Source organism: Salvelinus namaycush, chromosome 27 (genome assembly GCF_016432855.1).
Source record: "Salvelinus namaycush isolate Seneca chromosome 27, SaNama_1.0, whole genome shotgun sequence".
In the NCBI taxonomy this organism is placed as follows: domain Eukaryota; kingdom Metazoa; phylum Chordata; class Actinopteri; order Salmoniformes; family Salmonidae; genus Salvelinus; species Salvelinus namaycush.
The window spans coordinates 5,092,254-5,144,472 of NC_052333.1; the positions used below are offsets into that span (position 1 = coordinate 5,092,254).

General features: G+C 44.2%; 1 protein-coding gene across 2 annotated transcripts; it reads right to left on the minus strand.

Annotated features, from left to right (window-relative positions):
• Window positions 1-4,110: 4,110 nt before the first annotated feature.
• On the minus strand, window positions 4,111-38,539 carry LOC120022803 (four and a half LIM domains protein 3-like). 2 transcript variants are annotated; one of them, XM_038966800.1, is made up of 6 exons: window positions 38,334-38,539; window positions 13,252-13,431; window positions 10,991-11,165; window positions 5,312-5,481; window positions 4,973-5,159; window positions 4,111-4,486 (listed from the first exon to the last, which is right to left on the minus strand). In XM_038966800.1, exons 2-6 carry the CDS (start codon window positions 13,405-13,407, stop codon window positions 4,326-4,328), a joined length of 849 nt encoding a protein of 282 aa, XP_038822728.1. In that variant the 5' UTR covers window positions 13,408-13,431; window positions 38,334-38,539; the 3' UTR covers window positions 4,111-4,325. The 2 variants fall into 2 exon arrangements, with proteins under 2 accessions (XP_038822728.1, XP_038822729.1); XM_038966801.1 differs by lacking the exon at window positions 4,973-5,159.
• Between the last annotated feature and the right edge of the window lie 13,680 nt (window positions 38,540-52,219).

Genomic DNA, 52,219 nt, shown 5'->3' on the forward strand with positions numbered 1-52,219 from the left:
GGTGGTGATTTGTTTTGCAGCTGCCACCAGCAAAACTCTGTTGACTAGATATGCGTCCCAAATGGCACCCTATATCCTATACATTCCCTATAAAGTAGTGCAGTATATAGGGAATAGGGAGTCATTTGGGATGCATGGTAGTTTTCAATGTGGCCTGTTCACTGCATTAGTCCCCAGTCCCAGATCTGATGCACAGATCTGTGGGTAGTGTGGCCTGGCTGATAGTCCTCGTGGGACCAAACAGGGTCAGCCGTATTCCAGGATAAGTCATGGGAAAAGCTACATATAAAAACAAGTGCCCTTGATTTAATAGATTGTTGATCTAATCAAATAGGCTTTTGTTGAGGCTTTTGTGTCGCAGTTGGTGTTTCTAAAATGGGTCCAAATAGATTATGGGAACAAAACAAATGTGTTTTGAATGAGAGTTGCATGATCTATTACACTGTTATGATCCACTGCTAAGACACCTGCGAATGATGCCATGTGTACGTATGGCTGGGACGATACAACGCGCCTCAGATTGAATCCCCACCTAAATCCTGATTATCAGTCCCCCCCCCCCCCAATTCTTGACCGATGCGTACACACTGCATTGATCTGGGTGCTGATACTGGTCTGCTGGTCAAGCACATGCCCTTGTGACTTCATAGGTTATAGCCCCTCACAGTGAACCATAGTTTAATTTACTACAGACACACAGCTGTCAATCCTGTTATTAATGTGTGAACAGTGTTGTGTTTTACTATTGACCCCAGTGACCAACAGATCTCTTTTTAAAGAGATTATCCGGTACCTTTGTACTGTGCATTCGGAAAGTATTCAGACCCCTTGACTTTAATTTTTTTACTCAAATATCACATTTACATAAGTATTCAGACTCTTTACTCAGTACTTTGTTGACGCACTTTTGGCAGCGATTACAGCCTTGAGTCGTCTTCTTGGGTATGACACTACAAGCTTGGCACACCTGTATTTGGGGAGTTTCTCCCATTCTTCTCTGCAGATCCTCTCAAGCTCTGTCAGGTTGGATGGTGAGCGTCGCTGGACAGCTATTTTCAGGTCTCTCCAGAGATGTTCGATCGGGTTCAAGTCCGGGCTCTGGTTGGGCCACTCAAGGACATTCAGAGATGTCCCGAAGCCACTTCTGCGTTGTCTTAGCTGTGTGCTTAGGATCCTGTTGGAAGGTGAACCTTCGCCCCCAGTCTGAGGTCCTGAGCGCTCTGGAGAATGTTTTAATCAGGGATCTCTCTGTACTTTGCGCCGTTCATCTTTCCCTCAATCCTGGCTAGTCTCCTAGTCCTTGCCACTGAAAAACATCCCCACAGCATGATGCTGCCACCACCATGCTTCACCGTAGGGATGGTGCCAGGTTTCCTCCAGACGTGATGCTTGGCATTCAGGCAAAATAGTTCAATCTTGGTTTCATCAGACCAGAGAGTCCTTTAGGTGCCTTTTGGCAAACTCCAAGCGAGATGTCATGTGCCTTTTACTGAGGAGTGGCATCCGTCTGGCCACTCTACCATAAAGGCCTGATTGGTGGAGTGCTGCAGAGATGGTTGTCCTTCTGGAAGGACACCTCCCTGACCAAGACCCTTCTCCCCCAATTGCCCAGTTTGGCTGGGCAGCTAGCTGTAGGAAGTCTTGGTTGTTCCAAACTTCTTCCATTTAAGAATGATGGAGGCCACTGTGTTCTTGGGGACCGTTAATGCTGCAGACATTTTTTATACCCTTCCCCAGAGCTGTGCCTCGACACAATCCTGTCTCGGAGCTCTACAGACAATTCCTTCGACCTCATGGCTTGGTTTTTGCTCTGACACGCACTGTCATCTGTGGGACCTTATACAGACAGGTGTGTGCCTTTCCAAATCATGTCCAATAAATTAAATTTACCACAGGTGGATTCCAATCAACTTATAGAAACATCTCAAGGATGAGCAATGGAAACAGAATGCACCTGAGCTCAATTTCGAGTCTCATAGCAAAGTGTCTGAATACTTTTGTAAATAAGGTATTTCTGTTTTATATTTTTAATACATTTTCCCTACTGTTCTCTGTGTAGTCTTCTATGGTGCAAATGGAGAGTATGGGCTTTTCCATAGTGCCTTACAGTTTCCATAATGCCAAGGCTTTAGCAAGTAACTTATTTTGTGATAGAAATCCAAAAACAATGGGCGCAAATATAGAGCCTGTTACGGAGTTTGAGGAAAATTACATTCCAGACTAAATAAAGATTCAGTCAGCCTTCTGGGACAGTTTGCCTTTGTCCTCTGCTACAACGCTTTTATGTTGGTCTGCCTGAACCTTCACTGGATGCCAGGGAGTGGGCACTGGACACCACCCTGGCCTGGCATCACACTGGCACCGCCACCCTGGCATGACCATTGTAAAAATGATCAAATCTGTTCACACCAGGGGTTAAGTAAGGAAAGTATTAATGGGTTATGTACGCAGTAGTCCAAAGGCTGTTCTCATTGGAAGACAACACACCTCAAAGAAGCCTTTTAAAGTGTTTATTTTGGCCCAACTTTACAAACACGGTATTCTGACCCAATGGTGTTATTATTACAGTACAAACTGGATTGGTTTAGAGTTGTAATATTACTGGTTACAGCAAACAGAGGAAAGAAAGTTATAAAAGAATACAAACAAATATAATTGACAAGCTGAGCCCTTATTACATTTGAATACTGTTTGATACTTTTTGATATAGCTGCAATAAAATACAGCTGTTAAGACACTATTTAGTTCAGACTGTGTGTGAGTCATTAATGCCATATTTCAGCAGAGCTCAGGTCAGCTGCATTAATATGTAAGCTCCTTTGGGATACGAATAGTTCAGGTATTCTTAGAAGTGCTCTAGCGCCTCCTGTGGCGGGTCGGGCGCATTGCACGCTGACACAGTCCCCAGGTGTACAGTGTTTCCTCCGACACGTTGGTGCGGCTGGCTTCTGGGTTGTGGGCATTGTGTCAAGAAGCAGTGCGGCTTGGTTAGGTCGTGTTTCGGAGGACGCACGGCTCTCGACCTTCGTCTCTCTCAAGTCCGTACGGGAGTTGCAGCGTTGAGACAAGACTGTAACTACCACTTGGATACCACGAAATTGGGAAGAAAAAGGTGTAAAAAATAATTGGGGTAAAAAATAAGTGTTTACATTATAAATATATTTCAATGTGCTTTTTATGTTTGAAAATCAGTTTAACAACATAGGTCGTGTTTCGGAGGACGCACGGCTCTCGACCTTCGTCTCTCTCAAGTCCGTACGGGAGTTGCAGCGTTGAGACAAGACTGTAACTACCACTTGGATACCACGAAATTGGGAAGAAAAGGGGGTAAAAAATAATTGGGGTAAAAAATAAGTGTTTACATTATAAATATATTTCAATGTGCTTTTTATGTTTGAAAATCAGTTTAACAACATAGACATACATGCAACACTGAAAAAAATGTGTATTATATATTTTAAGATATATACAGTACCAGTCAAAAGTTTGGACACACCTACTCATTCAAGGGTTTTTCTTTATTTTTATTATTTTCTACTTTGTAGAATAATAGTGAAGACATCAAAACTATGAAATAACACATGGAATCATGTAGTAAACAAAAAAGTGTTAAACAAATCTAAATATATTTTATATTTGAGATTCTTCAAAGTAGCCACACTTTGCCTTGATGACAGCTTTGCACACTCCTGGCATTCTCTCAACCAGCTTCAATAGGTAGTCATCTGGAATGCATATCAATTAACAGGTGTGCCTTGTTAAAGTTACTTTGTGGAACACAAATATGTGTTCCACAAAGTTCATTTGTGGAACACAAAACACCTTGTCACAACACAACTGATTGGCTCAAATGCATTAAGGAAAGAAGTTCCACAAATGAACTTTAACAAGGCACACCTGTTAATTGATATGCATTCCAGGTGACTACCTCTTGAAGCTGGTTGAGAGAATGCCAAGAGTGTACAATGCTGTCATCAAGGTAAAGGGTGGCTACTTTGAAGAATCTCAAATATGAAATATTTTGATTTGTTAATTCCATATGTGTTATTTCATAGTTTTGATGTCTTCACTATTATTCTACAATGTATAAAATAGTAAAAATAAAGGAAAAACCCTTGAATGAGTAGGTGTGTCCAAACGTTTGACTGGTACTGTATGTATTTAGGGTGATGTAGTATTAAATATAGGTTGAGGTTTAGAGGCTCTCTTAACTGTACGATAGGTGGTCATGGTGGTCATGTCACCGCTGTGTGTTACAAACAGGATAGCTATAACTGTACATTTGTGATTGGTCAGGCACAGTTGAAGGAGAGAGACAGTGATTCTCATTGGTCTTCTTGGTCGTTGTTGCAGTCTCCGCAAAGGATCTGGTCCCGGTCAGGGAAGAAGCCGGACCCAACCAGAGAGACAGAGCAGTGGGAGCACTTGAAGCAGGGCTGGTGCCACTGCCGATCCTGGAAAGAAACGTACTTCCCCTCGCCAAACCCTGGAGGGAAAAAAACACTTAGCATGTATAGTAGCATACGAGTATGTCCCAAATGGCACCCTATTTCCAATAGAGTGCACTACTTTTGACCAGCGTCCTATGGGCCCTGGTCAAAAGTAGTGCACTAAAAAGGGAATAGGATGCCATGTGGGACGTAGCCTATGTCTACACAGAGAACTTTGACTCTCACCTGGATTGACAGGTGTGCAGTAAGAAATGACATTCTGAACATTAAGTCATGTGGGTAATTCTATGGTTGGCTGCAATACCAGTCCTGAACATCTGTGTTCAATTGAAACACTGGCATTCTAAACAGCCACAGGCTCTACCTGTATATTTCCAGTATGTCTGTGCTCTGGCATGCAGGACGTCTTTGCCTGGGCTGGTACTTAGTGCCACGGTGTAAGTGCAGTATTTAGGGAATAGGGTGCCATTTGAGTGTTTCAAATCAACCCATATTATCTAGTGAAATGGAGAAGACATGACCTGTGATGGGCGAGTTACAGGAGGCACACTTCTGTGCGTAGAGGCTGCTGAAGCACTTGACGCAGTAGGGCGTGTCTCCCTGGGAGGTGAAGGGCTGGCCCGCCAGTGGGCTCTTACAGCCCGTGCACACCAAACACTCCTTGTGCCACGTCTCATCTTTGTAGCTGACGCCCCCTGTCGCCAGTGCCTACGCAGGATACATACGCAGGATACATACCCATCAACCTTACCGACTTGATCTGACAAAGTGGTTTCACAAGAAACCGATCTACTACCGTGAGAACGTCAATAACAGTGACAGGGAGAGGATAATGTTGATTCGAGGAGACCCTGGTTCACCTTTTTGCAGCGGCTGCATCGCGGGGTAAACCTGCCCTCGTAGCAGGGTACACAGTAGTAGTCGTCTTTGTCGGGGATGAAGGACTGGCCACCGATGGGCTTCTCACAGCCATGGCACACAAAGCAGTCCTCGTGCCACGCAGAACCCCCATACTCCAACTTCTTTGAGCCTGCCAGAGGGAGAAGGAGAGAGAGAGGGGGAGAGAGAGAGAGAGATGGAAAGATAGAGAGACAGAGACAGACAGACAGAGATTGAGATTGAGACAGAGACAGAGACAGAGACAGAGACAGAGACTGAGACTGAGACTGAGACAGACATAGAGACAAACATAGATTGAGACACAGACAGGTTTGGTATAATTCACTCTGTCTGCAAGAGTCATCACCTGTGTAGTCATCACAACTACAGGTTTGTGTGCCATGTCAGCCACTTGAGTTCTGGGTTACAATGTCAAACCTCAGTATGCGTAATCTCCTAGTTCTGACACCTACTGCTATAGCTGGTTCTGACCTTACTACTGATAAATGTATTTGTTTTTTATGTCCGCGGTTTTCTTTCTGCTTGTATTTCGGATTTATATTATGACGTGTATTTTTTGGTATTTTTTTGTAATTCAGGGCTCATATACTATGTTCTCAGTATGACTATCTGACAAAATCAAGGTTAAATAAAGGTAATCTTTTTTTTTTACCAAACCAGATAATTCAGTGAAACGTGAACCTGTTTGTACACAGACACAATATACCTCCCAGGTCATCTCTGATAACATGAAGCCATTTAGTCCTGACTTGCTGTAACACCATCCATCCCTGACTTGCTGTAACACCATCCATCCCTGACTTGCTGTAACACCATCCATCCAGTCCTGACTTGCTGTAACACCATTCAGTCTGACTTGCTGTAACACCATCCATCCCTGACTTGCTGTAACACCATCCATCCCTGACTTGCTGTAACACCATCCATCCCTGACTTGCTGTAACACCATCCAGTCCTGACTTGCTGTAACACCATCCAGTCTGACTTGCTGTAACACCATCCATCCCTGACTTGCTGTAACACCATCCATCCCTGACTTGCTGTAACACCATCCATCCAGTCCTGACTTGCTGTAACACCATTCAGTCTGACTTGCTGTAACACCATCCATCCCTGACTTGCTGTAACACCATCCAGTCCTGACTTGCTGTAACACCATCCATCCCTGACTTGCTGTAACACCATCCATCCCTGACTTGCTGTAACACCATCCAGTCCTGACTTGCTGTAACACCATCCATCCCTGACTTGCTGTAACACCATCCATCCCTGACTTGCTGTAACACCATCCAGTCCTGACTTGCTGTAACACCATCCAGTCTGACTTGCTGTAACACCATCCAGTCTGACTTGCTGTAACACCATCCAGTCTGACTTGCTGTAACACCATCCAGTCTGACTTGCTGTAACACCATCCAGTCTGACTTGCTGTAACACCATCCATCCCTGACTTGCTGTAACACCATCCAGTCCTGACTTGATGTAACACCATCCATCCCTGACTTGCTGTAACACCATCCATCCCTGACTTGCTGTAACACCATCCAGTCCTGACTTGCTGTAACACCATCCAGTCTGACTTGCTGTAACACCATCCAGTCTGACTTGCTGTAACACCATCCAGTCTGACTTGCTGTAACACCATCCAGTCTGACTTGCTGTAACACCATCCAGTCTGACTTGCTGTAACACCATCCAGTCTGACTTGCTGTAACACCATCCAGTCTGACTTGCTGTAACACCATCCAGTCTGACTTGCTGTAACACCATCCAGTCTGACTTGCTGTAACACCATCCAGTCTGACTTGCTGTAACACCATCCATCCCTGACTTGCTGTAACACCATCCATCCCTGACTTGCTGTAACACCATCCATCCCTGACTTGCTGTAACACCATCCAGTCCTGACTTGCTGTAACACCATCCAGTCTGACTTGCTGTAACACCATCCATCCCTGACTTGCTGTAACACCATCCATCCCTGACTTGCTGTAACACCATCCATCCAGTCCTGACTTGCTGTAACACCATTCAGTCTGACTTGCTGTAACACCATCCATCCCTGACTTGCTGTAACACCATCCAGTCCTGACTTGCTGTAACACCATCCATCCCTGACTTGCTGTAACACCATCCATCCCTGACTTGCTGTAACACCATCCAGTCCTGACTTGCTGTAACACCATCCATCCCTGACTTGCTGTAACACCATCCATCCCTGACTTGCTGTAACACCATCCAGTCCTGACTTGCTGTAACACCATCCAGTCTGACTTGCTGTAACACCATCCAGTCTGACTTGCTGTAACACCATCCAGTCTGACTTGCTGTAACACCATCCAGTCTGACTTGCTGTAACACCATCCAGTCTGACTTGCTGTAACACCATCCATCCCTGACTTGCTGTAACACCATCCAGTCCTGACTTGATGTAACACCATCCATCCCTGACTTGCTGTAACACCATCCATCCCTGACTTGCTGTAACACCATCCAGTCCTGACTTGCTGTAACACCATCCAGTCTGACTTGCTGTAACACCATCCAGTCTGACTTGCTGTAACACCATCCAGTCTGACTTGCTGTAACACCATCCAGTCTGACTTGCTGTAACACCATCCAGTCTGACTTGCTGTAACACCATCCAGTCTGACTTGCTGTAACACCATCCAGTCTGATTTGCTGTAACACCCTCCAGTCTGACTTGCTGTAACACCATCCAGTCCTGACCTGCTGTAACACCATCCAGTCCTGACTTGCTGTAACACCATCCAGTCTGACTTGCTGTAACACCATCCAGTCTGACTTGCTGTAACACCATCCAGTCCTGACTTGCTGTAACACCATCCAGTCTGACTTGCTGTAACACCATCCAGTCTGACCTGCTGTAACACCATCCAGTCTGACTTGCTGTAACACCATCCAGTCTGACTTGCTGTAACACCATCCAGTCCTGACTTGCTGTAACACCATCCAGTCTGACTTGCTGTAGCACCATCCAGTCTGACCTGCTGTAACACCATCCAGTCTGACTTGCTGTAACACCATCCCGTCTGACTTGCTGTAACACCATCCAGTCTGATTTGCTGTAACACCATCCATCCCTGACTTGCTGTAACACCATCCAGTCTGACTTGCTGTAACACCATCCAGTCCTGACTTGCTGTAACACCATCCAGTCTGACTTGCTGTAACACCATCCGGTCCTGACTTGCTGTAACACCATCCAGTCTGACTTGCTGTAACACCATCCAGTCTGACTTGCTGTAACACCATCCAGTCCTGACTTGCTGTAACACCATCCAGTCCTGACTTGCTGTAACACCATCCAGTCCTGACTTGCTGTAACACCATCCATCCCTGACTTGCTGTAACACCATCCAGTCTGACCAGCTGTAACACCATCCAGTCTGACTTGCTGTAACACCATCCAGTCTGACTTGCTATAACACCATCCAGTCTGACTTGCTGTAACACCATCCAGTCTGACTTGCTGTAACACCATTCAGTCTGACTTGCTGTAACACCATCCAGTCCTGACTTGCTGTAACACCATCCAGTCTGACTTGCTGTAACACCATCCAGTCTGACTTGCTGTAACACCATCCAGTCTGACTTGCTGTAACACCATCCAGTCTGACTTGCTGTAACACCATCCAGTCTGACTTGCTGTAACACCATCCAGTCTGACTTGCTGTAACACCATCCATCCCTGACTTGCTGTAACACCATCCATCCCTGACTTGCTATAACACCATCCCGCCTGACTTGCTGTAACACCATCCAGTCTGACCAGCTGTAACACCATCCAGTCCTGACTTGCTGTAACACCATCCAGTCTGACTTGCTGTAACACCATCCAGTCCTGACTTGCTGTAACACCATCCAGTCTGACTTGCTGTAACACCATCCATCCCTGACTTGCTGTAACACCATCCATCCCTGACTTGCTGTAACACCATCCAGTCTGACCAGCTGTAACACCATCCAGTCTGACTTGCTGTAACACCGTCCAGTCTGACTTGCTGTAACACCATCCAGTCTGACTTGCTGTAACACCGTCCAGTCTGACTTGCTATAACACCATCCAGTCTGACTTGCTGTAACACCATCCAGTCTGACTTGCTGTAACACCATCCAGTCCTGACCTGCTGTAACACCATCCAGTCCTGACTTGCTGTAACACCATCCAGTCTGACTTGCTGTAACACCATCCAGTCTGACTTGCTGTAACACCATCCAGTCTGACTTGCTGTAACACCATCCAGTCCTGACTTGCTGTAACACCATCCAGTCTGACCAGCTGTAACACCATCCAGTCTGACCTGCTGTAACACCATCCAGTCTGACTTGCTGTAACACCATCCAGTCTGATTTGCTGTAACACCATCCATCCCTGACTTGCTGTAACACCATCCAGTCTGACTTGCTGTAACACCATCCAGTCTGACTTGCTATAACACCATCCAGTCTGATTTGCTGTAACACCATCCAGTACTGACTTGCTGTAACACCATCCCGTCTGACTTGCTGTAACACCATCCAGTCTGACTTGCTGTAACACCATCCAGTCTGACTTGCTGTAACACCATCCAGTCTGACTTGCTGTAACACCATCCAGTCTGACTTGCTGTAACACCATCCAGTCCTGACTTGCTGTAACACCATCCAGTCTGACTTGCTGTAACACCATCCAGTCTGATTTGCTGTAACACCATCCAGTCTGACTTGCTGTAACACCATCCAAACATCCAGTAATATTATTCATACTATATTCAACCTTCTGACTTTAAGCGTCTCCCACAAATAAACACTTCCTCCAAGTAGGTAATAAAAGTAGCCAAAATAAATAGCGAGCCATGCCTATGAAAATGAACATCAGATCTCTTAATCATTGCCTTTGTTTTACAAGCTTTGGGAACTGAAATGCGCCCGTGGGGAGGTCGGCCAGTGCAATCGCAATTGGCTGCATTTTTAAGAGGGGCGAGGGGGCAGTGTAGTGTTTAACTGCGTTAGACCACAGAAACAAGCCAAAACGACTACTCAGTGCTCAGTTGCACAGAAACCGTGGAGAAATAAGCCCCAATCTGTAGTGTCCAGATTGAATCCTGTGTCATTTCCTGCTGGTGGTTTAACGCTGCCATGCCGTCACAAAGACCGTTGGGCCAGAAGTCAACTGAGAGGTACTTTCAGTCAAGTGAGCAGACAATCCCACTCACATCTAAGCTGTGTCACACCCAGCTCAACCACAACAATACATTAGACTGCGTCCCAAATGGCACCCTATTCCCTATGTAGGGCACCTTCTGACCAGGCCCATACGGCTATGCCTTCCGCGACTGCTTGTGAAAACTCCTATGTCTATACTTGCGTGACGTTGACTGAGACAGAGCTGCTTACTCAATAGTCATGACAGTGGTTAAACGCCTGTCAGTGATAGGTGTGAGAACAGCAGTTGAGTAACTGAGGCCAAAGCAGGCCATTATTTATGCCACGGCAACTATGATGGATAGGTAACCAGGGCAGCGCAGTACAGCTCAGCTCAGTAGGGCGAAAGGGTGTTGTCATGTATCCCCGCAAGTTTTTGGGGAGTTTCGATGTTTCTGCTACTCAAGGGAAGCAGTAGCAGGTGTGGGTACCTGGCATGACGGTCTTGTCGCAGGCCACACACTTGGACGAGAACTCATTGCGGTAGCAGTCGTTGCACAGCAGCGCCTCCTCCTGGCTGGTGAAGGGCTCGTCCGCCAGCGAGCGGTCACAGCGGAAACAACGGAAACAGTGTTCGTGGTAGTGCCTGTCCTCGTAGAACAGCTCCTGGAGAGGGAGAAAGGTAATTACTGGTAATTACTGATGGGAAACTCAGCAGTAACATTTTCGGCAGTTAAATGCAACAACAAAACACATTATTTATAAAAAAGCAAACATTCATTCGTTTTTTTTAACACTGTAAACAAATACTATAATTTGTTTACAAGCATGATAGCTGTACTTTTAGTTTATGGTTGATGCAGCTTGTTGGCCATTAGCCAATCAGCATTTCTCAATGAGTTCAAAGCATGTGAATGCATCCAACTGGTAATTAACACCTTCCTACTTGGTCATGAACACAGCATTATAATCCGTAAAATTGGGATTGAAAGACCATTCACATCAGTTGTGGCTGGTGGGCAGAGATATAGGAGGTCGGGCTCATTCTAATAGCTGGAATGGAATGAATTGAAAGGTATCAAACACATGGTAACCATTTTGATGTGGTCCATACCTTTCCATTCCTCCCATTCTATTAAAATGAGCCCGTCCTTCTATATCTCTGCACACCAGCCTCCTCTGATTCACATTCATAATTTATGTTAATCTGACAAGGAGCTAGATTAGATCAGTTAACAAGGAGCTAGATTAACAAGGAGCTAGATTAGATCTGTTAACAAGGAGCTAGATTAGATCTGTTAACAAGGAGCTAGATCAGATATGTTAACAAGGAGCTAGATTAGATCTGGTAACAAAGAGCTAGATCAGATCTGTTAACAAGAGCTAGATTAACAAGGAGCTAGATTAGATCTGTTAACAAGGAGCTAGATCAGATATGTTAACAAGGAGCTAGATCAGATCTGTTAACAAGGAGCTAGATCAGATCTGTTAACAAGGAGCTAGATCAGATCTGCTAACAAGGAGCTAGATCAGATCTGTTAACAAGGAGCTAGATTAACAAGGAGCTAGATTAGATCTGTTAACAAGGAGCTAGATTAGATCTGTTAACAAGGAGCTAGATCAGATCTGTTAACAAGGACCTAGATCAGATCTGTTAACAAGGAGCTAGATCAGATCTGTTAACAAGGAGCTAGATCAGATCTGTTAACAAGGAGCTAGATCAGATCTGTTAACAAGGAGCTAGATCAGATCTGTTAACAAGGAGCTAGATTAACAAGGAGCTAGATTAGATCTGTTAACAAGGAGCTAGATTAGATCCGTTAACAAGGAGCTAGATTAGATCTGTTAACAAGGAGCTAGATCAGATCTGTTAACAAGGAGCTAGATTAACAAGGAGCTAGATTAGATCTGTTAACAAGGAGCTAGATTAGATCCGTTAACAAGGAGCTAGATTAGATCTGTTAACAAGGAGCTAGATCAGATCTGTTAACAAGGAGGTTTTACGGCATAACTCTAACTTCAATATAAACCATTTGAGTAAATATTGAAACAGTGCCCATGACCACCACTTTAGTTCCAGGTCAACCGTAGTGCAAGCAAACACTGTTAACACACATTGCATGATTAATGTCTCACATTATGTTCTGGGTGAAAACTATATATAATAATCTATTAGATCTAACAGACACGTAGGTTTTTACAGAACCACTACAGGCAATGGGACAGAGAAGGATGAGTGCTGTGAGTTTTGTGTGGAGGAGGATGAGGGCCAAAGCTAACAGAACCTTGATTTACTGCGAGCCCCTCCAAAGGGAGTCTATAACTCAGGGGTCACCCGTGGCGCCTAAGGGTGTTCCCTCCAGCCCTGTGTTTTCATTTGACTCTAACTAAAAGGCCTTAATGTCTGGCTGGAGGAACTCAAAGGGGATTTGCAGACGTCTTGGTATTCGACAAGAGCAGGAAAGTTATGTTTTCCAAAAACTCCATCTGCTCTTTAGAATCCACTTTAGATAACCACAAGGACAAGGACAAACACACACACAAGTGAAAACCTCAGAAGAGACCGCACATAGACAGAAGTGTAGACAGAAAACAGAAAACACCCACTAGCCACAAGTAAACACACACACACACACACACACACACACACACACACACACACACACACACACACACACACACACACACACACACACACACACACACACACACACACACACACACACACACACAGGCCCTTGTATATGCTTACCCGTGCGTTGTGTGCGATGAGCTCCTTGCACTTCTGACATGTGTTGGCATACAGGCGGTCATAGCAGGGGATGCAGTGGGGAACGTCCTCCACCTGAATGTATTTGCGTCCGTACAGGGACTCCTTGCACTCGCCACAGTCAAAACGGTCACTCATGTTGTCTTATCCCTGATTCACCTCCTGAAGTCAAACATCACAACCACAGTGAAGGGGTGTTCAACATGTCAACATGTCACTCCCCCCTCCCTCCCCCTCTCTTTCCCCTCTGTCCCTCTCTCTCTCACTGTGAACATGTGAGGGCGGAGGGAGTAGAGAGTAAAGGAGAGGGGGGCGAGAGAGAGAGGGACAGAGGGGAAAGAGAGGGGGAGGGAGGGGGGAGTGACATGTTGATTTTGTCCCCCCACACCAGAAGCAATCAGAAGAACTAGGTTGAAATATCAAAACGAACTCTGAACCAATTATATTAATTTGAGGACAGGTCGATAAACAAACATTTATGGCAATTTAGCTAGCTAGCTTGCTGAAATGCACAATATCCTCTACTCTGACAATTAAGCCACAGATAAACGGGTAAACTGAGTTTTAGGAGATGGGAGTTAGAGAGAAAGAGGGAGAGAAAGAGGAAGAGAGAGAGAGAAAGAGGGAGAGAGAGAAAGAAAGAAAGAGGGAGAAAGAGAGAGAAAGAGAAAGAGGGAGAGAGAGAGAGAAAGAGGGAGAGAGAGGAAGACAGAGAGAGAGAGAAAGAGGGTGAAAGAGAGAGAGAGAAAGAGGGTGAAAGAGAGATAGAGAAAGAGGGTGAAAGAGAGAGAGAGAAAGAGGGTGAAAGAGAGAGAGAGAAAGAGGGTGAAAGAGAGAGAGAGAAAGAGGGCGAGAGAGAGAAAGAGGGCGAAAGAGAGAGAGAGACACAAACGCAGAACAATGCCAAATTCATGAGAAGTTGAATGGATTAGAAAAAGCTATAAGGGACAATCAAAATCCATTGGACTACCCAATTACTGACCAGGAGCTCTATAAGGAACTTCAGGCTCTCAAATTTAAAAAAGCATGCGGACCTGATGGCATCCTAAATGAGATGCTCAAACTCACTAGTGCAAAATTTCAATTGGCTATATTAAAACTGTTTAATTTGATCCTGAGTGTAGGTTATTTCCCTGACATCTGGAATCAAGGACTCATAACCCCAATCTTTAAGAACGGAGACAAATTTGACCCTAACAATTACAGAGGCATTTGTGTGAACAGTAACCTGGGGAAGGTTTTCTGTAGTATTATAAATGTAAGAGTTCTAAACTTCCTTAATAAGCACAATGTCTTGAGTAAAAGCCAAATTGGATTTATAACAAAACATCGCACAACTGATCATATTTACACCCTACACACCCTGATAGATAAACATGTCAACCAAAATAATACCAAAATATACGCTTGCTTTATCGACTTCCAAAAAGCATTTGATTCTATTTGGCATACAGGACTGTTCTACAAAGTTATGGAAAGTGGTGTAGGGGGTAAAACATATGACATAATTAAATCAATGTATACTGGCAATACGTGCAGCATTAAAATCGGCAAGAAAAGAACAGAATTCTTTAACCAGGGGCGGGGCCTTCGTCAGGGTTGTAATCTGAGCCCTGCACTCTTCAATATTTACATCAACGAATTGGCCACTATTCTAGAAAAATCCTCAGCCCCTGGTGTTAGTCTCCACAATTCAGAGGTTAAATGCCTACTCTTCGCAGATGACCTATGCCTGCTGTCACCCACAGCACATGGCCTACAGCAGAGCCTGGACCTGCTAGAGCAGTACTGCCAGACCTGGGCCCTGGCAGTAAACCCCAAAAATACTAAAATAATGATTTTCAAGAGAAGATCCAGATCTCAGGGAATTAGACCAAAGTTCTCAATTGGTACAAACTATATAGAGTACTGCACACACTACAATTACTTAGGTTTAAAAATAAGCTCAACTGGACACCTTAATGAGGCAGTGAATGAACTGAGAGAGAAAGCACGCAAGGCATTCTACGCCATTAAAAAGCTAATTCAAATTGAAATACCTATTAAAATTTTGCTAAAACTAATTGAATATGTCATTGAACCAATTGCACTTTATGGCAGCGAGTTGTGGGGTCCACTTGCAAAACAAGATTTCATCAAATGGGACAAACATCCCATTGAAACCCTGCATGCAGAGTTCTGTAAGATTCTCCTACATGTCCAGAGGAAAACTACAAACAATGCATGCAGGGCAGAATTAGGCTGTCACGTTCCTGACCGGTTTTCTGTTATTTTGTATGTGTTTGACGGTCAGGGCGTGAGTTTGGGTGGGTAGTCTATGTTATGTGTTTCTATGTTTGTTAAAGGGTGACCTGATATGGTTCTCAATTAGAGGCAGGTGGTTTTCATTTCCTCTGATTGAGAGCCATATTAAGGTAGGTGTTTTCACATTGTTTGTTGTGGGTGGTTGTTTCCTGTGTCAGTGTTTGTCGCGCCACACGGGACTGTCTCGGTTTGTTTGTACGTTCGTTCTTTTGTGTAGTCTGTTTTTCCTGTTCGTGCGTTCTTCGTTACATGTAAGTTCTTACGTTCAGGTCAGTCTACATTCGTTTTGTTATTTTGTTTAGTATCAAGTATAGTTCGTTTTTTGTCTTGTTTAAATAAATCATGTCAAGTTACAACGCTGCGTTTTGGTCGAATCCCTGCTCCTCCTCTTCGGTTGAAGAGGAGGAGGAATTCCGTTACATAGGCAAATATCCACTAATAATAAAAACTCAAAAAAGAGCAATTCAGTTTGGGAAATATCTAAAATACAGTGACCCCCTCTCATATCACTACCAAGCCCTGCAATGCCAAGAGCTGAGCAAAGAAAAGAGTCCCCTCATCCAGCTGGTCCTGGGGCTGAGTTCACAAACCTGTTATACTAACACACTGAAGCCTCAGGACCAGAACATCCAATCAATCAGAATAAACCAAATTACAACACAGTCAAAACAAAACTACATCGCTTATTGGGAAACACAAGCACAAACACAAAGCAAAATGCAGTGCTATCTGGCCCTAAATCGACAGTACACCGTGGCTAAATATTTGACCATGGTTACTGATCAAAACCTTAGAAAAACCTTGACAAAGTACAGGCTCAGTGAGCACAGCCTTGCCATTGAGAAGGGTAGACACAGGAAAACCTGGCTCCCTGTAGAGGAAAGGCTGTGCAACCACTGCACAACAGCAGAACCTGAGACGGAGCTGCATTTCCTGACAAAATGTCAAAAATATAAAACAATTAGAGAGTGTCATTTCCCCAAATTTGAAACCCTTATTCAAGGTTTCAATGACCTTTCTGATGAGAGTAGGCTACCAGTCCTGTTGGGGGAGGACGCAGAGAGCTGTGGGTTGGCAGCGCACTACATTGCTGCCTGCCATAAGTTGAGGGACAGTGTCTGACAGACCAATCAACCTGCATATGTACTCTACTGTATGCTTATTGTTATTGTTGAATCTATGGTTATTTTGACACTTGGTTATTGTTGTTACTGTTGTCCTGTTGACAATTTTGATTCTCATTTTTATATTGTAAATATCCAAAATAAGCTTTGGCAATATGTACATTGTTACGTCATGCCAATAAAGCAAATTGAATTGAATTGAGAGAGGGAAGGAGAGAGAAGGAAGGAGAGAGAGGGAAGGAGAGAGAGGGAAGGAGAGAGAGAAAGAGAAAGAGAGAGGGAAGGAGAGAGAAGGAAGGAGAGAGAGGGAAGGAGAGAGAAACAGAAACAGAAAGAGAGAGAAAGAGAATTAGAGTGTCATTTCCCCAAATTTGAAACCCTTATTCAAGGTTTCAAAGACCTCTCTGATGAGAGTAGGCTACCCGTCCTGTCGAGGGAGGACGCAGAGAGCTGTGGGTTGGCAGAGCACTACATTGCTGCCTGCCATAAGTTGAGGGACAGTGTCTGACAGACCAATCAACCTGCACATGTCCTCTATGCTTATTGTTATTGTTGAATCTATGGTTATTTTGACCCTTGGTTATTGTTGTTACTGTTGTCCCGTTGACAATTTTGATTCTCATTATTTTTCATATTGTAAATATCCAAAGTAAGCTTTGGCAAAATGTACATTGTTACGTCATGCCAATAAAGCAAATTGAATTGAATTGAAAATTGAGAGAGAGAGAGGGAAGGAGAGAGAAAGAGAGAGAGACAGCGAGAGAGAAAGAGAAAGAGAGCGAGGGAAGGAGAGAGAAGGAGAGCCAGCAGATACGGGGGAAATGAGTTAGAGAGGGGGGAGAGAGGGATGGAGAGAGAGAGCGAGAGCAAGAGAGGGAAGGAGAGAGAGAGAGAGAGAGAGAGAGAGAGAGAGAGAGAGAGAGGGGGGGGGGGGGAGAGCCAGCAGATACAGGGGAAATTAGTTAGAGGGGGGGGGGGGGAGAGAGAGAGAGAGAGAGAGAGAGAGAGAGAGAGGTAGAGAGAGGTAGAGAGAAATAGAGATAGACAGAGCAGATACAGGGGAAATGAAGAACTATTAACTTTTATTGCTCTCTGATTGGAGATGAAGATAGAGAATAGAGGTTTTAATGGGATTGAATTGTCACACAATCTAGTAATGTTTGTTTTGTTATCAAAAAGAAACCCATTTGGATCTGTGATTAACAGGAACCCTGAGAACATGAAAACAAATGATGCGAGAGAGAGAGAGAGAGAGAGAGAGAGAGAGAGAGAGAGAGAGAGAGAGAGAGAGAGAGAGAGAGAGAGAGAGAGAGAGAGAGAGGGATATGCGTCAACAGCAACCTTGGGAAAATCCTCTGCATTATCATTAACAGCAGATTCGTACATTTCCTCAGTGAAAACAATGTACTGAGCAAATGTCAAATTGGCTTTTTACCAAATTACCATACGACAGACCATGTATTCGCCCTGCCACTCTAATTGACAAACATACAAACCAACACAAAGGCAAATTGGCACGAGGGCCTGCTATACAAATTGACGGAAAGTGGTGTTGGGGGAAAAATATACCACATTATAAAATTCATGTACACAAACAACAAGTGTGCGGTTAAAATTGGCAAAAAACACACACATTTCTTTCCACAGGACCATGGGGTGAGACAGGGAAGCAGCTTAAGCCCCACCCTCTTCAACATATATATATAAACGAATTGGTGAGGGCACCAGAACAGTCTGCAGCACCCGGCCTCACCCTACTAGAATCTGAAGTCAAATGTCTACTGTTTGTTGATGATCTGGTGCTTCTGTCACCAACCAAGGAGGGCCTACAACAGCACCTAGATCTTCTGCACAGATTCTGTCAGACCTGGGCCCTGACAGTGAATCTCGGTAAGACAAAAAAAATGGGGTTCCAAAAAAGGTCCAGTTGCCAGGACCACAAATACAAATTCCATCTAGACACCGTTGCCCTAGAGCACACAAAAAAACTATACATACCTTGGCCTAAACATCAGCACCACAGGTAACTTCCACTAAGCTTTGAACGATCTGAGAGACAAGGCAAGAAGGGCCTTCTATGCCATCAAAAGGAACATAACATTTGACATACCAATGAGGATCTGGCTAAATGTAATTATTTCGCTTCTATGGCCTATTTATTGCCTACCTCCCTACTCTTCTACATTTCCACACACTGTACACAGATTTTATTATTGTGTTATTTGAATGTACGTTTGTTTATGTGTAACTCTGTGTTGTTGTTTTTGTCGCACTGCTTTGCTTTATCTTGGCCAGGTCGCAGTTGTAAATGAGAACATGTTCTCAACTGGCCTACCTGGTTAAATAAAAGTGAAATATATATATATATATATATTTTTTAAAATACTTGAATCAGTTATAGAACACATTGCCCTTTATAGTTGTGAGGTCTGTGGTCTGCTCACCATCCAAGGATTTACAAAATGGGACAAACACCAAATTAAGTCTCTGCATGCAGAGTTTTGCTAAAATATCCTCTGTGTACAACGTAAAACACCAAATAATGCATGCAGTGCATTATTAGGCCAATACTGATAATGATCAAAATCCAGAAAAGAGCCGTTAAATTCTATAACCACCTCAAAGAAAGCAAGTCCCATACCTTCCATAACAAAGCCATCACCTACAGAGAAAAAAACCTGGAGAAGAGCCCCGAAAGCAAGCAGGACAGCAACACAATTAGACCCAACCAAATCATGAGAAAACAAAAAGATAATTACTTGACACATTGGAAAAAATTAACAAAAAATAGAGCAAACTAGAATGCTATTTGGCCCTAAACAGAGAGTACACAGTGGCAGAATACCTGACCACTGTGACTGACCAAAACTTAAGGAAAGCTTTGACTTTGTACAGACTCAGTGAGCATAGCCTTGCTATTGAGAAAGGCCGCCGAAGGCAGACCTGGTTCTCAAGAGAATACAGGTTATGTGCACACTGCCCACAAAATGAGTTGGAAACTGAGCTGCACTTCCTAACCTCCTGCAAATGTATGACCATATTAGAGACACATATTTCCCTCAGATTACAGACCCACAAGGAATTTGAAAACAAATACAATTTTGATAAACTCCCATATCTATTTGATGAAATACCACAGTGTGCCATCACAGCAGCAAGATTTGTGACCTGTTGCCACAAGAAAAGGGCAACCAGTGAAGAACAAACACCATTGTAAATACAACCTATATTTAGTTAATTTATTTTCCCTTCTGTACTTGAACTATTTTCACATCATTACAACACTGTGTATATACATAATGACATTTGCAATATCTTTATTATTTTGTAACTTTTGAGTGTAATGTTTACTGTACAATTTTTATTGTCTATTTCACTTGCTTTGGCAATGTAAACATATGTTTCCCATGACAATAAAGCCCCTTGAATTTTGTGAGAGTCATTCCCATGGAAAAAGTAGAAACTAGAAATGTAGTTTCTAGAAGTGTTGAAAGAGATCTATGCTAAGGAACACACTTGTATCCACGGAGAATGAGAAGAGGCTGAGTATCATCTTTCATGGAAGAGTTATGACCAATACCAAAGTAAAACAGTAATGATATGGTTTCCTCTTTTATGTCGTAGCTCCTCTGGTGAAAATGGTCAACGTCCTTATTGTAAGAAAAGCCCCTATGGCAGTTTGGCATTGAGAAAGAGCCACTAAATAATATGAATGGTTCTGAGCTGCCGGATGGTGTTTCAAAGGGTTGCTGGAGAGGGCACTTGTCACGACTTCCGCCGAAGTCGGTCCCTCTCCTTGTTCGGGCGGCGTTCGGCGGTCGACGTCACCGGCTTTCTAGCCACCGCCGATCCACTTTTCATTTTCCATTTGTTCTGCCTTTGTCTTATCACACCTGGCTCCACTCAATCAATGACTTGTTTATTATTTAACCCTCTGTTCCCCATGTTGTATTTGTGAGTGATTGTTTGTTGTATTTTCGGTCCGTCGTGGTGGGCTCGTGATGTTGCTTTGTACTTTTGTCGTTTTGAGTAAAAGTACGTTGATTACTCATATTTGCTGTCCTGCTCCTGACTCTCTACACCAGCTACACACAGGACCCTTACAGTACTGTTGTACCTTAAAGTAACTAAGGCAAACACTTAACACTATGGATAGGATAGGATGAACTGTAATGTCCCTGAGTGGAAAGTTGTCTTAGACACACATTACTGCTGTATACAAAAATATACCGTGTACATTACACACTCAACATGATACATAGATGGCACGTTACCCACGTCTTACATATTGTTCATGTCTTGTAAAAACCAAATACATCATCCATATTGCACACTGAACTGACCCATTCTGTTGGTGGCGTACTTACACAGCTCAGCTTTACTGCTACGACCTCCAAGGCCCCTGAACTACCCTGGGAAACATTTCTGTTCTTCCGTGTTCTAATCAGGTGATTGACATCTCATATGGCGAATGGGAAGGATGGGGTGGAAAACACCTGACAGCTCTACAGTACTGAGACAATCACAACACCATCCTACAAGTCTGTAGGGAGCTGCTAGAATATGTGACCCCAGGTCAAAAACCAATATGCAGAAACAGTGTGGGATAAATTGAAAACTTAAACATAACATGTGCTATAGACACAAACATCTGCCACAATAATCATATTACTTGTATTTTTTTTTTTAGCAAGCTCCTTATAAACTGCACAAGCACCAAGAACACTGTTGTTTTGACAAGTAGCAATAAATCACTGATATTTATCAGGTATTTGACCAGGTCAAATACATGTACCCAATTAACAAAGGGACCGGGAACAGTCTGGGAAACGGAGAAGGGGTTGGATCTGTAGCTTTTCCTATGGAACAGGAAAGGCAGATAGGGTCCATTAGGATCCATATTGGCAACATTACAAATGGCACCATATTCCCTTTATAGTAGTTCAAAGTAGTTCACCGCAGGAATTACATGACTGCCAGAATGTATCAAGAGTTGAGGTATCACCGAAACAATGTCAGGAACATGGCATTGACAGAGACTAAAGGCAGACACAAATGTTTCTCTTGGAAGCCGTTTTGTTTATAATATTTTCCCTCTTTTCGGGGCAAAGAATACCCTTGAACTGCTTTCAGAATGTCAAAAAGTGTGGAGCGAGGAGGAGGCGGTGGAGGAGGAGGTGGAGGAGGAGGAGGTGGTGGAGGTGGAGGAGGAGGAGGAGGAGAAGGTGGAGGAGGAGGTGGAGGTGGAGGAGGAGGTGAAGGAGAAGGTGGAGGAGGAGGAGGTGGAGGAGGTGGTGGAGCGAGGAGGAGGAGGAGGTGGAGGAGGAGGTGGAGGAGGAGGAGGAGGTGGTGGAGGAGGAGGTGGAGGGTTGTGGGGTCAGTGATGTGCAGCTGAGAAACAGACGGCGGGTTTTTAAAGTGGGAGTGAAGTGACGGCCATGGGGGAGAAGGGTTCAACAGCTCCCACCAAGCAGACACGACTGACGTCACAGCCTTACAGGCTCCATGTCAAAGTGGTGACTGAACCCAGGAACAGGCTGCGTCCCAAATGGAAACCCTATTTCCTATATAGTGCACCCATTTTGAATCAGGGCCCAAAGGGCTGTGGTCTAAAGTAGTGCACTATGTAGGGAATAGGGTGTAATTTGAGACGCACAACCTGGTGCTCCTAATGAAGCCGACTTCATTTCTTGGAAATGCATTTGCACACACGGGGGTGTCTTGATATGGAATGGGGGGGGTCAACCATTGCCCATGAAAGGAATCCCATCCAACAGTTGATGTTTTGTTTTCCAGGTACTGAAGTAAATGTACTGGAAGCCACAAGCTATTTGCATCTGGTCCATTAACCATCTCAGCAGTGAGTGGGATTTACGTGCCATTAAAATGAAAAGCCTCAGACTTTATTTACCATTCTGAGCCCCTGTTAAAACACCATGGCAAGCAAACAAGAAAGAAGAGCTGGTGAAAGAACAACTCCTGTTTTATCCACCTTATTTGTCTATTTTGTTTATTATCAAGCAACTGAAATTTGGTTGAGTAGCCCCTACAAAATGTCATAGCAGCAGAGCATTTGGAATGGGAAAATTCAGCCATATCCTTTCCCATGAGCTAGACTGCATCAGCCTGAAGAGGGTTGAGGCTTTACAAGTTCAAGGACAAATGGACGGAACACAAAACACACACAACTCCATCATACTTCATGTCTGTTTCATGTCTGTTTATTGTCAGAGCAGTGGAAACCAGCTTGACTTCCCCAGCTAATGTCTCTCGAGAGGTTTATATTCTAGTCCATACATCCCGAGAATCACCACTACACTGACACAATGGCCGTTCTTCCGGACATACTTCCTCATTCTACAGCTCTCTGAGGACCCGGCATGACATCTGCAAATACATTATTTGTACTCCAGCTGTTGTGTCACCGTGCACAGACATTATGACATTCCTTTCTACGAAAATATATATTTTTTAAATGTAAAAAAAGAATATGTCCGAAATACAAACCACGGCCTTTCTGTTGGATGATCTAACTCTATTGAGTCTACCCACCCAAAGACAATAGCTTTGTTTAATTCAGTTTCAGCTAATTTATACAATGTCCAGACTGTTCTGTTATAGTAATAACTACTGTACTACAAAGAGTCTCCTGTTGGGGAGATGACTGACCCTGAATGAGCCACGTCAGTGGTTCATCATTATTATGACTGGGGGTTGAAATACACACGAACGTGACCTGGGTATAGAAACAGTTTAGAGGGAATGCCTCAAAGATATATAGAGAATAATAAAGAGAATTGACTGAACAGCACACACACACACACACACACACACACACACACACACACACACACACACACACACACACACACACACACACACACACACACACACACACACACACACACACACACACACAGACTAAATATGTTGGCTGGCATCATTGTTTTCATCCACAGATGGGTTGAACACATCCTTCTGCATGTGTAGGAGGGGTAAACACCACAGTATTACTCTGAAACCACATCAAATGTATCTGTGTCTCCGCGTTCCGCTCCCAGTGAGACGTTAGGTCAAACAAAAAGCCATCAGTGGGAGACGTGTTTTTCTCTCCTAGCACACTGCTGTTATAACTCTGCATTTCACACTGGCCAGGAGGACACATGGGTATTCTTCAGTGATATATTGGTTGCGCTGGCTGGTAAAAGATTAATCGGAATCATTGACTCTGAAAGGCTTTGTACTGTGAGCCAGACAGCAAAACTCTCTCTCTCTCTCTTCGTCTCACACATGGCCCAGCGACAGACCAGGCCTATCTGAACTTGTTTTCTTTCTAATCTGACATTTTATTCAGAGTGCAGAGCCAGTTGGAAGTGTGTGAGCCTTGAGTTAGTTCTGCAGGGTGCTCTCTCTGCCATGAGTTAGTTCTGCAGGGTGCTCTCTCTGCCATGAGTTAGTTCTGCAGGGTGCTCTCTCTGCCTTGAGTTAGTTCTGCGGGGTGCTCTCTCTGCCATGAGTTAGTTCTGCAGGGTGCTCTCTCTGCCATGAGTTAGTTCTGCAGGGTGCTCTCTCTGCCATGAGTTAGTTCTGCGGGGTGCTCTCTCTGCCTTGAGTTAGTTCTGCAGGGTGCTCTCTCTGCCATGAGTTAGTTCTGCAGGGTGCTCTCTCTGCCATGAGTTAGTTCTGCAGGGTGCTCTCTCTGCCATGAGTTAGTTCTGCAGGGTGCTCTCTCTGCCATGAGTTAGTTCTGCAGGGTGCTCTCTCTGCCTTGAGTTAGTTCTGCAGGGTGCTCTCTCTGCCATGAGTTAGTTCTGCAGGGTGCTCTCTCTGCCATGAGTTAGTTCTGCAGGGTGCTCTCTCTGCCATGAGTTAGTTCTGCAGGGTGCTCTCTCTGCCTTGAGTTAGTTCTGCAGGGTGCTCTCTCTGCCATGAGTTAGTTCTGCAGGGTGCTCTCTCTGCCATGAGTTAGTTCTGCAGGGTGCTCTCTCTGCCATGAGTTAGTTCTGCGGGGTGCTCTCTCTGACATGAGTTAGTTCTGCGGGGTGCTCTCTCTGCCATGAGTTAGTTCTGCGGGGTGCTCTCTCTGCCTTGAGTTAGTTCTGCAGGGTGCTCTCTCTGCCATGAGTTAGTTCTGCAGGGTGCTCTCTCTGCCATGAGTTAGTTCTGCAGGGTGCTCTCTCTGCCATGAGTTAGTTCTGCAGGGTGCTCTCTCTGCCATGAGTTAGTTCTGCAGAGTTCTCTCTCTGCCATGAGTTAGTTCTGCAGGGTGCTCTCTCTGCCATGAGTTAGTTCTGCAGGGTGCTCTCTCTGCCATGAGTTAGTTCTGCAGGGTGCTCTCTCTGCCATGAGTTAGTTCTGCAGGGTGCTCTCTCTGCCATGAGTTAGTTCTGCAGGGTGCTCTCTCTGCCATGAGTTAGTTCTGCAGGGTGCTCTCTCTGCCATGAGTTAGTTCTGCAGGGTGCTCTCTCTGCCATGAGTTAGTTCTGCAGGGTGCTCTCTCTGCCATGAGTTAGTTCTGCAGGGTGCTCTCTCTGCCATGAGTTAGTTCTGCAGAGTTCTCTCTCTGCCATGAGTTAGTTCTGCAGGGTGCTCTCTCTGCCATGAGTTAGTTCTGCAGGGTGCTCTCTCTGCCATGAGTTAGTTCTGCAGGGTGCTCTCTCTGCCATGAGTTAGTTCTGCAGGGTGCTCTCTCTGCCATGAGTTAGTTCTGCAGGGTGCTCTCTCTGCCATGAGTTAGTTCTGCAGGGTGCTCTCTCTGCCATGAGTTAGTTCTGCAGGGTGCTCTCTCTGACATGAGTTAGTTCTGCAGGGTGCTCTCTCTGACATGAGTTAGTTCTGCAGGGTGCTCTCTCTGACATGAGTTAGTTCTGCAGGGTGCTCTCTCTGCCATGAGTTAGTTCTGCAGGGTGCTCTCTCTGCCATGAGTTAGTTCTGCAGGGTGCTCTCTCTGCCATGAGTTAGTTCTGCAGGGTGCTCTCTCTGCCATGAGTTAGTTCTGCAGGGTGCTCTCTCTGCCATGAGTTAGTTCTGCAGGGTGCTCTCTCTGCCATGAGTTAGTTCTGCGGGGTGCTCTCTCTGCCATGAGTTAGTTCTGCAGGGTGCTCTCTCTGCCATGAGTTAGTTCTGCGGGGTGCTCTCTCTGCCATGAGTTAGTTCTGCAGGGTGCTCTCTCTGCCATGAGTTAGTTCTGCAGGGTGCTCTCTCTGACATGAGTTAGTTCTGCAGGGTGCTCTCTCTGCCATGAGTTAGTTCTGCAGGGTGCTCTCTCTGCCATGAGTTAGTTCTGCAGGGTGCTCTCTCTGACATGAGTTAGTTCTGCAGGGTGCTCTCTCTGCCATGAGTTAGTTCTGCAGGGTGCTCTCTCTGCCATGAGTTAGTTCTGCAGGGTGCTCTCTCTGCCATGAGTTAGTTCTGCAGGGTGCTCTCTCTGCCATGAGTTAGTTCTGCAGGGTGCTCTCTCTGCCATGAGTTAGTTCTGCAGGGTGCTCTCTCTGCCATGAGTTAGTTCTGCAGGGTGCTCTCTCTGCCATGAGTTAGTTCTGCAGGGTGCTCTCTCTGACATGAGTTAGTTCTGCAGGGTGCTCTCTCTGCCTTGAGTTAGTTCTGCAGGGTGCTCTCTCTGCCATGAGTTAGTTCTGCAGGGTGCTCTCTCTGCCATGAGTTAGTTCTGCAGGGTGCTCTCTCTGCCATGAGTTAGTTCTGCAGGGTGCTCTCTCTGCCATGAGTTAGTTCTGCAGGGTGCTCTCTCTGCCATGAGTTAGTTCTGCAGGGTGCTCTCTCTGCCATGAGTTAGTTCTGCAGGGTGCTCTCTCTGCCATGAGTTAGTTCTGCAGGGTGCTCTCTCTGCCATGAGTTAGTTCTGCAGGGTGCTCTCTCTGCCATGAGTTAGTTCTGCAGGGTGCTCTCTCTGCCATGAGTTAGTTCTGCAGGGTGCTCTCTCTGCCATGAGTTAGTTTAGTTCTGCAGGGTGCTCTCTCTGCCATGAGTTAGTTCTGCAGGGTGCTCTCTCTGCCATGAGTTAGTTCTGCAGGGTGCTCTCTCTGACATGAGTTAGTTCTGCAGGGTGCTCTCTCTGCCATGAGTTAGTTCTGCAGGGTGCTCTCTCTGCCATGAGTTAGTTCTGCAGGGTGCTCTCTCTGACATGAGTTAGTTCTGCAGGGTGCTCTCTCTGCCATGAGTTAGTTCTGCAGGGTGCTCTCTCTGCCATGAGTTAGTTCTGCAGGGTGCTCTCTCTGCCATGAGTTAGTTCTGCAGGGTGCTCTCTCTGCCATGAGTTAGTTCTGCAGGGTGCTCTCTCTGACATGAGTTAGTTCACAGGGTGCTCTATCTGGTACAGTAACACCATAAAACTGCAGTGGTCCTAGACCATATGAAAACAGTGAGAAACAGTAGTAACAGGACAAGGGATTAACTGTAATTTAATAGTTACCCTACTTCTGTCACGTTCTTTCAAAATCGAACCCAGAAGCAGACCAGGACAAGGAGAGTAGGAAGAAGGTGAGTATTTATTTACAAGTGAATATGAAGGTGTAGAAATATCCAGGTAGCGTAACGGGCAGCGGTGGTGAGTTGATGGGAGTGAATAGGTGGGTCCAAAGGAGTAGCGGAAGCCTCCGACGACCAGGCAGGAATGGGGTAAGTGATCCGGGTGAATAACTGAAGACAGAACAAACGGGGTTAAGTTTAAGGCAAGCAAGACGTACAAAACTACAAAACAAATACTATCAAGCTGGAGGCTGATACACTGGCACAACATACTGTTTATGGCTAACGATCCGGCAGGGAATGGATGTCAGGTCCGGGCTTATGAAGAGGAGAGATGATGATCAGGACCAGGTGCACAGATAGCTGATGGGATACAGGTGCGGGTAATCTGAGATCTCCCAACTAGCTAAACGCCCGGCAACCAGACAGGGTGCGTTCCAGGACACCGGAAAAACACTCCAGAACAGAACACAGGCAAAAACCAGACTCAGGAAACGGGATTCGTGACAACTTCTCTTTAATATTTATTTAAGGATTAGGCTATCGGTGGGACGACTGCTCCCCTCTCTCTTTTATCCCAGTATAAAGAGATGACTGCTCCCTCTCTCTTTTATCCCAGTATAAAGAGATGACTGCTCCCCTCTCTTTTTTATCCCAGTGCAAAGAGATGACTGCTCCTCTCTTTTATCCCAGTATAGAGATGACTGCTTCTCTCTTTTATCCCAGTATAAAGAGATGACTGCTCCCCTCTCTTTTATCCCAGTATAAAGAGATGACTGCTCCCCTCTCTTTTATCCCAGTATAAAGAGATGACTGCTCCCCTCTCTTTTATCCCAGTATAAAGAGATGACTGCTCTCTCTCTCTTTTATCCCAGTACAAAGAGATGACTGCTCCCTCTCTCTTTTATCCCAGTATAAAGAGATGACTGCTCCCCTCTCTTTTATCCCAGTATAAAGAGATGACTGCTCCCCTCTCTTTTATCCCAGTATAAAGAGATGACTGCTCCCCTCTCTTTTATCCCAGTATAAAGAGATGACTGCTCCCCTCTCTTTTATCCCAGTATAAAGAGATGACTGCTCCCCTCTCTTTTATCCCAGTATAAAGAGATGACTGCTCCCTCTCTCTTTTATCCCAGTATAAAGAGATGACTGCTCCCCTCTCTTTTATCCCAGTATAAAGAGATGACTGCTCCCCTCTCTTTTATCCCAGTATATAGAGATGACTGCTCCCCTCTCTCTTTTATCCCAGTATAAAGAGATGACTGCTCCCCTCTCTCCTTTATCCCAGTATAAAGAGATGACTGCTCCCCTCTCTCTTTAATCCCAGTACAAAGAGATGACTGCTCCCCTCTCTTTAATCCCAGTATAAAGAGATGACTGCTCCCCTCTCTCTTTAATCCCAGTACAAAGAGATGACTGCTCCCCTCTCTTTAATCCCAGTACCGGCACCCCCAATGTGAAGTGGCTGATGTCCTGACGGATCACAAAGCGCTGTTAGCTGCCTGCACGCACACAAACCAAAATGAACACTCCTGGCATTCGCATTTGTTGTCTTTGAGGGGAAAGCTCTCATCAAATCGATATGCAATTTCTGTCTGTTTCAACATTCCCAAACGGGATGTTTTCAGACACTGAGTTCTTGAACGTCAACCAAGCCCAACATTCCTTGACCAACGTCCTTCTGAGGTCACTGCAAGCAATGTGTTGAAAAAAGACTGCATTGCACTGGGAAACACACACTGGGCGATGATGATGATGATGATGATGATGATGATGGCGTAGCAAATGAAGACAAGTGAAGACTTACCTAATCTTCAATCTTATCTGAATTTACTTACAAGCACGGACCGATTAATGTCTCCACCTGCTCGTAGGGTAGTAATCAAAATAACCCTTGCTGACATTAAACAGAAACCCTGAGCCTGTAATCTTTCACCTGCCCATTGAGGAACATTAAAAGCTAAATGAATGAGAGGCTACGTGCTTGGCTGTGTTTAGCTTGGGCTTCCAGCTGACCGTTTATACCCTGCAGAGAACAATGCAAGCTGCAACTGAAAGAATTCTTAGAACCACGTCCCTCCTACACCACCTCTGGTGCATACCAAAACAAAGGGCCAAACCAGATAACAAATAAAGATATCACTGTGCCTTCTTTGCTCTGAAAGCCTGAGCATGATTTGGTGCTGAAGTTGGTCTAGTCAAGCTAACAAAAAGAGCATAAAGTTAAAAGAAAATCTAAAGAAAAATCTTTTGAAATTAGCAATATAGCATGTATAAATCAATACAGTATACATCTATACTGTATAAATCTATACTATATACATCTATACTGTATAAATCTATACTGTATACATCTATACTGTATACATCTATACTGTATACTGTATACATCTATACTGTATACATCTATACTATATACATATATACTGTATAAATCTATACTGTATACAGTATACATCAATACTATATACATATATACTGTATAAATCAATACTGTATACATCTATACATCTATACTGTATAAATCTATACCTTATACATCTTTACTGTATAAATCTTTAATATTCTTCATGTAGTCATAGATCGCCATGGAATGAAGAGGCAAGATACATCTCTAGAATCCTCTTCTCGAGCAAAGTTACTTGTGGCAACAGGCTGTTTCATTTAGATTCTTTTTCTGTGGAAATTTGACCAAAGAAGAAATAAACAAAAGTTGTCTTGATTTGCACAATCATTAGTCAGTCATTATCCAAAACAAAAATGCTTGTAAAATGTAAACACATTTTCCCAACAGATAGCTGCTGGTAGCCAGTGGAGCATCCATCCATCCAACCCCAGGCCCCGGGTGTTAATGTTCTCAACTGTGTTTATTTTCCCAGAGCCCCAGGCACCCCTATGGCCTGTTGCCTTTGTTTCATGGCTGGTTGATTTGAGATTGCTTACACATGGAGATGTTACAAAAACAGTTTAGGATTGTTAAGACAAATGTCTGTCAACCCAACCCAGAAACTCAACAAGCTTTGAGGGAGGGAGTATGAGGAACTATAAGATGGAGTGAAGAACAAATCAATATAAGAGAGAGACTGGGGAGAGAGAGACAGGGGAGAGAGAGACTGGGGACGAGAGAGAGACTGGGGAGAGAGAGAGACTGGGGAGAGAGAGAGACTGGGGAGAGAGAGAGACTGGGGAGAGAGAGAGACTGGGGAGAGAGAGAGACTGGGGAGAGAGAGAGACTGGGGAGAGAGAGAGACTGGGGAGAGAGAGAGACTGGGACAAGAGAGACAGGGACAAGAGAGACAGGGACAAGAGAGACAGGGGAGAGAGACTGGGGAGAGAGAGACATGGGAGAGAGAGACTGGGGAGAGAGAGACTGGGGAGAGAGAGACAGGGGAGAGAGAGACAGGGACAAGAGAGACAGGGGAGAGAGCGAGAGTGAAAGAGAGAAACGGGGAGAGAGAGAGAAAGAGAGACTGGGGAGAGAGAGGGAAACGGCAGAGAGAAAGAAATGGGGAGAGAAAAAGAGACGGGGAGAAAGAGAGAGAGAGACGGGGAGAGGGCGATATAGACGGGGGAAAGATACGGGGAGAGAGAGAGACGGGGGAGAGAGAGACGGGGGAGAGCGAGAGACGGGGGAGAGACGGGGAGAGAGACGGGGAGAGAGAGACGGGGGGAGAGACTTTTGACTTTTTGTCTTTCTTTAATGATACATCCTCATTTCATTAAAACAAATATCCCCTGTGCTGCATACTCACCTTGCCCTCTACCCCACGATACAAAACAACATCACATAAACCAAAACCTCACCACTTCTACAACCGTGTATCCAACCCATCTTCCCCAGCTATACAGACGGCCTCCCCGACACACCATATCTCCACACTTTTTATCATTTTATAGAATTCAAATTCCACCCTAAGGCGCCCAGAGACCATCCCATTAAACAATAGTAAAGGGTCTGTTATCTCTCCACCTTTGACCCTGTTCCTTCTTGTTAGCCAAATAGCCAACTTTGACTGAGCAAACAGAAAATTCAACAACACACATTTGGCCTTTTCCTTATTTGAATACCTGTACACCATTATAAACATCCCGACAGTAAACTCCACCCCCAACCTCTCACACAGACATTACAACAGAGACATTAATGGTATTAACCCGCCCCACACAGACATTCCAACAGAGACATTAATGGCATTAACCTGGCCCACACAGACATTCCAACAGAGACATTAATGGTATTAACCTGGTGCACACAGACATTACAACAGAGACATTGATGGCATTAACCCGGCGCACACATGATGCAAAAAACACATGATGCACAGTTTCACTCATGACACAGAAAAGACACCCCTGTCTGACTCCCGGATCGTTCCGTGCCAACCAGCTGTTAATGGCCAGGGCTCCATGTAGAACCATCCACTGGAGGTCCCCTGAGATGTTAGTCCTGTTTGTTGTGCCAGGACTTCCAGGGTTTTCCACCCCTCCTCCCCCCCGCAGCCGCAGGTTGCCCAGCCTTAGTAAACCCGCTACCATTAGTCGCTTATGCAGGGTGGCCGACTGAAACCGATCTCAAAGGGATGGCTGGATTGTGGAAGATAGGCTCCTCCCACACCCACAGCCCAGGCTCCACACCCCTTCTCATTTGGGCCTTAATAGCTGCCAGGGCCTCAGCACCGCAGAGTAGAAATCTGAGAGACCTGCTGTACTAATGAGTAGAAATCTGAGAGACCTGCTGTACCATACTGCCTAATGAGGAACAGCTGCCGGTCCAACCCTAATCCGCCAGCTCTCCTCAGCAGCGCACATGCAGGTTCCTTCCACCCAACATCAGTATGGTACAGCAGTCTCGACAAGTCCAAAATGTCCCTGACTAAGAACAAGTTGTCAGTGATTGAGCGTCCCGGTACACAATATGTCTGGTCCTTGTGTACTATAGAGTCCAGACGGGAATTCAGTTTGTTAGCGAGGACCTTGGCAAATATCTTGTAGTCCGCACAGAGCAATGACACAGGTCTCCAGTTCATAAGTTCACAGAAGTCCCCTTTCTTGGGCAGGAGAGTCAGAGCCACCGGACGGCAGCTCATTGGCAACTCTCCTACCCCGACGCACTCACGCAACATGCAAAAGAAGTCCAGTCCAATTATTCCCCAGAATTTCTCATAAAACTCCACTGGGAGTCCATCGACCCCCGGTGCACTACCGGGGGACATCTGGGTTACGGCCTCTGCCAGTTCATGGGACAACAGGGGAATGTCCATTTCATCCCTCTGTGCCAGAGAGAGCTTACATAGTAGTTCTACATAGTTCTGCAAACAAAACCTGAGCACACATAGGATCACACAGTTCTGCCCTTGTCATGGCATTCAGAGGAAGAAGGTGAGGACCAAGGTTCAGCGTGATACGTGTTCATATTATTTATTCGAAACTGAACACTAAATACAAAATAACAAAAGGAATAACCGAAACAGTTCTGACAGGTGATACAAACACTAAACAGAAAAATAACCACCCACAACTAACAGTGGGAAAAAAGGCTACCTAAGTATGGTTCTCAATCAGAGACAACGATAGACAGCTGCCTCTGATTGGGAACCATACCAGGCCAAAACATAGAAATACAAAACCTAGACATACAAACATAGAATGCCCACCCACATCACACCCTGACCAAACAAAAATAGAAACATACAAAGCAATCTACGGTCAGGGCGTGACAGTACCCCCCCCCCCCAAAGGTGCGGACTCCGGCCGCAAAACCTGAACCTAGGGGAGGGTCTGGGTGGGCATTACTCCGCGGTGGCGGTTCCGGTGAGGGACGTGGACCCCGCTCCACTTCTGGCTCGGCCCACTTTAATAATGCCTCTGGAGTGGGAACCCTCACCGCCGACCCCGGACTAGAGGACGCCACTGGACTGATGGTCGAGTCTGGAGTGAGTGGCGCCTCTGGACTGACGAGCGGCTCTGGCGCCTCTGGACTGACGGGCGGCTCTGGCGCCTCCGGACTGACGGGCGGCTCTGGCGCCTCCGGACTGACGGGCGGCTCTGGCGCCTCCGGACTGACGGGCGGTTCTGGCAGCTCCGGACAGGAGGGCGGCTCTGGCAGCTCCGGACAGGAGGGCGGCTCTGGCAGATCCGAACTGACGGGCGGCTCTGGCAGCTCCGGACTGACGGGCGGCTCTGACAGCTCTGGACTGGAGAGAGAACCTGGAGGGAGGAGACGGAGAGACAGCCTGGTGCGTGGGGCTGCCACAGGGCCCACCAGGCTGGGGAAACCTACAGGAGGCCTGGTGCGTGGAGGAGGCACCTGATGGACCAGGCTGTGGGGGAGCACTGGAGCTCTGGTGCGCAGCCTTGCCACCACTCCTCCAGGCTGGATGACCACTTTAGCCCAGACCCTCCAGAGTGCAGGCACAGGTTGAAGCGGGCTGTGGGGGAGCACTGGAGATCTGGTGCATACCACTCGCACCTCTCCCTTAGGCTCAATGCCCACATTCGCCCGCCACGGGCGGAGTGCAGGCATAGGGCGAACTGCACCCTCCCAGCGCCCCGGAGACACAGTACGCAGAGCCGGCGCAGGATACCCTGGGCCGAAACGGCATACCGGAGAGCGCGTCCCGGCGACACTGTGCGCTTCACAGCATAACACGGTGCCTGACCAGTACTACGCTGCTTCCGGTAAGCACGGGGAGTTGGCTCAGGTCTATCGCCTGACTCCGCCAATCTCCCTGTGTGCCCCCCCCCCCCCCCAAAAAAAAATTGGGGCTGCCTCTCGTGCCTGTTGCGCTGCTGTGCTAACTCCTCATAGTGTTGCCGCTCAGCCTTAGCTGCCTCCAATTCCTCCTGCGGGTGGCGATACTCCCCAGCCTGTGCCCAGGGTCCCTTGCCTTCCAGTATCTCCTCCCATGTCCATTTCTCCAGATAGCGCTGCTCCTCCTTACCACGCTGCTTGGTCCTTTTTTGGGGGGTGGTTCTGTCACGGCATTCAAAGGAAGAAGGTGAGGACCAAGGTGCAGCGTGATACATGTTCATATTATTTATTCGAAACTTAACACTAAATACAAAATAACAAAAGGAATAACCAAAACAGTTCTGACAGGTGATACAAACACTAAACAGAAAAATAACCACCCACAACTAACAGTGGGAAAACAGGCTACCTAAGTATGGTTCTCAATCAGAGACAACGATAGACAGCTGCCTCTGATTGGGAACCATACCAGGCCAAAACATAGAAATACAAAACCTAGACATACAAACATAGAATGCCCACCCACATCACACCCTGACCAAACAAAAATAGAAACATACAAAGCAATCTACGGTCAGGGCGTGACAGCCCTATTCAACTCAGTATAAAACTCCACAGTCCGCTCCCGCATCTCCCCCACCACAGAGGTCACCCGCCCATCTGACAGCTGTAGACAATACATAACTTTGGCTTCACTGCTCTGTCTTTCCAAACCAAAGAAGGAGCTGGGAGCATCCATCTCCTTGAACATTGAGAATCTAGCTCTTACAAGTGCTCCCTCTGCTTTAACCTGGAAAAAACTGCCCAGGTCCCTATGTAATTCAGCTAAATTAGCCTGGAGGGCTACATTGCCTTGCCCCACGGGCTCTACCTCCACTTCACTGATACTAAGAGTCAATATTTGCAGTGTTGACCCTTCTTTTTCAAGACCTCTGCAATCCGCCCTTTTGCTGTCAATTAACTTCTGGGCCACATCCTGACTGATGGCAGCCCATTCTTGCATAATCAATGCTTGAAGCAGATGCTAAACTACAGGACTGTTTTGCTATCACAGACTGGAACATGTTGTACATGTTCCGGGATTCTTCCGATGGCATTGAGGAGTACACCACATCAGTCACTGGCTTTATCAATAAGTGCATCAATGACGTCATCCCCACAGTGATACCGCCCAAACAGATCCACTAATGATGCAATCTCTATTGCACTCCACACTGCCCTTTCCCACCTGGACAAAAGGAACACCTACGTGAGAATGCTATTCATTGACTACAGCTCAGCGTTCAACACCGTAGTACCCTCAAAGCTCATCACTAAGCTAAGGACCCTGGGACTAAACACCTACCTCTGCAACTGGATCCTGGACTTCCTGACGGGCCGCATCCAGGTGGTGAGGGTAGGTAGCAACACATCTGCCACCCTGATCCTCAACACTGGAGTCCCTCAGGGGTGCGTGCTCAGTCCCCTCCTGTACTCCCTGTTCACCCATGACTGCATGGCCAGGCACGACTCCAACACCATCATTAAGTTTGCAGATGACACCACAGTGGTAGGCCTGATCACCGACAACGACGAGCCTATAGGGAGGTCAGAAACCTGGCCGGGTGGTGCCAGAATAACAACCTATCCCTCAACGTAACCAAGACTAAGGAGATGGTTGTGGACTACAGGAAAAGGAAGACCGAGCACGCCCTAATTCTCATCGATGAGGCTGTAGTGGATCAGGTTGAGAGCTTCAAGTTCCTTGGTGTCCACATCACCAACAAACTAGAATGGTCCAAACACACCAAGACAGTCGTGAAGAGGGCACAACAAAGTCTATTCCCCATCAGGAAACTAAAAAGATTTTGCATGGGTCCTGAGATCCTCAAAAGGTTCTACAGCTGCAACATCGAGAGCATCCTGACTGGTTGCATCACTGCCTGGTACGGCAATTGCTCGGCCTCCGACCGCAAGGCACTACAGTGGGGAGTGCGTACGGCCCAGTACAATACTGGGGCTGCCTGCCATCCAGGACCTCTACACCAGGCGGTGTCAGAGGAAGGCCCAAAAAATTGTCAGACCCCAGCCACCCCAGTCATAGACTGTTCTGTCTACTACCGCATGGCAAGCGGTACTGGAGTGCCAAGTCTAGGACAAAAAGGCTTCTCAACAGTTTTTACCCCCAAGCCATAAGACTTCTGAACAGGTAATCAAATGGCTACCCGGACTATTTGCATTGTGTGCCCCCCCCTCCCCCCTTTTACGCTGCTGCTACTCTTTGTTTATCATATATGCATGGTCACTTTAACTATACATTCATGTACATACTACCTCAATCAGCCCGACTAACCGGTGCCTGTATATAGCCTCGCTACTGTTATAGCCTCGCTACTGTATATAGCCTCGCTACTATTATTTTTCACTGTCTTTTTTACTGTTGTTTATATGGGGACAGCCAAAGAACCCTGTTGGAACCCTTATTTCTAAGAGTGTACCCTCTCAGGCAGTTGCTGGGAGAGACTCCATCTCTAGAAGTCCTGCCAACCGTCTGGCACAGCTTCAATGATTGTACACAGAACCAACCTTCCCCAATGAGAAGAATGTCAGGGGAGTGCCACTGTGGTCAGAATGGGGCAGAATCATGTGGCTGCAATGTTAGGATTTTAAAAAAGATAACAAAATGCATTTTCTACCACCACCCTTCTGTTCTAAAAATGACAAATTCCTCTTTTCCTACAAATAATGAGTGAGTTCTTTCTGGCTGCCACCACATTTCTGCTGGTTTCTCACAGGGAAAGACTCCTCACTAAAAAGCCAATTGTTTAAATAATCAAACCAATATATGTAGAGTTGGACCAAAGTGGATCGAATGAAGGCGATGATATGGATATAGAGGATCTTGGTTAGGTGAGATGGCTACATAGGCATCCTATACAGAATTTGTCCTAACTGTTTTAACTGTCATGCTGATAAGTAAATCACACAAAGGTAAAACTGTAGAAAAACAAAACTGTTGTATTCTTCCTATTAAACAATGACTCCCCTATACTAGTCAGGACACTGTCAATAAAGCTCTTAGTTTGAATGATCCAGTAAATTAGGGTTCCCCAACTGGTGGCCTGTGGATCGAATCTAGTTGATGTTCCCTGTCCTACAATCTATCCAGTTTAGAGCCCTAGGAATATGTGTAACAGGACAAGGTCTCCCCTATACTAGTCAGGACACTGTCAATACAGGATATAACGTTTAAAGAGAGATAAAGAGGACATTTAACCATTTGTTGGCTGAGAGAGAAAAAATAAAATGTAGAGAGATGTGTGACCTGTTGCCACAAGAAAAGGGCAACCAGTGAATAACAAACACTATTTATTTTCCCTTTTGTACTTTATCTATTTGCACATCGTTACAACATTGTATATAGACATAATGTGACACTTGAAATGTCTTTATTCTTTTTGAACTTTTGTGAGTGTAATGTTTACTGTTAATTTTTTATTGCTTATTTCACTTTTGTTTATTATCTATTCCACTTGCTTTGGCAAGTGAAATATGTTTCCCATGCCAATAAAGCTCTTCGAATTGAATTGAGAGAGCATGAGGACTAAATAGAGAGAGAGAGAGAGCGCAAGAGGCCGAGAGAGAATATGTAAGAGAGAGAGAGAGACTGTTTATTTCACTTTTGTTTATCCATTTTACTTGCTTGGGCAATGTAAACATATGTTTACCATGCCAATAAAGCCCACTGAAATGAATTGAGAGAGAGAGAGAGGCTATGAGGCTATGAGAAATAAGTCACATGTTCTGCCTGTGTCTTGTGTAAAACAACACCCAATAAAATGTTCCTTCTAAAGAGCACTGCATCTGCTTCGTTTTCAACCCGCATTCATATCACTGATTTGGTATCACACCAACACCACTCTCTGCGGGGTCAACGGTAGGGACGTTTTTAGATTTTAGGGATCCAGATTTTCAACCTAAATTCCGTTTCCATGTCGGGACTCAGCTCAGGAGTCTTTTTTCGCCTTAGTTACTGACTCACAGTCAGACAGGTGTCTCGTGACAGCTGTGATAGATAGGCTATCTTTGTGTGTGTGTGTCCAGATTTCTTGACCTACAAAGCCACGCGAATATCTGTTCTCTTGATAAAAATACACAGGTTACCTTTCCCAATATATGAAAGTAGTTAACATATACCAAATATGTTATCTGATAAATATCAACGGATGAACGGTGAATCGATTCGCATGACTGACACTGCATTATCTAGGTGCTTTCTTTGCCCGAAATTTGACATTTAGTCTAGTAAAATTAAGAGGAAATAAGGCAATTCACGTTTTAAATCCAATACTGATAATATCGACTCCTATAAGTGTGTTATTATTCGTTATTAACACGTGCACAAATGTCAAATAACTTACCACCAGCTCTTTGCGTGTCAGGGAACTTTGCGAAATGTAAGTCCCTTGGTTTCAATCAGCAACCTGTGGCTTGCAGTTTTTCTCCGGCAGCTGAATTGACTCCAAATGATGGCCAGTCAAGATCACACTCCTCCGACGAAGTGGCGCACCCTCCTCTACTTCAACTACTATGAAATGTATTTTGTAGCCTAGCTGCTACCTCCCGGTGCGCAACAGCATCAATCAAAGCCGTAAAATCCCGCCCAATAAATGTCCCTCCTCGCTCTACTGCTGAGGCATAGGTAACAGGAAACTCATCATTATCTGACAGTATGTCATCATTATGAGACAGTAAGTCATCATTAGGAGACAGTAAGTCATTATTAGGAGATAGTAAGTATTTATTATGAGATACGTTTAGGCAATCTGTATCATTTGAATCCAATGTGCTCTTTGCATCAGGCCCTCCTCAACTTTCAAGGATAACCTTATGTATATCCTATAGTCAATCTCACGTGTGAGTGTGCATGAGAGAGAGAGTTTGTGGTGATATTGTTCCATGTTAAATGGAATGCACAGTTTTGTTGATGTGAGTTGGTGCCTGTTTGATGACATCTGGTTGACATGAGATTTAATTAATATATTTTTTGAATTTTAAATTATTAATATATAACCATCGATTCTTGAAGAATGTAACTTGGAAATGCCTCATGAGCAACAGTCTTACCCCAAAAGTCAGATTGTTTGGGGGGTGGCGGTAAACGGGCTTCCATAAGTAAATTCAAATGGCACAGACAAACAAAACTTTACTGAGCTTTTCATTAACTTGAAAAGTGTTTCTTTAGCCAACATGTCAATGTTGTCACTGTAGAAGCTGCTTTTGACTTGAATGTGAAAAAGTCAAACACGAACAGAACTCCACAGGCTCCTGTATAGGCTACTTCTGGATCACAGATTACTCATCAACCTGTTTGTTCTTCGTCCCTGTTTTATGTTAGCCTGAGTGAATGAGTGCCAGTCTGTACTATCGTGTCAACTCCCAATTGACATGCAATGTTTTGCTTGACCATGACCAATGGAGTTGCCAAGAGCTCAAGCAGATCTGGGACCAGGCTGTATGTCGCACTAATATTGATTGATAAGAAGCTGATTGGGTAAAAACTGAAGCAGTGAACTACCATAAGGCTTTACTTTGTGTTGTCATTCATTCAGACTCGATTATGGTTCCTTACCGACTTACTCACCAGATTACATTCTCTGCGGTCACAAGAAACTGCTGGTCCCTGAAAAACTCTAGCAAGCAAGATATCAACCCCCCCCCCACACACAAAAAAAAAATGTACCTCCCATTTTCCACCACTCCAAACTGCAGGTCTGGGGTTGATTAGAGATTTACATTCAATACGTTGTGGCTCCATCCTGCCACTACTCATTATGCATGACAAAATGTATGAGCACATGTGGAGTATTAACGAGGCTTTGTGTCACATACATATTTCAACCTATTTATCTTGATAGTTTACCCTGTACTGTTAAAAGGCTTGTGGATATGCCTCAGGGGGGGTTCTATAATGTTTCAATTATTTAAAAAATGGGGGGGCGGGGTCACATTATGCAATGGTATAATGAAACATTCTCTATGGTTGAAACCAACCACCTGACCTAATCATTCCCAACATCAGAAGATCTACCTGAAGGACAACAACACATGGCTCATTAATTTTGAACATTTTAAATGTAACCTTTTTTAAATCTAACATTTAACTAGACAAGTCAGTTAAGAACAAATTCTTATTTACAATGACGGCCTACACCGGCCAAACCCGGACGATGCTGGGCCAATTGTGCGCCGCCCTATTGGACTTCCAATCACGGCCGGTTGTAATACAGCCTGGATTCGAACCAGAGTGTCTGTAGTGATGCCTCAAGCACTGAGATGCAGTGCCTTAGACCGCTGCACCACTCGGGAGTCCCATACATAGAAACATACAGTTGAAGTCGGAAGTTTACATACACTTAGGTTGGAGTCATTAAAACTCGTTTTTCAACCACTCCACACATTTTTTTTTAAGAAACTATAGTTTTGGCAAGTCGGTTAGGACATCTACTTTGTGTATGACACAAGTCATTCTTCCAACAATTGTTTACAGACAGATTATTTCACTGCATCACAATTCCAGTGGGTCAGAAGTTTACATACACTAAGTTGACTGTGCCTTTAAACAGCTTGTAAAATTCCAGAAAATAATGTCATGGCTTTAGAAGCTTCTGATAGGCTAATTGTTATCATTTGAATTAATTGGAGGTGTACCTGTGGATGTATTTCAAGGCCTACCTTCAAACTCAGTGCCTCTTTGCATGACATCATGGGAAAATCAAAAGAAATCAGCCAAGACCTCAGAAAAAAAATGGTATACCTTCACAAGTCTGGTTCATCCTTGGGAGCAATTTACAAACACCTGAAGGTACCACGCTCATCTGTACAAACAATTGTACGCAAGTATAAACACCATGGGACCACGCAGCCGTCATACCACTCAGGAAGGACACACTTTCTGTCTCCTAAAGATGAACCTAGTTTGGTGCGAAAAGTGCAAATCAATCCCATAACAACAGCAAAAGACCTTGTGAAGATGCTGGAGGAAACAGGTACAAAAGTATCTATATCCACAGTAAAACGAGTCCTGTATCGACATAACCTGAAAGGCTGCTCAGAAAGTAAGAAGCCACTGCTCCAAAACCACAATAAAAAAGACAGAGTAAGGTTTGCAACTGCACATGGGGACAAAGATCGTACTTTTTGGAGAAATGTCCTTTGGTCTGATGAAACAAAAATAGAACTGTTTGGCCATAATGACCATCATTATGTTTGGAGGAAAAATGTGGAGGCTTGCAAGCCGAAGAACACAATGCCAACCGTGAAGCACAGGGGTTGGCAGAATCATGTTGAGGGGGTGCTTTGCTGCAGGAGGGACTGGTGCACTTCACAAATTAGATGGCATCATGAGGAAGAAAAATTATGTGGATATATTGAAGTTAAAGCTTAAAGCTTGGTCGCAAATGGGTCTTCCAAATGGACAATGACCCCAAGCATACTTCCAAAGTTGTAGCAAAATGGCTTAAGGACAACAAAGTCAAGGTATTGGAGTGGCCATCACAAAGCCCTGACCTCAATCCTATAGAAACTGTGTGGGCAGAACTGAAAAAGCCTGTGCGAGCAAGGAGGCCTACAAACCTGACTCAGTTACACCAGCTCTGTCAGGAGGAATGGGCCAAAATTCACCCAACTTATTGTGGGAAGCTTGTGGAAGGCTACCCGAAACATTTGACCCAAGTTAAACAATTTAAAGGCAATGCTACCAAATACTAATTGAGTGTATGTAAACTTCTGACCCGCTGGGAATGTGATGAAATAAATAAAAGCTGAAATAAATCCTTCTCTCTACTATTATTCTGACATTCACATTCTTAAAATAAAGTGGTGATCCTAACTGACCTAAGACAGGGAATTTTTACTAAGATTAAATGTCAGTAATTGTGAAAAACTGAGTTTAAATGTATTTGGCTAAGGTGTATGTAAACTTCCGACTTCAACTGTACATAGAGTAAGGTCACCAACGTTGAGACAAAGTCACGGGTAGAGTAACACTAGCTAGGTTTCCATCTGATTGGTGACAGATATGTGAATATTCTAAAATATGCATTAAGAAAATATGCCCATTTTCCCACCAGTGGTGTGTCCCCACCACATTGACTTGCTGTTGATAAAAATCTGTGAGTGATGACATAGTGCACACAAAATGTACTTTTTCACTTAAGTTTTCACGTACGGAATAAAAATCTAAAGTTCAATGTGTTTCCATCGCATTTTCAACTCTATTAATAGTTGTCACAAAAACTGTTGTGTTAAAAAGCAAATGTGCCCGTTTTGGTCTTGGCACGTGTTCTCTAGCCAAGATACAGTACGGGTAGGCTGTGGGGGTTGATTTACTTCGATATTATGATTATTATATCAATATTTGCGCATAAAAGGCGTTTCCATTGGCATAATTAATCTTACCGACACAAAAAGATCTCACCATGTTGACTGAAAAAAAATATCTGTTGGCATTTGTAAAATTGTACCGAAACTTCCTGTTTCCATCAGCTGTCAGTTTTTACTAGCATAAAAACTGTGGATGAAAACTTGATTTTTATCTAGGTTTCCATCCAATTAACGACAGATTTTCATGCAAATATGATCAAATATGCACAAATTAAATATGCAAATGTTCCCACCATTTATTTGTTACCATTAAATTGACTTGTCTGTCCGTGATGACGTAGTGCACATAAACATAACGTTTCCTGTTAAATTCCCATGTACCAAATACAAAATACAAGTGAAATGGGTTTCCATTTCTATTTCAACTCTTCTGATGGTTTTGTCACAAAGAATGTTGCGTTATATAGCGAACGTATCCACTCTGATGTTGATTGGCATTTGCTCTCTAGTCAACAGCTCGCAGATACAGTGCTGGTATAGCCTGCAGGAGATTATTATGGACAAAAGAGCTAGATAATTTTTTATTTGTCAAACGGCAAACGGCAGCCAAGCATCGATCATCATGTCCCCAAAATAAAACCCTTGATATTTATTGGAAAGTAGCATGAAGCTTATTACCTTGCATTTCACCACCCTGTGAAGTTCATAGTCATTTATTTATTCTGTAGCCTAATAAACTACACGTGTTCCCGAGTCGTAGTGGGCGGACCACACGACGTCATCGCGTGACTCACTTCAATATGATGGTTATTATTTGTGCACGATAGCGTTTTCACCACCAATATCTCGCATCATTAATTTTACCGACACAAAAACATCCCGCCTTGTCTAGCGTATTTTTTTTGTTGTCGACATTTGGAAAGTTTACCGAAAAGATTTGCTGTATCCATCAGGACTGTCGTGACACTTTTTTAAAAATCCAATATGTACTTTACGTGCATAGAACGATTGGATGGTAACCTGGTTACAGACATCATACTCTGCTTTTCTGTGCTTCTTTTCCTTAGTAGATCAATAGTGTCATGTACTGCTCCCAGTGATACACCAACAGTGCCATGACGAGCCAAAACAAACTTGATATCCTCCATTTAGGCAAGTTGCTTGTTGTTCTAACCTCTGAGGAAATGTTGTTTTGTTCAAGACAATACATTTACCATAGGATCCGAAATGGTAGACTGGATGTTTAAAACGGTAACGTTACAGTGATGAACGACAATATTCAAATGAAAAAAAAATCTTTAATGCTTCACACAATTTCAGAAAAATATTGTGGGAGACATTCACATTTCCCTTGTAATTCAAACCCTTTAAATGCTTAATTTACTCACCACAATTGTTTTATATACTCAATAAAAAAAATGGCATCTTATGGCATCTGACAACATATTAGATATCATTCACTCCGTTTGCACTCAAAAGCAGAACAAAGCAATGCAAGCATAATCTCACAATGGTAGAACCAGCAGAATCAACCCAATGGGTTGTCAGATGAATGACAAACCATTTAATCATAATGGTGGTACTGAATGGCACCCTATCCCCTATATATCGGGTAGGCAATTCCAGTCCCCGAGGTCCTGATTGGTGTCACAGTTTTGCCCCAGCCCCAGCTAACACACCTGACTCTAATAATCACCTAATCATGATCTTCAGTTTAGAATGCAGTTTGATTAATCAGCTGTGTTTGCTAGGGATGGAGAAACAGTGTGACACCAATCAGGCCCTCGAGGACTGGAGTTGTCCACCCCTGCCCTATATAGTGCATTACTTTTGACCAGGCCCTGGTCTGGTCAAAAAAGTAATAAAGTCAAACGCCTCTAAGCAGAGGAGAGTCACCTATTTTTGAATACATAAAAATCTGAAACTAGGCTGTACAGCCTTCTCAATGTTTGCCATGGGTAGTGCAACATCTAACTGTCCTAATAGTCTCACTTGAGCATCAGTGACGAGATCATCTCATAGTCAAAGTCCACCTGACCAGGCAAATCCCAGATTTGGAAATTGACGAAAGAGCTGCTGGAGATGTGTAATAAATACCATTTAAAATAACACAAGCATATTGCTATTACATTGTTATAACTAACTTCTTTCTAAGCAGGGTTTCTCACACACTCATAAACAGATACAGAGAACCACACACACACCCAAAGACAGATGGCTGGCACAGACCTTTCATAAACACTGATAAGGCAGGAAAGGCCTTGATCAAAAGAGTGCTTGGGTCTGCATTTCACGAGATAATGAGACACACACACATACTCAAGGACAGAGGGCTGACATAAACCTTTCATAAACACTGATTAAATAAGAACATATGCGCACACACCTAATCTCCTGTTTTAGCTGAACATTTGGTAACAAAGAACTTTTGCTATAAGACTCAGAAGGATGACGCCCAGCTCATCAGGACCAATCTGAGAAGACAACAACCTGTCCAGAACCAACCAAAGGACCAGAACTTCCAGACTCAACCTACTTTCTGTGTTGTATAAAATGTCTATGCATTCTGTTATCTGGGCTTTTTCTGGAGGTTCTCTATGAGCCGAAGGAACGAGACCGTATACGCTTGTACCAGATATCTTTACTCATAATTAAACTGTCGCTTGTCATACAATTTATCACCTTGTCTGAATCGATCCTTGACCGGCTCACCCTTCTCCATATCCAATTATCAACAGAAACTTGGTAAGCAGAGGATGGTTGTCTAGATACCCGGTCCAGAGTGGTTGATATAGATGTGAGGGGGCGAGTTGGTGGAAGGACGGTTCACGGAGGACAGGTGAAATTCTTTGGGGGAGGACAGCAGTTCTGCTCAGCTCGGGAAACTGATCTTCTGGTCGACCATAAACAAGGTAAGCAAGACCTGTTAAATCAAACTTTGCATATTGTCGTATAGTCCTTCCAAATTTCGATCAGTAAGTACCGAGTCTGGGTAAGAATTCTTGTTTAAATTTATTTGCATAGATGACATGAGAATGACAGTGAAGTAAACATATGTGTACTTAAATCTATTCTATAGTCCGGCAGCGACCGGTCCGACTAAGGTCGGTAGGGATAGCTATTCCAAGTCCGTCAGTGACCGGTCCGATTAGAAATCGGTAAGGGATAGAATTAATAGAATATTCCAAGTCCGGCAGCGACCGGTCCGATCAGATATCGGTAAGGGATACAGAAAAAAGTGAACTCTACTCCAAGTCCGGCAGAGACCGGTCCGATTAGAAATCGGTAAGGGGTAGAGAAGTTTTATTTCACTCCAAGTCCGTCAGAGACCGGTCCGATTAGAAATCGGTAAGGGGTTGAAAAGTGTCCTATTCTATAGTCCGCCAGCGATCGGTCCCTTTGATGGGTAGGAATAGCAGTAATGTGTAAAACATAAATGTGACTGTTGTTATACAGGACTATTTGTGTGTGAATCATATTTTGAAAAAAAACAGTGTCCTATTCTATAGTCCGCCAGCGATCGGTCCCTTTGATGGGTAGGAATAGCAGTAATGTGTAATGCGTAAATGTGACTGTTGTTATGTGAGTCATCTACTATTTGGGTGTGAATCATATTTTGTGAGGAAAATACAGGACTGTCTGTGTGAAAGTTGCATGTTGCATGGTTAATGTTTAAATGTGTTGATAGGTGTGAATATTAAGTAAAGAGTGAAATGTTTTAACATATTTGAGAGAATAGAAAGAGCGGACATTGGTTGGTTGCACGTTCCATAACGCTGTTAAAAACTACACACATTTACGAAATTCCGAGTGTACGAGGGAGGAACTCTGAGATAAGACAGAGTACGTGTCTCCAAGAATTCATCACGGGTATTTACCAGTGACGGGCTAAGTATATTCAGATAGTCTAAATATAGTGATGAAATTTAATCAGATGATTTAAAATATAGAGATAAAAGTTAAAATATAAAATACATGACAATATGACGACCCCAAATACTCCCAAGCTTAAATTTAACGATTTTCTAGATCAAAAGCTACAAGACAGGTCAGGGGGAAAAGAACAGTGGAAGTCAATAAAGAAGGTTTGGGAAGGGTTGAAGTTAAAATGGACACAGGCAGGTTATCTAGGAGGGGGGCCGCCAAGCAGGGTCCAACTGAGTACGATGGAAGGCGGACTGAGAGAGGCAGTGCAGGAAGCTAGAGACAGGGAGGTAGAAAAGAATAAAAGTCATTTGTTTAAGAAGGAAAGGACCACCAAGAGAGGGAGGTCATATGCCCGCTCTTGATGTACACCAGATAGGTATGACTGATTATGTAAGGAAACTGACGGAACTTTCTGCAGCTCTCTCCAAACAGATTCACAAGGTCTGAGAGGGGGAGCTGCCAGGAGGCACGCCACCACTGAATGTAAAATGGTGACTGGGTGGGGGTTAAAGTCCACAAGAGAAAGTGGCTGGAACCCAGGTGGACTGAACTGTACGAAGTGAAGGAGGTTACTTCACACTCAGTTCAGGTCAAAGGTAAATCAGGCGCACCTTGGCACCACCTCACACATTGCACTCTAGCTCCAATTCCTTACAGAAGTCAGAGCCGATTTGAGCGGCCTAAATTCGATTCCAAATTAAGACACTCCTGACTCAGGTGATGCGGCATCAAACTTCGCCTCCCCTGAAAAAGGAACCTCTCCCAGTTAGAGGGATATCTCCCTCCCTGGGCGAGATTAGGGATATCTGGCCCATTATTTGTGATATTCCTTCACACTAGAATAGTTGGGGGTGGAGAGCTGTACAGAGAATGGACAGAAGATGGCAGTATTGCAGCACTCAACGGTCTCCCAGCAAACGGGGAGCCTGTTTGAATGCTGGTGACAGAAAAAACTTAGAACCAATTCGGAGTAGAGAGAATACATTTAATAACTTATTTAGGTTAAATTTACAGACTAATGATATTATTGTTATGGATTGGCTGACATGCGATATAAATTTAGCGAAGTATATGGTAAGTTTACACTTTGGAATGGAGAAAGTTGAGAAGTTGATTTTACTTATACGATAGTTTTGCTGCTAAACTTAGTTGGAGTAACTAGATGTTTTGCCTAGAGGCATGAATAAGACAGTCATTTTTGGTATTATATTGGCTAGTTGCTGCGTTCTGAACACAGGTTGAGCGCTAGTAAACGCATATCTTTATTTGAACTATACTAATCTATTTGATAAAAGTACTAAACCTGTATATTTAACATTTGATAATGATTGGCAAATCCATATATTTAACCACAACTTTGAATTTAGCATTGAGTATTATAGGAGGAAAGGGATCAAATTTGTACTTTCCCCACCGGGTGTGGCCGTATTAAATTATGCTAGAGAAAATTGGTTGTGTCATTTAGAGGGAAAATGTGTACGTTATAGCTTTGAGATACTTTTCAAAAGTTGCTGAAAGTTATTGGTTTTTGGTTTAGGTATCACCAGAGAATTCGAACAATAAGTAAACGTATTCTAAACGTGATCTGTTTTCATTATGGGGAACAAAGAACGACTCGCAACCTGGTATGGCTGGCATGAGAGTTTTTAAAGGGACAGTGTACGTTTATCACAGTTGTATGGTTAGTACATGAAACATCGGGGAAATTTAAAACGAATGATTTAAGGGTATTATCATAATTATTAGGTTTTGTTTTTGTGGTAAACGTTTTGGGTTAAGGGGTTTTCCGTGTTCCGAGAGACAAGATAATATTAGGTGTTTTACTTTCTGAGTTTTATTTAGACAAGGGACTTTGTTAAGATAAAGGGTTCTTTTGGTATGTCTGGATATGGTATGGAACACGAATGTAGGTGTAACCTTTTTGACCTCTTTTCGTTGCATTTTCCTGTGACTTGATCAATCACGGGGGGATGTAGTGAGAATAATGAAATTGTGGTCATTTGGGAATACTAGTTTTGAGGTAAATTGATATAATAGAGTTTATAACTCTTGACCATAATTGTAGTTTTAACCACAGAGGAGTCAGGATTCTGTTATTAAACATTGGCTATGACGGTTTTGAATGGGCTGTTATTGAATTGGTTTGAACAGGAGATATTTTAAGCCTATAGGGCATGGAAATAAAAGTGATAGAGAGCTTATTAGTAAAGAAAGGAATTTATATGGTTAGCATTTGTTTTGGCCATAAGAAGATAGAGATAGGTTTATTAAGGTTATGTAAGGACTTTAGAGATTGACACTATAAGACATGTTGTTAATTTTAAATCCATTTGGGATAGATAAAGTCAAAACAGTGAGACACTTAGTTAATATTGCAAAAGAACACATAGTTGTTATTGACTATTATTAGAAAAAGGCAGACAGATGGGTCTACCCCGCACTGTTGAGACCTTGAAGGTTTGAGAGCAGAGTGGGGAGGGTGGACCAGGAAATGAGCAAGGTAGGCTGTGAAATAAGATAGGACAGAAGGGGGTTAACACATATAAGCAGCACAGATACATTTTAAAGTAGATAAGTCACTTGACAGAGAATTGGAAAAGAATAGATATGAATGTACGCCCAAGGGAGAATTGGATTTCTATATTATAATGTACTAAGTCATGAGTAGGTAAGGTTGATACCTGGCCAGAGCCAGGTATCAAACGGGGGAGGGGTACATTGTGGTCTAGGATACGATGGGGCCTATTGGATAATAAACTAATTAAAAATTAAAAATTCTAGCTAAAAAATAGGCATAGAAGTTAAATATATAATTAGATAGAACAAATGAGAAACTGTTTGTTAACCAAACCTGTATGTCCAAGATTTTATGCATTACAGGTGAATTAAAGGAGAAGGTGATTCACCCGACCTGGGGGCATATCGCACTTGGAGGGTGAGACACACTGACACTGCCGAATGATCACAGAGTTAAGGAGAAGAACCGTTACTAATAGAGTTCGGGGATCAACTCCTTAATGAAGAATTCCCTGCCCCCGACCTTTCCTCACTGTGTTTGTTCATAGAAGTGAAAGTGTTGCTTGATCTCTGGCTGATGATGTGTTCTCTGGGAGAAGATGGGGCTTTACAGGACTGCTTGTAGTCCTGAGCTGTCTGTTTAGGATACGATGGGGATGTTACCATCACAGTACTGCCAGAACCACCACCAGTTCCAACAGACCAGGTTCAGCCGGCCTCCTCCACCACTTCAAGACCAAGTCCCACGCCATCACCTGAACTCTACAATCTGGTATAGGTAATAAATGTAAAAGACATCTCAGATAGTGACCAATTGGGGACTGAAACTGGTTATGAGGGAAGGGAGAATATGTGGTTGGCCTATAAAACACTTAATAGAAAGGACTGTGTCGTATGTGGACATGCCAGACCTATTCTGGCTGCTCACCCATTTGTCCTAAGTAATGGGGAAGGTTGGATGTGCATATTGGAAAGTTTAAGCCAAATTCAACCCTGTGTAAAACTCTGAGTCTTGTGTTCCCAGAAGTCCGTCCCCAGAAGACACCATGGGGGTTAAGGCATATGGGGGATATTACAGCTGTAACACTGGTACAGGTAGAGGTATAGACTATGGGAGGTTCCCTACTGCTGCCTGCATCACTAATGTCACTATTAACTAGAGGTGTTGCTGATGTATGGTGGATGTGTGGACCTGCCAGGCGGTTGACCCCATTTTGAAAGGAGATTATCAGGGAACATGTGTTTTGGCCAGTCTGATAAACACCATTGCCTATTATTGAGGTTACAGCTAACCAACTTTTGGGAGCTGCACATGACAGAGGCTTGGGACCAACCCAGGAGACGGCAGAAACGTGACGCTCCTTGGTCCGAGGGTACAGATAACATTCACACCAACCTGTTGGGGGTCCCAAATGGGGTTCCCCCACGAATTCCAGACATTAAACAGGAATGATGGCCTGTGGCATCTGATGCCCATCATTGGCCCAGCTATTGTTGATGCTAAACAAAATGCCTGGGTCAATTATATCTACTATAATTAATAATGATTTGTTAAATACACCCACACAGCACTTACAGGGATGGCTGAACAATTGGATGCTACCTCTCAAACCAGTAGACCAAATAGACTAGCACTGGACATGATTCTGGCCGACCAGGGAGGTGTATGTAAAATGTTTGGAGAACAGTGTTAGACGTTTGTCCCTAACAATACTAGTCCGGATGGGAGCATTTCAAAAGCTCTGAGTGGGTTGGCAAGGTTATCGGTGGAGATGAGGGGTCTTGCAGGTGTGGAGGAGAGTGGACTGTTCCCCTGGCTGGGTGGTTGGTTTGGTAAGTACACTACAGTGATGATTACTGGATTTCTGACCCTAAGTTGTTGTTTTTCGTATGCTCATGTTCCGTAATGCCTGTATCATACCTTGTTTGAAGAAGTCTGTTACAGATGTGGAAAGGGCCTATGGTATGATGCCGCTGCTTGATGCTCCAGTTGGAGAGGCTGATACGAAATCAAGCTTTCGCAGGAGAGTGGGCCTGACAGAGGGGGACCCTTGGTTCGCTGTAGTTGATGTTGTCGAATGAATAAAAAGTGATGTTTGTCCTCCCTGTTGTGAAGGTTTGAAGTTCCCGGGTGGCGACGAGCCCACCTGGTACAGGTTGTATAGAGGGATGGACCTGAGGGTTTAACATGATCTAGCTTTTTATGTCACGTCTCTTTTGAGACGTGAAGAGAGGGAATCAAAACTTTTTCCTTCTGAAAAAGTTCCCTGTCTCTGCTTGTCTTAGCTATTTTTTGTCACGTCTCTTTTGAGACGTGAAGAGAGGGAATTAAAACTTTCTCTCTGAGAAAGTTTCCCTGGTTGTTTACTTTTGCTTTTCTTACTCTTACCTAGTTTATGTCACGTCTCTTAGGAGACGTGAAGAGAGGGCATATGAAACTTTCTCTTCAAGAAAGTTTCTGCATATACTACTCCTGCTTGATCCCATGTTTATGTCACGTCTCTTAGGAGACGTGAAGAGAGGGAATCAAAACTTTTTCTTCTGGAAAAAGTTTCTCTTCTTGTGCCTGGATTCGCTTAAAGTTTATGTCACGTCTCTTGTGAGACGTGAAGAGAGGGAATCAAAACTTTATCTTCTGATAAAGTTTACTCTAATTTTGCCATTTATAGCTTTTGTCCTAGCTTTTGTCACGTCTCTTATGAGACGTGAAGAGGGGGATTTGTAATAAATACCATTTAAAATAACACAAGCATATTGCTATTACATTGTTATAACTAACTTCTTTCTAAGCAGGGTTTCTCACACACTCATAAACAGATACAGAGAACCACACACACACCCAAAGACAGATGGCTGGCACAGACCTTTCATAAACACTGATAAGGCAGGAAAGGCCTTGATCAAAAGAGTGCTTGGGTCTGCATTTCACGAGATAATGAGACACACACACATACTCAAGGACAGAGGGCTGACATAAACCTTTCATAAACACTGATTAAATAAGAACATCTGCGCACACACCTAATCTCCTGTTTTAGCTGAACATTTGGTAACAAAGAACTTTTGCTATAAGACTCAGAAGGATGACGCCCAGCTCATCAGGACCAATCTGAGAAGACAACAACCTGTCCAGAACCAACCAAAGGACCAGAACTTCCAGACTCAACCTACTTTCTGTGTTGTATAAAATGTCTATGCATTCTGTTATCTGGGCTTTTTCTGGAGGTTCTCTATGAGCCGAAGGAACGAGACCGTATACGCTTGTACCAGATATCTTTACTCATAATTAAACTGTCGCTTGTCATACAATTTATCACCTTGTCTGAATCGATCCTTGACCGGCTCACCCTTCTCCATATCCAATTATCAACAGATGTCAACATTGTAGATGTTGTTGGTGTTCTCCAAGAACAGTGTCTCGTTTGGCGACATCTTGTGGAATACAACCTGGATAGTGGAGCACAATAAAGTGAATTTA

Coding starts and splice junctions, on each gene's coding strand:
- LOC120022803 (XM_038966800.1), bottom strand. CDS start 13,407: ATGAGTGACCGTTTTGACTGTGGCGAGTGCAAGGAGTCCCTGTACGGA. Junction 11,166..13,251: donor TCATCGCACACAACGCACGG/GTAAGCATATAC, acceptor CTCCCTCTCCAG/GAGCTGTTCTACGAGGACAG. Junction 4,487..4,972: donor CTGTAACTCGCCCATCACAG/GTCATGTCTTCT, acceptor TTTTCCCTCCAG/GGTTTGGCGAGGGGAAGTAC.